The 53,508-nt window shown below is 42.1% G+C and overlaps 1 protein-coding gene across 1 annotated transcript; it reads right to left on the bottom strand.

The window, feature by feature from the left end:
- Nucleotides 1-20,169: 20,169 nt before the first annotated feature.
- On the bottom strand, nt 20,170-42,155 carry LOC139473577 (taurocyamine kinase-like). Its single transcript, XM_071256233.1, has 13 exons — nt 41,931-42,155; nt 38,773-39,032; nt 38,145-38,293; nt 37,437-37,602; nt 36,722-36,905; nt 35,844-35,983; nt 31,950; nt 27,362-27,523; nt 25,084-25,343; nt 22,926-23,074; nt 22,325-22,490; nt 21,982-22,165; nt 20,170-20,850 (listed from the first exon to the last, which is right to left on the bottom strand). The coding sequence occupies exons 1-13, from the start codon at nt 42,079-42,081 to the stop codon at nt 20,690-20,692; spliced, it is 2,133 nt and encodes a 710-aa protein (XP_071112334.1). The 5' UTR covers nt 42,082-42,155; the 3' UTR covers nt 20,170-20,689.
- Nucleotides 42,156-53,508: the final 11,353 nt, after the last annotated feature.

Raw genomic sequence — 53,508 nt, 5'->3', positions numbered from 1 at the left:
GATTTGAATGGACAGGTGGCCATTCGTTCATACTTGAGGTTCGTTGATAAGGTATTGTTGGATGGTTTCTAGTTATAGTGGTTAGAAACAGGATATATTATGTATTGCAATCCTGATTTGTTTGTTAGAAATATGATGTATCTTGCACATATTTATTGTTGTTGATGATATATTGTGATTATCTGTGTAACTGAGTGTGAAACCCAACCCTAACAACTGTCAGATAACCAATCTGTACTTGACTGGCAAGTAAATGTGAATGTATGTCTGTATGTCTGATGTGAGTGTTTGGGTGTATCTGGGTATGTGCAGGTGTATGTCTGTATGTCTGATGTAAATGTTTGGTGTATCTGGGTATGTGCAGGTGTATGTCTGTATGTTTGATGTGAGTGTTTGGTGTGTCTGGGTATGTGCAGGTGTATGTCTGTATGTTTGATGTGAGTGTTTGGTGTATCTGAGATGTGCAGGTGTATGTCTGTATGTTCGATGTGAGTGTTTGGTGTATCTGGGTATGTGCAGGTGTATGTCTGTATGTCTGATGTGAATGTTTGGTGTATCTGGGTATGTGCAGGTGTATGTCTGTATGTTCGATGTAAGTGTTTGGTGTATCTGGTATGTGCAGGTGTATGTCTGTATGTCTGATGTGAGTGTTTGGTGTATCTGGGTATGTGCAGGTGTATGTCTGTATGTCTGATGTAAATGTTTGGTGTATCTGGGTATGTGCAGGTGTATGTCTGTATGTTTGATGTGAGTGTTTGGTGTGTCTGGGTATGTGCAGGTGTATGTCTGTATGTTTGATGTGAGTGTTTGGTGTATCTGAGATGTGCAGGTGTATGTCTGTATGTTCGATGTGAGTGTTTGGTGTATCTGGGTATGTGCAGGTGTATGTCTGTATGTCTGATGTGAATGTTTGGTGTATCTGGGTATGTGCAGGTGTATGTCTGTATGTTCGATGTAAGTGTTTGGTGTATCTGGTATGTGCAGGTGTATGTCTGTATGTCTGATGTGAATGTTTGGTGTATCTGGGTATGTGCAGGTGTATGTCTGTATGTTCGATGTGAGTGTTTGGTGTATCTGGGTATTACTGAATAAGTTATGTATTATTATATATTATACAACATTGTAATCATTCTAAAGTTACATACCGCATGTGGTGTTACAGGACTATGTACATGAATTCAATACAAAGGGAGACAGTCGGAACATAGTTGCATTGGTGAACCTCTCCGTCAGGGTGAGATTTGCTTTATTGTCCGTTTAGTTCAGTTTATTTCTCAAAATCGTGTATATATATATATATGTGTGTGTGGCTGCTTGACTAGTCCGGACTGATGCGGATTTATAGTGCTAGCTCACTGAGATACCATGGCACAGTATACTGACCAGTCCTTGTTCTAGCTCCTTAATACCGAGCGCCAGACAGGGTAACAACAAGTACTATCTTTAAGTATGACGCGGCCGAGGATCGAACCCCGGACCTTCTACTCTCCTGGCCATTAGACCACGGAGGCGGTCTTCCACCAACAGTGGTACATGAGTATATACATGAATTCAATATAAAGGTGGCATGCCGGAGTAAGCTGACAGTCGAAACATAGTTGTTTTGATGGACGTTGGTTAAACTGAGTAGACCTCTTCGTAATGTACAGAGTTTGAGTAGAGTGGATTGTTGAAATTAAGAGTAAATCATGTTCTCACACAAACTCTTCAAAAAAAAAAAGAAACGCAAAGGTAGATTTGTAGTAAAATTATTGTACCTAATAAAGTCGATATATTTAGCTTACTATCATAGATATAAATATGAAACTTTGGAGCTCGATAGTCATATGTTGTCGTTGTACAAAGGCATTGGAAACTGTTCATTGTCATGTCACATGAGGCCACAAGGTTGCGCTGAACTCAGTATCTCGTGTAACCGCCCCGAGCAGCAATCACGGCCCTGCATCTCCTCGGCACTGACTGGATAAGTGTACGAATTCTGTCCTGCGGAATTCTGCTTGTAACGCTTTGGCCAGTTGTTGGAAAGTCTGCGGCGTGTTCTGACTTTGACGTACACGTCGATCGAGTTCATCCCAGAGGTTTTAAAATGGGTTGAGATCTGGAGACCTCGACGGCCAGGACAAGAGGTTGATGTTGGCATTATGAAGGTAAGCCTACCGTGACACGAGCTGTGAGCTGTATACAATTTGTTTTGGATTTTAAAAATTTAAAACCATTTTCTAACGACCACTGGAATATTGCTGAGTGCGGCCAGCCAACCAACCTTTAGTATTGGTGTCATTACTACCCCAAAGCGGGTTATGACCATTCAGATCTTCCATGATGACACATGGTTTAAGAAGCTAGTCATACAGCGCCTGAAGATCAAACTCTTGAAGAGAGTATAAAGAGCACAAAGTCAAAACAATATTCAATGAAAACACGTACTGCAACAGCCTGAAGAGGGGTATTGAGATGAACAGGACTGTGAATGATGCCCTGCCTCACCCTAACAGAAGATGCTCCAGTTGCTTTAACCCCTTGAGGGGAAACCTAATGGTAGGAGTCATACTGTCGTAAATCAGATTAATGTCTCTGTGGTTTTGAGGAAAGTATGTTTCAATGCCTTGGTTGGTTTTTTTTGGTTTTTTTTTGTGGACATGGTTACATTTGTCTTTTCAGGGTGTCTTACTGCAGCGGGAGCAAACAGGCGAGTTATGACAATAGTTCGCACCATGTGCAAACTATTGGCATTTAGAACAACGGAGTGGATTTGGTATATATACATCCACTCCGATGTTGAAACATCATTCTTTGATAGATGATGGGATCGATCTTTGTGAGAGCAGACGTGAAAAGGTCGGTGTTAGCTTTTATGAAGGTGTCACCATCTTTTCCATATATATATATGACTGAAATGTTCAGGTATTGTATTGGCATTGCTCTACGTATCACCATCTCCTAAGCCTACTGGCTGAGTGTGTTCACGTCAACGAGTTAGTTACAAATCTGTAACACAAGACATTAAGTAAACTAGACTTCTTCCTCTCGTATTCTAACCATATGGGGAATCGTTTGTCGAGTGTACAGATACCAAGAAACTAATTCAACTCTTTGGAGACGAATAAGCTGTGTTCTCAGAGAGATATATACTAGTATATATTTGACCTCTCATGTAGTCGAATTAGTGCTTGTAATATATGCGATCATACCGTATTATCAAAAGCGGTAATGTGAATATCGTGATACCACTCTATTGAGGTAAATATCGTAATTGTACCTTACAGTTGAACATATCACATGATAGTGAATATCGTGGTTGTACATCATTAAGGTATATATCGTGGTTATATCGTACTATAGAAAAAATCGTATATAGTGAATATCGTGATTATATCGCACAACAGTAACTATCGTGATAATATCGAATAAGACATATCGTGAGTGTTCGTCATTAAGGTATATATCGTGATTATATCGTACAATAGTATATATCGTGATTATATCGTACAATAATATATATATCGTGATTATATGACATAATAAATATCGCCATTAAGGTGACTATGACAAATATCATGATCATATCATAAATAGTGATTTTAATGATTACACCATAAAGCGAATATTTTGAGGTGAGTTGAGGTCTAACGTCACCTTCAAGATTATTGCAGTTCAACAACGTGCATCGCGTGCGTGTACTAGTCCGGACTTATGCCGACTTTATGGCCGACCAGTCCCTGTTTCATCCCCGAAATGCCGAGCACCAGGCAGGGAAAAACAAGTACCATCTTTAGACGTCTTTTAGTATGACGCGGCCGGGGATCGAATACCCTGATCCGACATGGGTACAAATGGTTTAAGCCCATTTCTGATGTCCCCCGCCGTGATATTGCTGGAATGTTGCTTAAAGCGACGTAAAACCATACTCACTCATTACTCACTTGTTCGACAAAGCTGATTCTGACAAAACTATGTCCATTCCGAAATCACTCCTCTCTTCGGACAGACGCCCTACGACTAGACCACGGAGGCGGTCAGTGTATATTGTGAATGCATCTTACTAAAGTAAATATCGTCAATATATCTTACAACAGTAAATATCTTGAGCATATCGTATAACAGTAAATATCGAAATTAAATGTCCTATAGTGCTACCATGCCTTAGCACAAATACTGTTTTTTTACCGCAGGAGACATCGTGACTCTCCAGACAGGAGAACAGTGCATGAACGGAGACACATTAACAATATCGTAATAAAAGTATATGTCATGACATTGTATATCTGAGAAGACATTGTGAGTGTGAGTGAGTTGGGTTTAACGCCGCTTTGAACAGTATTCCAGTTATATCACGGCGTGTCAGCTTAATGTGGGAGGAAAGCCCGAAGTGATGCAAGTGAAACCCACGAGCACGGGTATGGTGCTGACAAACCTAGAAATCGGGGCGAACCGGGATTCGAACCCACAATCATAGGTTTTTGGCGTGCCCAAGGGGCGCAACTCCTCACAGCGAATCGCGGCGCCTTAGACGACTGGGCCACCCGTGCCCCACGAGGACATTGTGAAGATACCCTATCCGAAGATATTGTGAGCTGATACGAACCTGGATGCTTACTGAACAAAGTGAAAACTGATCAGACAATTTCATATAAAAATATACCCAAAAGTATTCATGGTCCCAAAATTGTTTAAGTAGTATGTACACAAATACACATATATGTTCATACTTAGAAAAAAATACCAGTTTATTTACACGTGTTCATTCCCACCAGTAATGGTGAATCTAACACCACCTGTGAATAGTGATTTCGAGTTAATACATAACCGGCGTTAGCGAGGTGACCCGTGAAGATCCGGGGTAGAATAGGCGACTAACGGGATCGGGTGGTCAGATTAGCTGACATGGTTGATGCATGTTATCGTATCCCAATTGCGTGGATCGATGCTCATGATGTCAATCACTGGATTGTCTGGTCCAGACTCGATTACACATAGATGGAATATTGCTGAGAGCGGCGTTAAACAACAAATATACAAACAAACAATGCCATAACCCATCTCCTCATCTGCATGACCTCTGGTTTTTCGGCTGTTGTTTAACTTACGAGTCCACGTATCGCTTCCACGTAAGAAGTTGATATTCAGTATATGGCGCAACTCTCTTTGAATGGAGCTAAATGTCTTAAACGTATCTTTAAGAAGGCCAGGGCTTCCTTAACACAAAGGTTACGGTAGCATTACTAAAGCCCATACGCCACTTGTGCATTAGTGTATAGAATACACGCCGTTATTGCTGTCTCGGATATATACTATGGGCCCTCTGTTCAACTGTCGGCATAGGGGTAGGCTTGCTCCTTTCCTCCACAACAGTGAGTGAGTATGGTTTTACGCCGCTTTTAGCAATATTCCAGCAATATCACGGCGATATTGGCTTCACACATTGTACCCATGTCGGGAATCGAACCCGGGTCTTCGGCGTGACAAGCGAACGCTTTAACCATTAGGCTACCCGACCGCCCCTCTTTTCACAACAAACAAATATACCAGCACAATATGCTAACTACCGTTAGAGAGGACGACATATTAAACTAATAAATAGCTTGACGTGAGCTCGCAAATCCAATTTCAGATGCGTGACAGCGAGACACGGTGGAATCTTATGCAGAATGTGTTAAGGCGAAAGGCGTTTGTTGGAGGCTCGTGAGAAACACTGACACACAAGCATGAAAGGAGTCGATTTCGGTTACAGAAAAATCGTATAAAAATCGAATGAAGAATTGTTTTACGCCGCACTCAGCAATATTTCAGCTATACAGACCGCCGTCATATAGCTGGAATACTGCTGAGTGCGGCGTAAAACAACAATCCACCCAAACCAACCACCATTCTTCCTACGATTTTTCTGTAACCGAAATCGACTCCTGTCCTGAAAGGGCAAGAGACAAATACACTCTAAATATTTTGGGTATATTGTAAACATCGTTTGGCATGAAACATCATCAAAGTTATGCATCACGCTGTCGTCTGCTACATGCAACAGTTGTCGTCTGCGTTCAAACTCACCCGATCGTATGCAGTCAGCTAGGGTTCTCCAAGATTTTCTTTTCCTTGATTTTATCATACACGTCTTTCGACAGGTGTTTCTTAAGAAAAGAGTTGCAACTGCGGCAGGCACTAAACCGACGAAATGATTTAACAAATTCCGCGGCTATCCTTGGAGCGAATGTATCCCGTTAAGTTACCGCCACTGTAACAGCGATGTGTTTCAGCCGAAGCAAGCAGACGTACTGCTGAATCGATCCGTGCGGGGTTTTAAGAAGGGCTGAGAGACAGCTTAACTCCGGCACTTTTCGAGTTGAAACATGCTTCCGTATCTGTTTTCTATAACCCGTTTAGTTATGTGATGTTCATTCATAGAATAAGGGGGCACGGGTGGCCCAGTCTTCTAAGGCGCCGCGATTCGCTGTGCAGAGTTGCGTCCCTAGGGCACGCCAGAAACCTATGACTGTGGGTTCGAATCCCGGTTCGCCCCGATTATGTTTCTAGGTTTGTCAGCACCATACCCGTGCTCGTGGGTTTCACCCAAGTAGTGAACGTCTGAGACCTGCATCACTTCGGGCTTTCCTCCCAAGCTGACAGGCCGTGATATGACTGGAATACAGTTAAAAACTCACTCACTCACTCACTCATAGAATTAGACATTAACAGTTCTCGTTACGACCAATCGACCATCTAAGTCGTCGGTATTGTTCGTCGCCATTGGTCCCCTTTCGGGTCTCAAAGATGCCTGCCTCTCGAGTCGAGCAACCATCACTCGATTGTAAGGTCCAAACTCGATTATTTACTACTGACCGCCGTCGTATAGGTGCAATGTTGCTGTGTGCGGCGTTAAACAACAAAAGGACAAAACATACAAGATTGCTTCAAACGGTATAAGCGCCCCAAATGGTTTATTCTCGCTGCAGTGTTATATGTTTTATAACTACCATTCGTTCTATATTTCCTAATTATAATAATATCTAGCATGATGCGTTGTGTGGCTATGGTAGCATGATTGTTAATTTTCTCGCCGTAGATACCGGAATACGATCCTGTAACAGATGCCTATGATTATGATTAGGTACGAGCACCCACTTGTTATGAGCGAATCGTAAACTTCAGCCTATTAAATGTCAGAGCAACAGTATTTTGGGGTTTGGTTTGTTGTTAAACGCGCACTTTAGTCGCCTCTACGACAAGCACAGTCGCCTTTTATGGCAAGCATGGGTTGCTGAAGACCTATTCTACCCCGGATCTTCTAGGGTCCAGTGCCGCAGTAAAGAATAGGACATTCATGTGTATACTCCCTGTATGAGTGCATTAGACGGCGCCTAGCTGCTCCCAGAAGCTCCTCACATCGACAGCCGGTTTGCGAAGCTCCCCACTGTGTTTGTTGGCTACAACCATGCTTGGAGTTCAACACGCAACCGACTGATCGTTATGTGCACAAACAAATGAGTGAGTGAGTGAGTTGGGTTTAACGCCGCTTTTAACATTATTACAGTTATATCACGGCGTGTCAGCTTAATGTGGGAGGAAAGCCCGAAGTGATGCAGGTCTAAGACGTTTACCACTTCGGTGAAACCCACGAGCACGGGTATGGTGCTGACAAACCTAGAAACATAATTGGGGCGAACCGGGATTCGAACCCACAATCATAGGTTTCTGGCGGGCCAAAGGGACGCAACTCTGCACAGCGAATCGCGGCGCCTTAGACGACTGGGCCACCCGTGCCCCCCAAACAAATGATATCTGCCGTTACGCCGAATAGTCTTACCCCATCTTAATTATTTTGTTTGTTTGTCAATTTGAATTTTTAATTCATGTAATTGGTATAGTTAATGGAGAGGTCGGGTCATTCTGCCCCAGGGAGAGAAACCACAGAACCCACCCAAGAATACCTTGGACGTCCCAACTCCATGTCCACAATTCTCGAGTGTGCGAAAGTAGCAGGATGGCCAGAAATACCACCAAAATTCGCAAATTATTGATTGGTTGGTTTGTTGTTTTACGCCGCACTCAGCAATATTCAAGCTATATGACGGCGGTCTGTAAATAATCGAGTCTGGACCAGACAATCCAGTGAATGATATCATGAGCATCGATCCACGCAATTGGGATCGATAACCTGCATCAACCAAGTCAGCGAGCCTGACCACCCGATCCCGTTAGTCGCCTTTTACGGCAAACATGGGTTGCTGAAAACCCATTCTACCCCGGAACTTCACGGGAGCAAATTATTGAAGCAGCATTGGGAAAAAGCCATGCGAATGTGTGCATATCCCACAGAGTGAATGAAGTTGTATATGCGCTGTGAGCTAACTTCTATCACTCCCCAGGCACCTCTGCACGAACCCTCAGTTCCATCAGTGGCAGACCCCAAATTGAAATGAAGGTTCTCATTATTCTTCCTAAATTATTTGCATTTGTCACCGTTGTCTCACACCTGGGCTCACAAAATGATATTCCCGATGATGGCCGTTAAGATTTTGAGTTTTCTTTCAAATCCGACCCCAATTCTGTCAATGATCACTCTGATGATCCCTGGTAGATTTTTGTTTATGTCATTATATAATCAAAGCTGTATTTACCGATCGAGAAACGGAGGCCAATAAAACAACTTAACCAATTATTTGTACAGAATTAACATCATGACATTAACTGCTGCAGGTATGCTGCTCGAATACTGGAGGAACTCCATACAATATCAAAAGACAATGAACCACAAAAGGGTATTAAACAAAATCATCAAAAGAAAACCCGGTTCCAAATAGAAGTAAATATAACAAGGAAAGATATATCCTGGATAGAACTTTGCTTTTAATTTCGTTCCTCAGGGCAATCAATGTTAAAACGCCAATAATTGATTTGGAAAAAGGAAAAACAAATAAATGGCAACAAAAGAGAACATTCTGAATCAAATTCTTGATTCTCTGAAGGCAAGGTTAAAGGTTTTGACAGAAAGAAAAAAGAAAGTGGGACCCCAAAAAATATATCATAAAACAAAATAAACTTTTCAAAACTAATGAAAAGTGTTACAGGCAATTACAGGCGGTAATGGCAGTGTTGAGAAAAGACCCACCATGGATTCCAGTGAAACGTTTTGGAAACAATTATGGTCTATACCCGGCAACTGTAACCTCGAGGAACCATGGGTAGAGGATTACAATGATATTGTACACGAAAAAATAAGGTCCCCAATGTAATTGCCTAAAAAATGTAATTAAGAAGTCCAAATCTGATACGGCGCCAGGGCCTGATTGTATTCGAAACTGTACCCACGTGTCCAAACACCATTACTTCACTGTTTCGATTCAAATCTGATTCGACGCTAGGGCCTGGTGGTATTCGAAACTGATCCCATGTTTCCAAACACCATTACTACACTGTTTCAGTTCTCTGGTGGATACATCACAGGGGATGTTCCTCCTTGGTTGTGCAAAGGTCGAACAATATTTCTTCCAAAGAAAGGTGATTTGACTGATCCCCAAAATTTCCGCCCTATTACTTGTCTGAATACACAGTACAAAACATTTACAGGACGTCTTACAGATCTTTTGTCATGATACTACGCTTCCAAAGACTTTATTTACATAGAGCAGAAAGAAGCCAGACAGTGATGCTGGGGTTGTAAGGATCAATTGCTAGTTCAGAAAATGATCCTTGAAGAGGCTAAAACTTACCACCGTAACCTCTCAATGTGTGGGGATAGACTACAGAAAAACTTATGTTTCTGTACCTCACGAATGGATTTTGAAGTCACTGGAATGAATTGACCTCCCCGTGTGACTACTTGTTTTACTCAAGTCTTTACTGAAGTGCTGGTCAGCTCAACTTGAGAGTTATTCACAGGGGCAGGTGGTGACTTTGGAACCCATTTCTTTCAGAAGAGGAATATTTCAGGGCGGTTCTTTTCGTCCTTTGCTTTTCTGTTTCTCACTAAATCCTTTAAGCTTTTTGCTTAGTAAAGAGGAAGGTTATCATCCTGGACCTCCTCAACACAGATCCCCAACACCACCTTTACATGAATGACTTTGAACTAATTGCCAATGGAGGATCCACCCTAAAAAGCAGATTTTCCTTGTCGAGTCCTTTTCTAATGACATCGGCATGTCCTTTGGACTCGACAAATGCATCATTCTTCATCTGAAACGTGACAAGGTAGCAGAGGGAGGATCAGTTGGTTTACTTGGGGAAGGAGTTATTGAACATCTCGTGGAAGGTCAGGCCTATACTTATACTTAAGGATGCAGGTAAAGGACAAACTCCAGGATGCCCACGTCAAGGAAAGACTTCAGGCACAGTATGTAGACTTAAGAAAATCTGGAGTTCCGAGCTGAACGCTCGCAATAACGTTAAAGCCACATATACTTATGTTGTATCCGTCCTTTCATATTCTGTTGGTGTTGATTGGACGAATTTTTCCGGAAAGCAAAATGAATGTTTGTAATTAGATCATTGTTTTCCAGATACCAAGCTAACAAATTGTTAACTATTCGTTCCATGGCTTTCCAACCGCAACTGGTTAAAGATATAGGGCGGTAATATGAGGGATCTGTATGATCCCGGCCAGGTTTCGTATGGGGACTACGATGAAATTATGCCACAAAGGAGGAAACTTCCCTCACGTCCATATTTGGTGAAATATATCTAAAAGTGCTTCAGCAACTGATAGTGGATATTATCATCCCCTGCTCAAGAGCACTATATAACACATGTGATGAAAATACCTCATAGTAATCTTCACCGCTATTAGAATTATTTTTTTCTTTTCGTGTTGTTTCTGATTGGCGCTTATTCTCCGCGGAAATATTTTTTAACTTTCTTCCTACACTTTCTTGCTTGTTTGCATTCATTATTAAACGTGTGAAGCCCATTTCTGGTGTCCCCCGCCGTGATATTGCTGGAATATTGCTAAAAGCGACGTTAAACCATACTCAGTCAGTCATTATTAAACCATGTTTTAAGATTATTAAGATTTGCACATGACATAGGAATTGTATATTCAGCATTATTATTGAGTTGACTCGAAAACAACTGGATGGGATCTGGTACATTTCTGAAAGTATCAGGTTTCAATTTTTCACCTCAAAATATTTAATACAGAGACCAATTGGCTTTAATAAAATTCCACGGTGCTGAGGGTGGTTCACCATCTCATTTAAAGCTTTTAGGACAGAAGGGAAGTGATCACTTCCACAAAGGTAACAATGCACAGACCATTAAAATTCATTGTAAACATTTGAATCTGCGATGGACAGATCAAGGGCAGAATACGTTCCAGTTGCAGGATGTAAATAGGTGTTTGAATCATCATTAAATATGCGTAAATTATTATAAGAAAAATAATATCTTCAATGGCTTTCCCCTTATTGTTTGTATTTGTACTTCCCAATAGAGGGTGATGCCTATTTAAATCGCCCATGATGGGAACTGATCATATAGATTCTGAAGATCATACTGTCGCAGAGCAGATGAAGGTGGAGCCCAAAGTAAATGCAATGTGCAAGGTAAGACGGATAGCAACGGTTTGAAGGTTAGTATTCAGATGAACAGCACTACGAATGACTTCCTTCTTGGCTAAAAGAGAATAGCCTTCACTCACTTTGTCACATGGAAGAGAAAATGAATGAATTTTACCGCCCTAGGTTAAATATATCTTTAAGAAATTGTAGCGTTTTAGTATCATATAACCAGTCACTCGCTTTATCCATACGATGTCTCTAGATAAATGAGTGCGCACGTGTAACAGAGCCGGAAGTGTGTGTGTTGTGCGCTAGCAGACCACATGGCTGCCGATTGCACTTGACTGAGTGTATTGACATGTAATGAGAGAATACACCCTTTCCCCGGAAAACCGAGTGTTTGTTGTAGCTACCAAAGTCATCACAGATATGTCTCTTAGAGATATAATGCTGACAGTTTATAATCTTGTACTAATAAGTGTATCTCATTTAACTTCTTTCTAAAGCCTCTGCAATTCCATTTGATCAAATTCATCGATTGGAGACCTACCGTGTGAACGGTTACATCCCATTAGTGAGACACCCATTGTAAGACAGTGTAGTAGGTGGGATTAATTAAACAAACACAGCCAGTCCACCCACTTAACAATGGTCACAGACCATGATTAGCTGATTAATTGATAAGAGTAGGCCAGTAATTCTGTTTGAATATTCTCAGGAAATAAATGAGTTAGGAGCTTGTAGGAGCTTACCCAAAAAGTTGAGATGCATGTTTTGTTAAAACTTACTTATTACACATATAAATTCCCCCTAGTCTGTGAACATTTCATGCACAATCATGGCAGGTTTGCAGCAGGTTGAGTTCATTACCATTCAAAGACGTACCCCCTTGTGGAACAGTGGATCCGACGAGCTGCTGCCTCTTCAACAGGTTCAGGATGCATGGATTGACTCCATGAACCAGTCTCCCGATGTACCGAATGCTGACGAATTCAACGACTACATAGTCACAAACTTGGTGGATTATGAAGCCAGATGCCTTCTTTCGCTGTGGAACCATCACCAGACATTCGGTCCACGGACCAACAACAACCTGGAGGGTTTCCACAGTCGCCTCAATGCATCACTGAATCATCGTCATCCTAATCTCTACAGGTTCAGCTATCCCAGGGTGTCAAGACACCACTCCAGTTTTTGGATGCTGTTGGCAAACTTCTGAAGATGGATTAAGGTTGTGTCAGTGTGACAACCTCGATGGTAACTGTGATGTGAACTGTGATATTAACTTTACCTGAACTCTTAAGTGGCGAATATGTTAAAACAATGGATTTAAGGGATGGATGAATTAAAATGTTGAATGAAATAATGTAAAAGAGGGTATCAAGCATCTTGAGTCATTTCTTTTGTCTATAATAAGACAAGTCCAATTTCATGATGGGGTTAATTACCTGATTAACATGTGCAACCAGGTATGACATTGTTGTTTTAAGGTGTCTCACAACTGGGCTGTCTTACTAATGGGAGGAGACCATGTGAACGTAAGGGAGAGATATACTCCTTCCCTGTCCTGTGATGATGGAGGAACCTCCATGTCCAAAGGACCAAACGAGTTATATACAGAATGTCTGAAGGATAGTGTGTCCTAGTTTGTATTTGTCTTTGGAGTTGTTTCGTTTCTTTCTAAGACAAGTGAACAACAGCTGGTGTGACAGTAACTGGGTCACTCTCATTCACAGTCTGGTTATTGTTTGGATTTCAAATATGCTGATGTGTATGGGCGGCCATTCGGTCAAAAAATACAAAGTTGAAAAAAAGGACCAAAGTACACAATAAAGATAAACTATTACGAATAAAGAACTAAATCTTACTAATAAATGTCAAAATACAAAACAAATGGACGCCAGTTAAACAAATACAAATTTGAAACAAAGGTCGAACGTATTAATATCAATAGTCAAATGTTACGAAAAGACGTCATAAGAAAAGAAAAAATAATGTGTGCGAAAGAACGTCAGTGAGCACGAAAGGACGTTTACAATAAAGAACGTCAGTGAGCACGAAAGGACGTTGACAATAAAGAACGCCAGATGGCGCTGCAATTTGTAAGACATTCCGAGTTTAATCACTCCTCGTGCACTCACCGTCTGACGTCACACACATACATACATACACACACACACACATACACATACACATACACACACACACACACACACACATGGATATATATACGTTATATCAATTTTTATTAACCCTAGAATCGTTTAAACTGTTTCAGAAAATAAGCAATCACGAACGCCGAAGCGAACTTTCCGCCATATTGGATAGTGTTTACAAAGTCACGTTTCACGTAGGCCGGTTATGAGACACCTGTAACATCACATATATTTCACATACAGCTGTGACACATACATCCCTGACTTATGCGTACATGTCGACATCAACTTACAAGCGAAATAAATCTGGTTTGAAAACGAACGCTGGTGTCATAGAGGAAAATCGATTTTCTTTATTTATGGCAAGTTATTTTTCCTAACGAATGTGTAACGTTATACATATGCATACAAATCTATTTGATATTTATCTTTAAAGAAAAGCTGTTAAATAAATAGAGGTTATCACGCGAGTGGCGAGCTAAATACATAGTGTTTATTCCTAATACAGGATATTTACCATCCCCAAACACACAAGCGTGATAACCTCTTTATCATATAATGTCATTCTTTAATTCTGTGCTTTAAAATCGCTTTCCCTCTCTCACAAACATTACCGAAATATTGCGAGTTTTCCTGAAATGCGCGCATTAATATTTATTACGTCACAGGGTAAGTGATGTGACAGTGACAGTAGCCAATATAGTTCCAACTGAAATCTGTTTCTTATACAGTGGCGAAGCAACATATACGCAAAACAACAGTTGTTTTTAATTGTCTTTCGCGGCAATCCATCAGTCTGTCCAGTAGAGAAACTGACCTTTGTCAAAGGGAAGCTACTCTAACCCTAGTCTATGAGACGTCACGGCCACGGTCAGACGTTGTTGACAGTCGGTCTGTCCTGTCATAACGTTAAGAAGTGTAGTCAGATGTACACACAGCAACAAAACGAAACAAAGGTAACGATTCAAACATATTTAGGCCAAATCCAACTGTTTTTATTTGTGGAGAAGGTTTCAAGCCGCAGAGGTCTACAAGCACAGATATGGCTACTGATCCCGCTTGGCTAGGCCTCGTGCCCTCGCAAAATTGTTTCGAAATTTATATCTCCAAAGTTGCCAAAACTTATAAAATGCCTTAGCTACGTCACAGTTAGACACTGATTTTCAGTATATTAGACTGTTCTTTTGATAATGATAGCAATTATCCCTGTAGTTTATCCAGATTCCCGATGGTTAATTCGACTCGATCGCCGAATGACGAGGGCGTCGCCACGTTTGTTTATAAACAGTGAAAGTAGTCCTACTTGACCTTTGATATTTGCATCTTATCCGCATATGATCGTTTTTTGCATCTCTATCCGCATATGATCGTTTTTATCCGTTGGCTTTATCCTGCCGAGAAACCTATCCATTATATGATAAAACAAATTCTCGCACACTGATCAGATGTTATGACAATATATGCGTCTGAAACAAGTCTCGGCATCATAGCACCGTGCATGAACAGTTAATTGGATCATTGTAGATTAATCCTTGTTTATCGTTAATGAATGTTTATTGAAGGTTGTATACAAAATACATGTACTAATAAGGCAGATGTCAGATATACTGACTTTGTAGGCGCGTCACGTTATGTGAACAATCACCTGATTCATGTCACGCCACAGTGTGTATTCCTACGCCTGAATGTTTATCAATTTCGTCAGTTTTATCTGTTTTGATATACATCTATACAACTGTTTTGATTAAACTATTGTAGATGAAACATATTTTTCATCACTTGCTTAATAAAGGTGTTAGGATCTACACCGAAACGTCGCACTAATTGTAATAAAGTAGTTGTTCATCCATAGAACTTGTCTTACTCCATATTTTCGTTGTCGAATTTAATTATAAGCATTGGTGTGTATTTGCTTCGGTTTATTGAATCGAAAACCCGATGTGCAAACTTTTGTAAGAATCCGCTTTTCGAGTCATACCTAAATGAACCGAAAAAAATACAATCCTAAAATATAATAACAATATTCACACATAAAGGCCTAATTAACACACATCTGGTTGCATGCAGGCTACTATTATTACATACCCAGAAGTAATTCCAGTTGACTCTGTGAAATATCCACACGTGGTCGTCCGACAAGTCCTGTCCGTATGCTGTCAGCTTCATATATGTAGTCGTGGATGATGAGGAATTATAATGTAGCAATCTGTGTGCCTCTGTCACACAATGAACACATGCATCAGGTAGCGGGACTGAACAATACACATGTAGTATATCCCGACATAAACAATCTAGTTCGTAAACAACATGTCCAGCTGGCACACCATTTACGGTGTTCAACAAAGGATTTAGTTCTTCGGTGATGTGTATTAAACGCCGGCTAAGATTTGACAAAATAGTCTCCACATTCATGACTGTACGGCCTGACGCGATACTATGTAAATCTACCAGTATATGACGTCACGTGGTGCGCGGGTGCACGAGGAGTGACATACTGCATGGATGCATTGTGCACCTCGGAAACTAATGCATGTATGAAATCACCCCAAATAATTCTGAAACGTCGCCGATAACCCTAGAATTGTTTAAAATGTTTTAGAAAACATGAACGCCGAAGCAAACTTTCCGCCTTATTGTGTTGAATAGTGTTTACAAAATCACGTTTCACGTAGGCCGGTTATGAGACGCCTGTAACATCACATATATTTCACACAAAGCTGCGATACATATATCCCTGACTTACGCATACATTTCGGCATCAACTTACAAGTTGCCTTTGTCACAAATATAAATGTGGATGTAAACAAGCGAAATAAATATGGTTTGAAAACGAACGCTGGCGTCCTTTAGAACGAATGTGTAAGTTATGTATATGCATACAAATCCATTTGGTATACAGTAAACTACGGTTATAACGAACCCAAAGGGACTACTAATTTTAGTTCGTTATAACCGTAGTTCGTTAGTTACATATACAGCATGACTACAGCGAGTAGTCGGGACCAAAAACTAAGTTCGTTATATCCGTCAGTTCGTTATAAGCGTGTTCGTTATAACCGTAGTTTACTGTATATATTTGTTGTTCAGATAATAGGCAGCATTTTGTTCGCACACAGTTTCCGAAAAGCTGTTAAATAAAACAAACTCTCGCCCAACGTTCACTTTTCAGATGAAAATGTGCGTCTGAAACAAATCTCGGCATCATAGCACCCTCGTGTTGCACCACGCATGAACAGTTATTGGATCACTGTAGATGAATCCTAGTTTAGCGTTAAGTGAGTGTTTTTTGAAGGTTGTATACAAAATACATGTACTAATGTTAGGCAGATGTTGGATTACACAGTATACTGTATTTATGAAAAGGCCCTTTAGCGGTGACAAAGCTAAACGCAACATGTTTATACACAATGTGTACATTATACATTATAAAAACATATATATATATATATATATACTACTCAAAAGAAGTTAAAGAACACCCAATTCTTTCATATTACTATAGTTCATCTCACATGCCATGACAGATTAACTATAGTAATATGAAAGAATCGGGTGTTCTTTAACTTCTTTTGAGTAGTATATATATATGTGACGTCAGACGGTAAGTGCAAGAGGAATGACGTTATATGTGACTTTTGCCCTTTTTTCAACTTTGAATTTTTTGACCGAATGGCCGAATGCACTTATATAGCAATGTGCACGCACATGTGTGTGTGTGTGTGGCTGCTTGTACTGGTCCGGACCGATACCGATTATACAGTGCTAGCCTACTGAGAGTACCATACCGCAGTTTAACACGAGTACATAAAAGGTTTGTTCCATAAAAAAATAGTTTCAAATTCTGAAAGCAGGAATGTAATTTTCGTTTTGCAATGTTCTAGCCCATTCTCTAAAATCATAATGCAAGTTTTCCGTGCTGAAACGAACCAAACGATGACTGGCGATATTTTCGAGCGCTTCAATCACTTTCGCAGCGCTTGCTCATACCCTTAAGACAAAGAACTTTACTAAACTGAATTGATTGACTCTCGTTGAAATATCCGATATTCACAAGTCGTTCACGATACTTTGATCACGAGAATCCGATTTCACTTTTAGAAGATACATCACTCAAATGTTACAGTCGACTTGCAGCCAAAATGGAATACTTCAATAAAGAGGGTTCCATCTAGATTAAAACGGGAGTTTTGAGTGAGAGTGAATATGGTTTTACGCAGCTTTTAGCAATATTCCAGCAATATCACGGCCGGGGACACAAGAAATGGGCTTCACACTTTGAAACCATATCGGGAATCAAACTCGGGGTCTATCATGACGAGCGAACGCTTAAACCACTAGGCTATCCGCCCGCCCCGGGGAGTTTTGAGTGAGTGAGTTAGGTTTAACGCCGCTTTTAACAGTATTCCAGTTATATCACCTAGAAACCTAATTGGGGCGAACCAGGATTCGAACCCACAATCAGAGGTTTCTGGCGTGCCCAAGGGACGCAACTCTGGACAGCGAATCGCGGCGACTCAGACGACTGGGCCACCCGTGCCAGCAGAGCTTGAGTGATTATATTTTGCCTGCATAGCGTCAGAAAGCATCAGTTCAAGTGTTCTATGTAGGTGTACAATGCCTTGCATTTTGCAACTTATCGAACCTTAATTTTTTTTTAACTTGAAGCCATGGTTTGGGACAACAGTAGCATTTATCGTCGATGAGAACGTCACTTCAGTTATATCACGGCGTGTCGGCTTGATGTTGGAAGACGTCCCGGAGTGACACAGGTATTGGCCTTTTTTCCCACTTTGGTAAAACCACGAGCACGGCGCTGACCAACCCATAAGATGAGGGCGATTCAGATTCTAACCAACGACCATGGGTTTCTGGCACGCCTGCACAGCGAATTCAAGCAACTTAGACTAGGCCCAGTGTGACGTCATCCCCTTGCAAGTGGAGTTTATGGGAACCAGTGTGGGTAGTTTGTGCCCGATTTAATGTGTTTGTTGCTTTGTTGTTTAACACCGCATTCAGCAATAGTCCAGCTATATGATGGCGGTCTGTAAATAATCGAGTCTGGTTCCCGACAATCCAGTGATTGACATCATGAGCATCGATCCACCCGATATCGTTAGTCGCCTCTTATATGCATAGTCCCCTTTAACGGCAAGCATGGGTCACTGAAGACCTTTTCTACCCCGGATGTTTACGGGTCGATTTAATGTGTAGATTATTTATTCTATATTCTGCTAGGACTATTAGTATACTTATTAAACAGGTTAAGGACAACCACATTCTTTCATACATATATTATATATACTGTTTGTATTATCTATAAATAAACCTAACGTATAAAACCACATGTACCCTAAGATATACTGGTACCACGAATTTATCTTAGACACGTTAAATCTGCCATTGTAAAAGAATTGAAACAAATTGTAAATTGAAAGAATCTTGTACTGTATCACGGGACTTTCATTGACTCGGAAAAAGCGTGCTGCTATTTGCTTCGAAGCAGGGGTTTGAAGACTTCTTAACCTCCAGCTTAGAAATTTCCCTGCTGTCCCAGGGGTTGTCACCCGAGGGGTTAATGGTGTGATGTACACAGTGTGCGAGCCTATTCCGAAAAGTCAGGCTCACCGAAGGATCGGTTGACAACGAATTTCTCCGACATTCATACATACCCGGAATCTATGTCCGAAGTTCCATTGAGTAAAACCCTTTCATTCAGCCATTTTGACAACTAGCAGACGACACTCCCGAGTTACTTCCCTTTACCCAATGCATTCGATTTGAACATCCGTTCATTTTAGCTCAACAGTTCTTATGCGAGATGTGCAAGTTACCCAAGATGTGTTACGATTGATTTCTCAGGGCAACATGGAAAATAATTGCCCCATCCCTAACCAATCAGAACTAGTATTTCAATGTAAGGTGAGACAATATTTTGTCGAGATCCCGTTAACCAATAAGATCGACATTCTGACATGGAGGTATGATAAATATGTTACATATAGGGAACAAAACGTGGGGATCATAAGTATTTTAAATATCTACATTTAAAGATTTGTTCCGTATTTATTATCCATTGTTGCATAACTGGTATGCTACACCGCTCGTGTGGTCGATGGTAAGTAGCAATGCATTTATTGGGTTACCACCCTCAGTTTACACTGATATGATAAGTGGGTTACCGAGTCACACTGAGCGATTACGTTTGATTTTAACATGGCTTTGCACAGTGAGTGAGTTGGGTTTAACGCCGCTTTTAACAGTATTCCAGTTATATCACGGCCTGTCAGCTTAATGTGGGAGGAAAGCCCGAAGTGATGCAGGTCTCGGACTTTTACCATTTTGATAAAACCCACGAGCACGGGTATGGATAAAGGTGTTTGACATAACCACCTTGTGATACCATTAATCCGAGTATAGTGCCAATGTGATTAGTTATTGAAGGTATGTAAACTCAACTTCGAGAAAATATGAATTCCAATTCCTGATATGACTGAAGATATTGACGTTACAAAAATACGAGACAGGTCGACATCCATAACAATGTTTTATTTGTAATGATTTAAATACTTGCACACAATCCTCATTGATATCACGCTGCAATGGAAAAGAAACACTCAAGGATGTTGGTCCCATGGAAGCTTATGTGACAGGATTGGCGCAGCCCGTTGATGAAGAAAACAAAACATTTAGCACTTGGTAGAGGTACCAACATTTACAGGTAGGACGGTCTGTGTATTAAGTTTTACAGCTCTGAGAAATCATCTGCGGTCAATTCTAATCCATTAACAAAAACTGACGCCGCTTCTCCAACTGTACGATGACAGGCATGGCCATCAATGATGACGTCAACTAAGCATTGTGCTCTTCTACATCCTGTGTAACGCTGTATAAATGCCCGGTATTGGTATCCGTATTTGGGAAGATGTTTCCGAATATTCAGAATCTTTGACTTTCTGAAGACTATTTCGAGATAAAGCTACAAGCGTCACACACACTCAATATATGTACAAGTTCGGTATCGTGTTGGAATGTCAGAGTTGCGTAGATCTACTTCTTAGCTGCTGCCTCAAGTTCTTTCTCTTTCTTCAGGCACGCCTCTACTCCCGCCCTCATCTCCTCGACGGCCTGGAACTCCGTCAGACCAAGACGACGCTTGTTGGAGAGGTCGTAGACACCCCCGACACTCTCAGTGTGCTCGCCGTGGATACCTGAAATAATGACATGTCAGTATAGTAGCTTATACAAAATTGTTTTAAACGTAAATTTCACAGAGGTTTTCAGACAATCCACTTATGCAACATGAGATCAATCACTAAGCCTTGAAATCCGGAAGCGTTTGAAGCTTGTTCCGGAATGAAGGAAGTCTTCTGAAAGCACCCGGTTTTTGTTACATGAACCTGAATGTTTGTTTATTTGTCAGCAATATTTGAGCTATACGACGGCGTTCTAAACAGACGAGTCTGGACCAGACATCCAGTGACTGACATGAGTATCGATCACCACAACTGAGATTCGATGACATGCACCAACCAAGTCAGCGAGGCTGACCACCCGATCAGGTTAGTTGCCTCTTACGACAAGCATAGCCGCCTTTTACGGCAAGCATGGGTTGCTGAAGACCTATTCTAACCCGGATCTTCACGGATGAATCTGTCTATGGATACATCACCATTCCTTACCTTATGATAATCTCCAGTTCTCTTTCCCCTCGAAAACTAATCACCTAAATCGCCTATCACCCCTTTATCAAAGCTGTCTAATATCCGAAAACGTCCCGGTTTTGTTTTTGAGACGACCCCTGATTTATTTATGACACTAGACTTGTTGGTTTTGAAAGCCCTAGAGTTTGGGCAGTTTGGTAAGACTCCCTATCTAAACTAATAAATGTTTTCCCTCTATTTCTCTATGTCTGGTTCCATGGCAATGGCTTTGCACGAGTAATGCATCGTGGGCGTAGTGTTGGAAGAAAAAATGCAGCGTCATTTTGTTATTTTCTACGATGCACATCAAGAATTTACTCAAATTGACTTTTTTGTTGATTAGATGTTTTATGAAGACTACATATAATAATAACGGAAAGGCATGCGCATATTTCAATAGTCCGTTTCTGACTTCCCTCATAGGACTTAAATCTGCATTTGTTTTCGTTCGCATCTTTGTCCTGTAAAATTGTAGAACTCCATGTGACTGAAATATTACAAACCATAGGTAGGTAGATCGGGAGTTGCTCGATATTTAAACAGCAACAGAATGAATCAGTCTATCTTGTTTTTACAGGCAAAAAGCATTTTTTCTGGCATTTCAGACAGTATTTTTACTAGTCTATAAAAATACTTTACCTCTTGGCTGGATGTTGAGTTTCTCGCAGAATTCCTTGAAGTCAGGCTGTGCGGCCAGATTGGGGATCTTCATGTGCACCGAGGCACGGAGAGCTGTGCCCAAGTTGCTGGGGCAGAACGTCAAATACCCGAGACCCTTCCTCTTGGCGAATGAGAGACCGCTTCCCTGCATTGTCGTGATGGCCTAGGATATTGAAAGAAATGAAGTAGATGAAAATGTGTTGCAACTGGAAGTGACCTGCATGGAAAGACTGAAGCTTATCGAACCATAAATATGGTTTCTTGTTGACTGAAAACAAACTAAATCAATTTGCTTTTGTCTATATTTATTGAAATGACGTACATTCACCAGCCTTCTGTAGACAGCTCCCAAGTCGCCGCCCTTCTGCATGGAGATGAGACGGAGATGGTCCTCCTCGTTCACCCAGACAAGGAAGGTCTTGTCGTTGTTGTGGAAGATGCCTCTGCCAGAAGGCCAGTCGTCGTAGCCACTGGCATCTCTCAAAAATCTGGTCAAGAAATATTTTTTTGTTCAGTTTGGAGTACATGGTATTTGAAAAATGATTGTGATCCGTGTAAAATTCATTAGGCAAAGTAGACAGGGATATGGAGAAATCACCAAAATCACCAATATTCCCACTCCGGACATGACAGTAATAGGCCAAGTGACCAGGTCACAGAGCCCAACAACCTAATCCTATTTGATCGCTTCCAATGCTTAGCAGTTGGGTATCCGAGACATTCTATTAGAACTGTAGCTCATTGTCACTCCGAGTGGATCTTCCGCGACCACTTACAATCCACGGCCTTCTAGAGTACACAACTGAGACCACCCGCTATTTACCTCGGTCAAATGTCCGCTCCGCGTGGTTTGGAATAGTTCAACTCTCAAGGGGCTCAATGCAGGTGACCTTGAACCCCGTTAGACTTCACTGCAAACGTACCTGTCATCATCCTTGAAGAGGAAATGGTCTTCAACCAGCTGTTTCTGGTCCTCCGGTTTCATACCGTCCAGAGGGTAGTACTTGCCAGCCAGCTCGCCAGTGAACTTCTCGAAGGCGGCCTTGGTGTCCTCTTCCATCTTTAGACGTTGCTGGAATTCACAAGACAAAACTTATGGCCATGAACAAACAGTTATTAATCAGAAACGTATTTTCAAGATTACAAGTTCAGGTACAGGCATTTCTACTCGAAGCTAGTTCGATCAAAATGATCTAAACGTATAAATATGGCTTCATTTGGACAAGACAGGTATTCATATCCCAGCCCTTTTTAACTATTTGCACCACAAAAAGTATGTTATTTACCTCATACCGGAAGTGAGTGTGGCTTAACGCCGCTTTTAGCAATATTCCAGCAATATCAAGGCGGGAGACACCAGATATGGGCTTCACACATTGTACCCATGTCAGGAATCGAACCGGGTTTTCCGCGTGACGAGCGGACGCTTTAACCACTAGGTTCCCCGACCGCTCCTCATACCGATAGAGATACATCCTAAAGCTTGTAAGTACAACTGATATGATTGATGATCAAACCAAATTATTCTCCGATGTTTTAAATGTTTTCAACAAGTTCAATACTTTAAATTGCAGATACAAAACAATATTCCCGAATTGATGTATGGTGGCAGTGATTGTGATTGTAATAAACACTGCATACGAATGTTAGGGTATAACGTCACCATCAACCAAGTCCATAAGCCAGAAAATCGGATGCACAGAACTGCCTCTCAGAACAAGCATAGGTTCATGGGATCCATTCTAATCCGAAATTCCAACAGGGTTGAGTAATGATAAAAGTGGAACTATCATACTGTCAAATGTTTTGACATTGTCTTGTGACATATCCAATTGGATAATTATTGATGAATGATATCTTGACTGGAGAAGTAAGACAGCAACTGGTTTAACTCCATGATAACGGGGGTGAAAACAATCACTACAAGATGAGTATTTCCTTAAAGGTCTCCCTCTTCTAAAGACAAATATTCTGGTTTTAATTAAATTCACTTGCATTCCTGTAGAATCACAGTGTTTCCTACACATTTATTTCTTTTGAAATTCTAAAGCAGTATCGGCCATTGAAAATATGCCTATGAAAAGTCAACGAAGTTTCTGTAAAATATACCCTTAGTTTTGGAGAGGTATGCCTGTGAAACTGTAGCATGAAAATGATCAATTGATGAACATCGGGATAAAGAAATCTGCTTTAGAGTCGTGTGTAATTATTAATGTAACACCAGCACTTGTCTTTTATCCAGAATATGTCAGATATACCACTAACTATTTGGGGGTCCCAAGTTTCCCGATTTGTGAACAGCACATTACACTTCCTCCCCATTCTGTTCAAGTAACAAGTATCCTGCTAGCGAGTCTAGCGAGTGAGGATTTAATAAGGTGCTCTGTTGAGTTTAAAATTCCATTATCAATTCCACTTGGCCCAGGTGAATTGTTACTTTTCAGATTCAATGGACTATCAAAATGTCTTCATTAATGAAGGGCAAATTCATTTCATCAACATTTTCTGCAAGAGCCTGTTCTATAATTATGTCATTGATGGATGTACTATAATAAGTTACATTGTCAATGTGTGTATTCTTAAAGTGATGTGTCCACTGATCTATTACAAAACTCTCAGAATAGCAAAAGACACCATTCAGCACTTGCATGATGTGTATACCAATTTTCACAAAGAACGGAGAGGCGGTTGACTTACTGTCCGGAAACGACACAATCCACTCATACTAACCACATTCCAAAGTATTACCTTGGAAACGTGACAAACACCACATTTGAACGGTTTCAGAGTTAAAAGACCCTTCTATCAACTTCGTTTGGGTTGAGTAAAAAAGAGCTCTAAGTGCTATACATTTTACCCTGTCTTATCAACGTATTTCCAAAATGGCAAGATCACGAGGCTTTATTTCTCAAAGCAATAGAACAGAAAAACTAGTTCAAACTTATTAGCAACCATTTGCCAATGACTGTTCCAATAAAATCAGGATATTCTTGAACTCGCAGGAATGTAATTAAAACCGGCGAGGATCAACGTTCCATAGCCTTGCTAAACCATGGAATTGTCTCTCTGACAAGGACTTACCTCCTTGGTCAGGACGGGTGGGAAGCCGTAGCTGTCGTGGCTCCTGCCGACACGGACGCGGGTGGACAGGATGTAGTCGCCAGATGGGTCAAGGTCAGCAAACTGGAGTTTGTCGAGCTCGCCCATGTCTGGCTCTGGGTGGTCAAGCTTCTCGACCTTGTGGTAGTCCTTGATGACTGCATCGAGGACATCGGCAAAGACGGTGTAGCCCTCGGGGTCGCAGGCGTAGATGCCGACACCGCTTTCAAGGTTCTTGCATCCTAAGGAAAACGAAGGTATGTGTTGATACTCTCACAACTTAGCATCCCAATGTAATACTATAATATGTTGCGACGAGTTGCATTCTCCCTTTCAACGTCTGCTACTAGTACAAGCATTAAGTCAACATTTGCAGTACCTTAGATTGTCATCGAATGGTTTGGACAGTAAATACTTTGAATTAACTCGAATCTGTTATTGGCCCTATGATTTGGACAGCTGGTAGGTTAGTTCCAACTCTTGCAAATACTCACATACTACCTCCTACAAATTTAGAAGTTACAATGATCTTGCCTCGTGGTGTGGCGTGTTTAGCAGCCTTGCGTTCTGTCAAGCAATGGATGTTATTTGACCACAGTAATAAACGCCTAGATAAATTGTTCCCATTAAAAAAAACCCAATTGTGCTATAAGACTTTGTACATGTAACAACCAACGGTACGTTAACAAAACTTAACGGCTGTTTTCAGCTGGGAGTCCGATAATTTCAATAATTATTTCAGCTGTATATTAATTTGCATATTGGTTATTTTAGTTTGTTTTACGCCGCACTTGGCAATATTCCATTCTGGGTCAGACAATCCTGTGATTTGCACCATCAAGAACGATCACACGATGGCATGCATCAAACAAATCAGTGAGTCTGACCACCCGATCCCGTTAGTCGCCTCGTAGGGTGGTCGGGCCTTCAGCCACATCGAGTCGGGCAACGGAAGGAAAGTCACGTGAATCAGAGCGTGGTTCGACGCTTACAATGTGTGAGTTCCTGTCCACCTCTGCTCCCCTACTGTTCATTCTTCACATGTACAGTACCGTGAAGATTCGGGATAGAATAGGTCTTCAGCAACCCATGATTGCCGTAATAGGTGACAATGCTTGCCGTAAAAGGCGACTAACGGGATCGGGCGGTTAGACTCGCAGACTTGGTCGATGCATGTCATCGAACCCAAGTGCGTGGATCGATGCTCATGATATTAGTCACGTGATTGTCTGGTCCAGATTCGATTATTTACAGACCGCCGTCATATAGCTGGAACACAGCTGAATGCGGCGTTAAACCAATCAACTAAAGGAAACGGACAAGTGTCGATGAACAACTAAGGGGGGCAACTCTAGCCACCATTACCTTCATCTGAATTTTTACTGGCGTTTCAATTAGAATAGCGGAAGCTAGATGTGCCGATTTAATTAGCAATGTTTGCTAATGCCTTCCATGTTATATGCTAGGTTGATTTGGGCTTTTAATCTTCCAAACAGTTTCCGCATAAACATAAAACCAACAATTTACCTTAGAACAATAAAACTCATGTGTTACCGATTGTTATCACATTTCTCAAGTCAATGGCCATCATGGCGGCTCGGATCGACTCGAGGATTGGGCGTGGTAGCCTTACATTTCGCAAACCGGGTTTGATATCTGCAATCTGTCACTTCTCACGAGGTGAATATTCAGATAAACCAGTCCAACATACCAAATTATAAAAAAAAATCGTTGAATATCGCTCTACTGACCGATGGTTGCTCCACTAGCCAAGCCATCATTTTTCGATAAAATGACCGTGTTTAAATGGCAGTGTCCTCGAATCTGTTAAAATCCGCCATTACCACTTTGTAGAAGATCGAAGTGTTTGATGGTTTTCTTTTCGAATTCATACAATCAGCCCAGATTTCTCGATCATTATATTTGATAAATATTAACCAGTGTTTCAGTTTACTCAAGACGCTAATCCACAGGCGGGTTAAGAAATGACCTCCATCCGAGGTCAGTAGTTAAACAGGGTGGAAATAGTAGAATGGGAATTTCAGAAACGTGTACAACTACACTAAAATATATGGGATTTTATGTTCTAGCTCTTACCGTTCTATGGAATATTTCAATCAGATACCTATAGATTGATCCAGGTAAATTTGCGAAAAATAATCAAAACCACATTTGACAATCATTTTTAACGTTATTGGATCATAGCATATCAATTGTTCACTTTTACGCAAATTGCACAGTTTGAACAAAAATCCCTCACCTGATCGAATACAATCTGCAAGAGTCCCTCCAAATTTCGTCTTTTTATCCTTGAGGGCGTCAAACCTTGCTTGGGTTAAATTCTTTTTCAGAAGGGACTTGCATGTATCCGAAGAAGCTCCAGAAAGTCGGGTCCATAACTCCTGCAAGTCAGCGTTCCCGGCTGGGGTATTTCCAGATGCTCCCTTGCTCATCTCGACTTTTGACTTGTAATCTGAATACATTTGGACGCCGGCTCTTATATACAGTGCACAAGGTTGCCGACACGCGGAAAGCGCTGTTTGGGTCAACTAGAGCTCTCGTCCTATCGCAGACGGCTAACACACCCGCTGCCTAGCAACAGCACAAGCGACGATTTGAAATGTCGTCTGCTTTCGTGGCGAATACGGTAAAAACGTAGTCTGCAGTTTGGAGCAAGACAGGACGTTTTTGTGTGTGGTTATCTTGGGTCCGGCAGCGGGTCTAACCGTTTCAGCCGACTGGTACTCGCACACGCTTAAGGGACGTCTAGTCTCTATACCACAGAGCCCGTTGTGCGTTCCTAGCCGTCAATGTTATCCTCTAATCCCCTAGCTACCGAGTTCGACCGGCGTATTGCGATTAGACGAGGGAACGTATGAGGTTTCGCGTCAGGCTATCTGTTATTCAGCGGGTAAAAGGTTGGAAACACAACACCACCGACACGCTTAAACATTCATAAACACTGACGGGTTTAGACCCTTGTGAATAAGACAGTAATAAATTTGAACGTAAATACATATATAATACATAGAGGTGCACCAGGTATTCAATATTTCATACATCAATTTCACATTTATTAGTTGATACACAAATAGAAGTTTACTACGGTCAAATAAAGAAACGGAAGCAAAATGTAGCACAATTACGAATGAAATAAAAAGTAAATCATTAAAATTGTTTAAGAGTCCTAATTATACATAAAATTATTCCTGATTATCTCACCACGTGTGTCTCTCCTCCGCTTGAAGAAGTTACAATGCGTGCCGCAGTTCACGTTCAGCTCGTATTGACCCGGATGTCACGCGGGAATGCGAGCAGCCAAACGCTGTTTGAGGGATGCCCTTCGTCCTGTTAGCATACGATGAATGGAAACGCAGTGAAAGGATCATGAATCTCGTGCGCCACGTGATGTGTCAAAGTGAACTGCACGCGCTCAACGCGACTCTTGACGCGATTTTGTACACTTGGTTTTCTTCTCTGGATTTTTCTTTTCAGTAAATGGCAAATATCAAACGGATGATTTTGTTTGTTTGTTTATTGTTCAACGCCGCAGCCAGGAATTTTAAGGCTTTATTGCGGGGGTCTGTAAATAATCAATACACCAGTAGTTGATATAAAGAACAGAGTCCCACGCCGTTGGGGGTTCGACATTGCGCCATGAACCAGATCACCCGATTCGTCTGTCGCCTTTAACGACAAGCATTGCTTTAAGGGGATAAACGATACCCCCGAATTCCCACATAGCTTTCAACTCATGTAACTTTATCGATTGTCATAACTTAGGTAAGTTACACCTCGGCTGATAATAGGATATCTCAGGGTGCGTATTTCAACGTGATTCTGGGGCTGTGGGGTAGCCTAGTAGTTAAAGCGTTCGCTCGTCACGCCTAAACCCAGGTTCGATCCCCCACTTGGGTTCCAGGTGTAAAGCCCATTTCTGGTGTAAAGCCCATTTGCTAAATGCGGCGGAAACCCATACTCACTCACTCAACGTGATTCTACCCGGTCGCATCTCGGGTGATACGTCATCTGTACTAACATCCTGGTTCAAAAGTACACCATCAGCTAAGCCGATACATTTTCACGGAAATGCAGACAGAGATATTTCCGTATCAAAATAATATGACCACGGGACAGGTTTGTTCAGTGCAATGTCCCTTGTGACAGGATAACAAAGTTTGTTTTGAAAAAATAATGGGAAAATGTTGTTTGAAATGAAAGTAACAGCAAACAATAATATAACATATTTATTCACTCGCATGCATGCACTAAAAAATTGTAAAACAAAAAATTGAGTTTGTATGCATGTTGTATCTCTCTCACGAACCGGGGCGGTCGGGTAGCCTAGTGGTTAAAGCGTTCGCTCGTCACGCCGAAGACCCAGGTTCGATTCCCGACATGGGTACAATGTGTGAAGCTCATTTCTGGTGTCCCCCGCCGTGATATTGCTGGAATATTGCTAAAAGTGGCGTGAAACCATACTCACTCACTCTCACGAACCATCATGTGCACGTGGTTGAGATGGGTCAAAATGGTCTCAATCACATGCGGTTGTGTAAATGTTCATGCTATTAATGGCTGGAGAGGTTGAGCAACCTCTGGGCAGAAACGTTCACGTCCTTGAGTGATCATATCGTGTTACTGCAGCGTCGTAACAGATACACACCCGTGAAGATACGGGTTAGAATAGGTCTTCCGCATATGGAGTCTTAACAAACTGCCGAAACTCCAGAGCTTTCATACGAACGAGTCAACAGTGTGATACTAAATCAAGGGAAGTAGAGATCGTCTCAAAAGCAAAACCGGAACGTAAACGGATATTAGAAAGCTTTGATAAAGGGGTGATTAGGCGATTAAATGAAAAGGAAAACTGGTGATTATCAAAAGGTAATGAATGGTGATATGTTCATAGTCTGATTCACCTCTGAAACTGGGTTAGAATATGTCTTAAGTAGCCCATGCTTGTCGTAAGAGGCGACTAACGGGATCGGGTGGTCAACCGTGCTGACGTGGTTGATGCATGTCATTGTATCCCAATTGCGTGGATCGATGCTCATGATGTCATCACTGGATTGTCTGGTCCATACTCGATTATTTACAGACCGCCGTATAGCTGGAATATTGCTGAGTGTTGCGTTGAACAACAAACAAACACACACGATACACTCTACCACTCACAGGGCAGGTGCGTGTTAGGTTACTGTCACGCCGCCACGATGTCTATAACGGTAGATCTGATATACTAGTAATTATATTCGAAATGAATAATTATGTATGTAAAACATGTACGTATATTTGAAGTGTATGAATGTGAGGGATGCAAGCATGTGAAAGGTGTATATATTTGTGTGAGGGGAGTATGGATGTGAGGGGAGTATGTTTGTGAGAGGCGTATCTTTGCATGTGAGGGGAGTATATTTGTGAGAGGAGTATGAGTGGGAGAGGAGTATGGGTGGGAGGGGCGTATCTTTGCATGTGAGGGGAGTATATTTGTGAGAGGAGTATGGGTGGGAGTGGAGTATCTTTGCATGTGAGGGGAGTATGTTTGTGAGAGGAGTATGGGTGGGAGAGGAGTATGGGTTTGGAGAGGAGTATCTTTGCATGTGAGGGGAGTATGTTTGTGAGACTAGTATGTTTGTGAGAGGAGTATGGGTGGAAGAGGAGTATGGGTGGGAGAGGAGTATCTTTGCATGTGAGGGGAGTATGTTTGTGAATGGAGTATCTTTGCATGTGAGGGGAGTATGTTTGTGAGAGGAGTATGGGTGGGAGTGGAGTATCTTTGCATGTGAGGGGAGTATGTTTGTGAATGGAGTATCTTTGCATGTGAGGGGAGTATGTTTGTGAATGGAGTATCTTTGCATGTGAGGGGAGTATGTTTGTGAATGGAGTATGGGTGGGAGAGGCGTATCTTTGCATGTCAGGGGAGTATGTTTGTGAATGGAGTATCTTTGCATGTGAGGGGAGTATGTTTGTGAGAGGAGTATGGGTGGGAGTGGAGTATCTTTGCATGTGAGGGGAGTATGTTTGTGAATGGAGTATCTTTGCATGTGAGGGGAGTATGTTTGTGAGAGGAGTATGGGTGGGAGTGGAGTATCTTTGCATGTGAGGGGAGTATGTTTGTGAATGGAGTATCTTTGCATGTCAGGGGAGCATGTTTGTGAATGGAGTATCTTTGCATGTGAGGGGAGTATGTTTGTGAGAGGAGTATGGGTGGGAGTGGAGTATCTTTGCATGTGAGGGGAGTATGTTTGTGAATGGAGTATCTTTGCATGTGAGGGGAGTATGTTTGTGAGAGGAGTATGGGTGGGAGTGGAGTATCTTTGCATGTGAGGGGAGTATGTTTGTGAGAGGAGTATGGGTGGGAGTGGAGTATCTTTGCATGTGAGGGGAGTATGTTTGTGAATGGAGTATCTTTGCATGTCAGGGGAGCATGTTTGTGAATGGAGTATCTTTGCATGTCAGGGGAGTATGTTTGTGAATGGAGTATCTTTGCATGTCGGGGGAGTATGTTTGTGAATGGAGTATCTCTGCATGCGAGGGGAGTATGTTTGTGATTGGAGTATCTTTGCATGTGAGGGGAGCATGTTTGTGAATGGAGTATGGATGGGAGAGGCGTATCTTTGCATGTGAGGGGAGTATGGGTGGTGAAAGGGGTGAAAAGCAGCAAGAGCCCCATTCCACAAAGCGATCTAATAGTGCCAAGGTGATCATAACTCTCATACCTTAACATAGGCTTACGACAGTCCACAAATCGATCTAGTAGTACCAAGGTGATCGCAACCCTCATACCTTAACATAGGTTTACGACAGTCCACAAAGCGACTTTATAGTGACAAGGTGATGGTAACTCTCATACCGTAACACAGGCTTACGTCAGTCAACAAAGCGATCTAATAGTGCCAAGGTGGCTATGACAGCCCTTTACAGTTAGTATGATGTTTAGTCTAATATTATTCCGTAATTTGCAAAACCAACAGTTTGACTAAGCTCCTTTGAATGCCGTTTACCGATTCAAATCACGAACAAAATGCTACAACATGTTTTATTAAACCAAGGTTCATAAACTGACCGAACCTTGGATTCGAAGCCACAATCAGTAGATCCTGACATGTGTAAGGGACACAACCCTGTACAGTGGCATTGGTGATAAAACAAACAAACATAAGCATTACAGGCATAGTGGAGTTTCAGCAGGTCATACACTTTAGTTAAGCAGGTTCCTATCGGGTTGAGGGGTGGGGTAGCCTAGCTAGTAGTTAAAGGGGAACTAATCTAACGCAATTCCCCGGGACTGGTTGATGCCTTTGTTATTGTTTTTTCCCAGTGAGTACCCGGATGTAAAGCAGAATTCTAGACTAGTTCGCGACCTCTGCTGCGCCATTCGTAAGAGCATTAGTCACTTTTATGGGTAGTAATAAGGGCGTATGGTCATATTGATCAACAAAATGAAATACAGTTTTCGAGATGATAGGGAAATGTAGGTATATTTGTGGGTAGCATCAGTAATGGTGACGCAGTTTTGATAAGTCACTTGCTTGGTTATTTTGCGATTTTCGTTTACACTATTTTGACTTGCAACACAAATCTGTTGTCATGTTTGTCGGCCCTTTTGATCGTCTTAATCAATCTGGACAGATTTTTTAGTCAAAATGACTGAAATATTTACACATTTTATAAATTGCCTGAGAGAATCGTTGGCTCGTCACGCTAGAGACCTGGATTCAGTCCATCACATGCGGTAAGCCAATTTGTTGTGTCACTCGCCGTAATGTGACTGGGAAGTATCATTAAAAGCGACTGTACTGAGTCACGAATGCATCCTTCCTTACTTACAAATAAACTACTGGCAGACGCAGTTTCATCCGGGCGCCATCTCGTGACCTAAAGGGCTAGCCTACTACCGGGTCAAGGATGAAGCTATTGACTGACCTACTGAGAAGCTTAGGTATGATGTCAGTGTATGTAACCTATATAGACACAGAACAATCATTCTATCTGCCGTTCCGTAATTGGATACTGAAAAATGTGAAAAGCTGCTTTCTCCTTATTTCATTCGTGGACGAGATAGGTGAGGTGAAATTGGGTTTAACGTCGCGTCCAAGATTATTGCACTAATATAGCGACGTGCATGTACGTGTGTGTGTTTGTGTGGCTGCTTGTACTAGTCCGGACTGATGCCGATTTAAAGTGCTAGCTCACTGAGATACCATGCCGCAGTTTAACATGAATACCCCACTCAGACACAGTATACTGACTCCCAGCCGACTAGTCCTTGTTTTAGCCCCTTAATGTCGAGCGCCAGACAGGGTAACAACAAGTACCATCTCTTAACGTATTTTGGTTGGACGAGATAGAAATATGTTATTTCTCCAAGTTGTGTGTTTCTCGGTTTCCTTTTTTCTAAAAAATGTAACATATAACATTTATTTGATCAAGAAAATGTCATTCTTTAAATCCAGTTGCCACCCCTAGTCAAACTCGCGTACGATGTCCTCTAAACTGACTCCACTTAACACAGCTCATAAAGATAAGTCTGGGTGAGATATGGGGCGATTAGCGACTGTGTGGAGTGTAACCCAACTTTTTTATAGGTTTAGTTATAAATGTTTGCAGGTAGTTGTTTTTTACGGCAGAGGAAAGATCAAACGCAGGGAGATCCCCTATGGGCCCGATCATGTAAATATTTTCGTTTTTCGTTCCGGTGGAAAGATTTAATTTTATACATAATTTAATATGTAATAAAGATAGTATTTAAACTATTTTCTGTCACTTGGTAAACGTATTTTCTTTTGTCGAAAATCATAAAAAAAATAGTTTCGATCGCTAACGTTTATGTTTTGTTACTTATTGTAAACGACCCGTGAAGATCCGGGGTACAATAGGTCTTCAGCAACACATGCTTGCCGTGAAAGGCGACTAACGGGATCGGGTGGTCAGGCTCGCCGACTTGGTCGATGCATGTCATCGTATACCTATTGTGGATCGATGCTTATGATGTCAATTACTGGATTGCCTGGGCCAGACTCGATTATTTTTCAGACCGCCGTCATATAGCTGGAATATTGCTGAGTGCGGCGTGAAACAACTAACAAACAAAGTAATTGTAAACACAATATGTTTGTTAGTGACCGGGTTTCCTTGAGATCCTTGAACCGGGAAGCGAGGGGGAATTGGCGCAATCAACTTTGATGTAAATCCACAAGAACTTGTAACATTAACATTAAACAGTACATCGAGTGTTTGGACGCTGTAAGGAGCTTACGCACACACCGAGTCATGTTTATGCCTTCTGGGCATATTTTCCACGTGAGGAATTTTTTATTTTTAGATTTTACGATATATCAAAACTTAGCTTGAAGGTCCTAATGAAAAATTATAAATACGGAGAGCAAAAGGTGTTATTTTCAAATATTTTACTTTTTGAGAATTAAAGTTGTGTTGAATATCTTCCGCACTGCTTGTGTGTCCTTCCGATCCAGGATGATGGATGATAATTATATAATAGCTTTGTCCCATTTATGACACTGAGGTTGTTTAGAGGAGTTGAGGACAGGAAACAGTGTAATTTGGTCACAATATCTTATGCAGTATGTCCAGGAAAGTACATAGCTATTTTAAAGCAACTGTACACATCGTTTTTGTCTTGTAGCGTCACTTTCGTTGAAAGTGGGCGCCGCGTCGATCCCGTACTGACTATATCAACCCGTGAAGATTCCAGGGTAGAATAGGTCTTCAGCAACCCATGCTTGCCGTAAAGGGCGACTATGCTTGTCGTGAAAGGCGACTAACGGGATCGGGTGGTCAGGCTCGCTAACTTGGATGATGCATGTCATCGATCCTAACTGCGTGGATCGATGCTCATGATGTCAATCACTGGATTGTCTGGTCCAGACTCGATTATTTACAGACCGCCGTCATATAGCTGGAATATTGCTGAATGCGGCGTAAAACAACAAACCAACTGAATATACCTGTAGAGAGGACGCTGTTTCTGGGCCCATATCGACATAGACTGATGGCAGGTGCGGTGCTCATTTTGTGTCCACATCTTCGTGTTGCAGAGGGGATTTTGGCTAATACCAACCGTATTATTGCTGTATATGTGGCGTTAAAAAATATCAACATTGTAGAAAAACATTGTATACATTCCCTGGTCCGGACAGCCGTTAATCCGATGATTACAGATACGCAAGGTTCTAAGGTAAACATAAACACCACACTATAGGCTTCTCTTCGTGTTTTTATTCTGGGGTCATAAAATAGGGTTTAGATACAATAATCCTCGTTGATATCACAGGACACTATGGAATAGCCCCATAAGCTCCTACTCCAGGCAGAGACACCAAGATGGAGCCTTGTCCACCCGTCCGTCCGTCCGTCCATCGACACCGGAAGCTGACTGGACGGTCTGACATACACACTGAACTAGGTAGCACTAACACTGGTCATCGTTGGTTTCTTGACCTTTCACAGTGGCCGGCTAGTGTCCACCCGTGTTGGGAAGGCCAAAGACTTGCATAGCCAGTTACAATGAACTAATCACGTGGAGAGAAAATGAGTGGTTGGGAGAAGGTAGGTATCCCTAACTGTAGATTCAGATGTTTTGGCTTCCATGGTGATTTCCGAGCTGTGGGCACAAATAACTTAAAACACACGTGGAATTATTTACAAGTTCGCTGCACAATACTGCCTTGAGTGGACGACTGGGTGAGAGTTTTTGTGGTTTACTTCTTTGCGGCGGCAAGTTCTTTTTCCTTGGCAAGACATGCCTCGACGCCAACGCGCATCTCCTCGACAGCCTGGTACTCGGTAAGGCCGAGCCGACGTTTGTTAGACAGATCGTACACGCCACCGACACTCTCGGTGTGCTCGCCATGGATACCTGGAGAAGAGAAATGGTGTTATGGCTGATATCTATTTTTGTGTCTTATTATCGAAAAAATATTAATAATAATATATATTCTCGGGGGTTAGTCTTCAAAATATTTATTTTTTCGTCCAAAACATGTCTATTTCGTTGTTCCAATCATTTTAAGAGAATGTGCCTTCATTTTATTATTGACACCACTGTGGCCTATGGTGGTTGTTGTCTAATGTTTGTTTGTTGTTTAACGCCGCACTCAGCAATATTCCAGCTATATATATGACGGTGGTCTGTAAATAATCAAGTATGGACCAGACAATACAGTGATGACATCATAAGCATCATCTACGCAATTGGGATACGATGACATACATCAACCAAGTCAGCGAGCCTGACCACCCGATCCCGTAAGTCGCCTCTCACGACAACCATAGTCGCTTTTTACAGCGAGCATGTGTTGCTGAAGACCTATTTTACCCCGCATATTCACGGGTCGTCTTATATATAAATGTACTTGGTCCATAACATAAAAGGTAAATACATTTCTAAATCTTCTCATTTGGGAGGCTCGGGAGAAGGAAAGGTTATGAAAACGGGGTAATCAGTTCGAGAGATAAATTCTGCCAACAAAATAAAAGTCTTTCAATCTTCGAATACAATTAACCTTTACCGAGTGATCGAACTATTTTTATCCTTTATTAAAAATTGAATAAGAAATAATCCATTAATTGTGACGAGAGTTAAAGGAGGATTTACCTCTAGCTTGGATGTTAAGGTTATCACAGAATGACTTGAAATCAGGCGAGGCAGCCAGATTGGGGATCTTCATGTGCACGGAGGCACGGAGAGCTGTGCCCAAGTTGCTGGGGCAGAATGTCAGGTAGCCGAGACCGTCACGCTTTGCGAATGAGAGACCACTTGCTGTCATGGTGTTGATAGCCTGCAAAGAAAACCAGGAAAATTGTTAAACAGGACCAGAGCTTAAAACGTATCTTGCTCATGCAAAACCGGTTCGTTTTCCTTAAATAGTTACATGTTATAGCTAAATTATTCTGGCATAACGGGGACACGGGTGGCTGTGCAGAGTTGCGTCCCTTGGGCACGCCAGAAACCTATGATTTTGGGTTCGAATCCCGGTTCGCCCCGATTATGTTTCTAGGTTGTCAGCACCATACCCGTGCTCGTGGGTTTCACCGAAGTGGTAAATGTCTGAGACCTGCGTACTTCGGGCTTTCCCCCACTCATTAAGCTGACACGCCGTGATATAACTGGAATACTGTTAAAAGCGGCGCTAAACCCAACCCACGCACTCTGGCATAACGCAACGTAGCTACCGTTTCATTTTGTTTATCCCCGTTTTTACAATAAAAGGGTTCTTGGAGTTTATTGTATTTCTTTCATTAGTTTTACAAAAACATGTTTATCCACAGATCCCGCGTAATCTTTAAAGAAGAGTTGAATTTTGACCTACCACGACGAGTCGCTTGTAGACTGCGGCCAAGTCGCCACCCTTCTGCATGGAGATGAGACGGAGATGGTCCTCCTCGTTCACCCACACAAGGAAGTTCTTGGCGGTGTTGAAGAAGATGCCCCTGCCGGAGCACCAGTCGTTGTAGCCGCCGGCGTCTCTCAAGAATCTAGAATAATTAATATCCAATAACATTAATAGGTAAGAGATGCGCAAAGTACGTCAAACGGGTGTTCTTCATATATCAACAGTCAAAGCTCCCATAAAAAGGCAAATCCTTTCTCCACCTTAACAGTCCATCTATCTTATACAAAGAGCCGATGTTCAAAATTTTAACATGTATCTGTTCTTTAAATTCGGTTTCCATGGCGCGAGTACGTTTAGCTTTATGTCACTTTAAATATTCTTTGCCACGAATGACAATTGTAGCAAGAATCGAAACTGAGTCGTTTGGGTAACGAGCTGACACTTATGTTCCCCTCGACCACCCCTTACATTGTTAGGAACGGGTGCATAGCTACACACCAATAGGCTCAGTGCTTCTCAGAGCTAAACACAGGAGGGGTATCCATTCCAAGGATCAGGAATGGAGTACACACCCAAACCACACATCCGCCGCACATCGAGGGGCATCTCCCTCTTTCCACCAGGGCTTCTGTAAGGGAGAGGAGTAATTACAGAGGACCCATTCCTGTAAACAGGTGTACCCACCTGTCGTCATCCTTGAAGAGAAAGTGGTCCTCGGTCATCTGTTTCTGGTCCTCCTTGGACATGCCCTCCAGAGGGAAGTACTTGCCAGCCAGCTCGCCAGTGAACTTCTCGAAGGCGGCCTTGGTGTCCTCCTCCATCTTCAGACGCTCCTGGGGTGCAAAGTTTATCATTCAGTACCCACAGTTAGACACGGACAATCCTTCAATACCAACAGTTAGAGACAGACAATCCTTTAGTATCCACAGTTACACACAGACAATCCTTCAATACTCTACACTTCGACATAGGCAATCCTTCAATACCCACATATAGACACAGACAATCATTCAGTACCCACAGATAGACACGGACAATCCTTTAATACCCACATACAATTCTTCAATACCTACATATGGACACAGACAATCCTTCAGTACCAACAGTTAGACACAGATACTGTAGCATTAGTGTGAGTGTCTGAGTTTTGTTTAACACAGTTTTCGCCAGTATTCAAGTTGTATTACGTTCCGTGGCTTTGTTTTACATCTAGCATCCAACGATTAATGAGTGTTGGTAATATCTCATGACAATTCTCAGGCACCCCATCCTCCTAAAATATCAAAAAATAACGTTGCCCCTAACTACCAACCTGCTTCGTGAGGACGGGTGGGAAGCCGTAGCTGTCATGGCTCCTGCCGACACGGACGCGGGTGGAAACGATGTATTCGCCAGATGGGTCAAGGTCGCCGAAGTTCAACTTGTCAAGGTCACCCATTTCTGGCTCTGGGTGCTTAAGCTCGGGAACCTTATGATATTCCTTAATCACAGCATCGAGGACGTCGGCGAAGACGGTGTAGGCTTCGGGGTCGCAGGCGTAGATGCCGACACCGCTGTCGAGGTTCATACAGCCTGAAAAATTAATCATCAGGTTTTGAAAGAATCACAAACACATGAATTACAGAATAAAATGAAATTAATACATGTTGATGTTATATTTACGAGAGGATGTGTAATCGCGCCTTCAGAATGTGTTACCTTGCTGATAGTGTGACGCAACGCGGCGCTGGCATAATCAAACTAAGTGTCTCTCAATCTTGAATTGGTTTATTGCCATTTCAACTTAAGTATTAACCTCGTAATCGTGTTTCTGGAAAATAAGGCCACTATCATAATAGAATTCGAAGTCATGATTTATACTTTTATTCATAAGTAGCTTTTCATATTGTATTGCTCAAATAATGCCTTTTTAATGCGTCGTGCTATCGTCGTTGTATGTTCATTCATGTTATCCTGTATGTGTGTCTGTATTTATGGGGGCGGTCGGGTAGCCTAGTGGTTAAAGCGTTCGCTCGTCACGTCGAAGACCCGGGTTCGATTCCCGACATGGGTACAATGTGTGAAGCCCATATCTGGTGTCCCCGCTGTGATATTGCTGGAATATTGCTAAAAGCGGCGTAAAACCATACTCACTCACTCACTGTATTTATGATACATGTATCTATGAGCTTCTCTTAAATATAAACCAAATTCCCAAATCGGGTAATGAAGTATTATCTTGTCTTATCTTATATGCAAAAGGATGTTCTGACTCGATTATGTAGATATAGTCGTGAAATAGCTGAACATTTACTGTGACGCGAGGCAACAATCTACCCATAGTCTTGCTAATGAGGGGCGGTCGGGTAGCCTAGTGGTTAAAGCGTTCGCTCGTCACAACGAAGCCCCGGGTTCGGTTCCCGACATGGGTACAATGTGTGAAGCCCATTTCTGGTGTCCCCCGCCGTGATATTGCTGGAATATTGCTAAAAGTGGCGTAAAACCATACTCACTCACTTGCTAATGAATCATTCATGTACCTATGCTTTTCCTAAAGCTAACACGAGGATCGGACTGTTGTTATTCTGTGTATGTCATCTTACCACGATAATATGGATCGTTGTTCATGCTATCAACCCTTGTTACTGGCCCCGCTTAAAGAGCATGGATATTGACAAATGCGTCGTAAAACAACATTCGCTCAATCACTCACAAGCAGAGACTAGACTGATCATCTGTATATTTAAATCCGATCATTTGCAACTTTTATATTCCTTCTGAATTAAATTGTTGAATACTACTATTGTCGCTGGTTCAGACCCGTGAAGATCCGGGGTAGAATAGGTCTTCAGCAACCCATGCTTGCCGTAAAAGGCGACTATGCTTGTCGTAAGAGGCGACTAACGGGATCGGGTAATCAGGATCGCTGATTCGGTTGATGCATATCATTGTATCCCAATTGCGAAGATCGATGCTCATGATATCAATCACTGGATTATCTGGCCCAGACTCGATTATTTACAGACCACCATCATATAGCTGGAATTGGAGTGCGGCGTTAAAAAACAAACAAACTAATCAATATGATTTTCTCGAAGTAGACGGTGACCCTCACTTAAGCTAATAAGCCCTCAAGGTCATGGTAATGAGAGACGTGCACTGAGGTGTTTTCCAGGTGAGCTTCAGTCATATTATTTTAAGAGTATACATAAAACATTACGGAGACATGAGCTCGATTGGACTTATAAGATAATTTACGTCTCTCAATTGTACCTAGCTATTTATTCGTAGGGATTAACGTACTTCAGCGAGAATCACTCACAAGTCTAGTTAAAACATAGGTCATGCTGTGCATTAGTCGGTCTACTAGACACTACAGAATAAATTCAAAGGAATTCGACTCAAGTATATAATGATTTGGCAAGTCTAGATTGCCTGAGCCCTAAAATAATTAAGCAATGTTTTAGGCTCCATTTGGATTTTATTTTCTATTTTGTAGATATATTCAAAAAAAGAGATTTCTTAACAATAATCTTAGTCTATCTGTGCATCAAAGCGAAACTGTCATGCATATTCTTAATTACATATGCACTAGTGTTATCTTGCATATCTGTACAAGTTACTTTGCCCATCACATGTCGAGTGACCTTCGGTCCATAACGAGGTTGGTTGTCATGCTACTAATTATAAACTTGTAGACAAGGAATCCTATGTCAGCATTAATGATAAATGGCAATGCATGATGAGCACGGTACATGGATTCCGTAGAACGTACATGGATATCCGTAGTAATAGATATGGTGATCACTGTCGCGTCTACCAGCTGAACACGAGTGAAAGCAAACTCGCCGGCAGCACAGCGTGGGTTGCTGTCTATATACGGGCATCGCTATGGATGCCGCCGAAAATAACACCGTGCTAACACCGGTGTGACAGCCGATGCCTCGTGCTACACGTGCAGAATGCTTGGCTACAAATGTTGCAGAGAATATGGGTTCACAGAAGAATATTGATATTTCATATGGAAGAAATGTTAGATATCTCCCACTGGTTGCAAAGGGTTGGTTAAACTCAAAGGGAATGGATTATTTAGAGATTATATATACTAGTACTGTCATATCACCTTGTAATTGTATGAAGCTGCATTAATAAAAGAGGGGGCGATACTACTGGACGAAAGACATATCAAAGACATGACGTATGATTCCCAATTTACTAAACGCTACACAGATTTAAGGAGATTTCACCTTTTGGATGACCCCTGCAACTTTATCAAGTTTACTGACTACCAGTCTAGCCAATTCCACACTGGTACCACGCAACCTAACTATCCATTCGAAAATAAAATCAATATTTAACATTATAACAGAATATTAAGTCTTTCACAAGTTTATAATTATACATTCAAATATATTCACACCAAGACTTGTATTTCATTGCATGGGTTGGAATGCTAAGGATTCATTTCTATTTCGATTGAATTCAACCAACCTGATCGGATGCAGTCAGCGAGGGTACCTCCAAATTTCGTCTTTTTATCCTTGAGTGCTTCATAGCGTTCCTTGGTAAGATTGTTTTTCAGAAGGGATTTGCAGTCAGCAGCCCCATCGAGCTTTGCCCAGAGTTCTTCAACAGAAGCCATGGCGAGAGTTTGAGAGAGGTCGGTACGAAGCTAGTAAGTCCACAAGATCTCTGCCTAAACCCTCAGTCCCCTCTTCCTTATATACAGGTTGCCTGGTTACCGTACTACGTACGACGGAGGCTTCTGATTGGCTGAAGGAAACAAGCGGTGTACCAAGTAATCGGCACTTATCGACTGTCGGTGGACTAATGCTGGTTATCCAACAACGGTGCCTTTGCTGCACGTGGATTATGTAATTAATCACATGTTCAGGTTGGACAACGTGTCAAACATGATTCGGTTATTTATTAAAATTTTGTTATCTAAATAAATGGGTAAAGAAATATATCATTCAGATAACTCTTAGCTGAAACCGGAAGTTCGCCCTGCTCCGGAAGTGCTAGTATGCAAGGGTTTGATTACGATGTCGAGATAGCTGACATGTTAAATAGTACACCTTTCAAGATTGTTGACTTTGGAGAGATGTAATTTAGAATTCATTTGTTAAACTGATATAGAATCGAGTACACGTGTGTATATGTTAACATATTGTAGCTCCGTTTAGAATACGCCTTTTATGTTCTAGTCTGTCTTACAGTCCCTGAACCTTATTATTTTCCGAAGACCCTGCCCTTACTGTAATGCTGAAGATCTAAATGAAGCAAGTCTAGATTTCCACAGATTCAGGTTCTGAATCGCCAATCTCACATTGGCTCCTTTTCAATTTAAATGGAGAAGTTTATTTCTATCAAAATTACATATGACTAAGTTTCAATCTATTCATGCCCATATAGTGTGCTAATTAACGAAACGATGATTATCAGGATGTATGCATGATTTATGATTAGGGCCAATTTATTCCACAGAAATACCAGATGATAAATATGTAAAACATCTGTTGTTATGATATTGTTATTACGAGAGTTTGTATCACTGAGTAGTGACTGTATTTCTTTAAAGCTCTTGCTAGAACAGAAGAATGGTTAAAGCATGTTCTCATTTCCTTCGCCAAATGTCTCGCTATGTGTGTAATACATTTTTATTTGTATGTTCAGTTGGATACAAATTAGTTATTATGAATTTAGTTCTATCAGTGTGAAAATTGGAAATCGATATTTTACTCGAGTTAAATAACAGGATTATACATTCGAAATTACTAGTTATTATAAATATTATATCACGTAACTTGTTATCTCGTCTCATGAATAATATGATATAACTTTGTCAGCCAAATATCTACTTTGTGTATTTTGGCTGATTGGCTATTCACAAATGTGTTTGTTTGTTTGTTGTTTAACGCCGCACGCCGCAATATTCCAGCTATAAGACGGCGGTCTATAAATAATCGAATCTGTACCAGACAATCAAGTGATGACATCATGAGCATCGATCTACGCAATTTGGGATACGATGACATGTATCAACCAAGTCAGCGAGTCTGACCACACGATCCCGATAGCCGCCTTTTACGAGAAACATGTGTTGCTGTGTTCTAATTATAACCCTGATGTTGACGCAGCTATTTCACAATTCTAGTCGTCACACTGAATTGTTGTTCTAATATAATATAGTTGCAGATCATAACAAACTGCTACCCAAACACAGGTACGTCAAACATGTCACGTCCTTAGATTATGATGCTTTTGTTTAAAACAAATATTTTTTGTCAATATTATCTTGAGAAAGATATATACTTTTAGTATACGTTAGACAACAAATTATATTTTCCACCTGAATCTTCCGGGACATATTTATAATAAGCGACCAAACCCTTTCCATAATCATATGATGTTTGTTTGTTTGTTGTTTAACGCCGCACCCAGCAATATTCCAGCTGCATATCGGCGGTCTGTAAATAATCAAAGACATTCCAGATATTACCATAATGAGAATCGATTTACACAATTGGGATACAATGTCATGCATCAACCAAACCAGCGATCCTGACCACCCGATCCCGTTAGTCGCCTGTTACGACAAGTATAGTCACCATTTACGGCAAGCATGGGCTGAAGACCTATTCTACCCCGGATCTTCACAGGTACATAATCATATGAAATCTCTGCTCAAAAGCAGACTGTTGTACGCTTCTGACTCTATCATGAAGCCAAGATTTCGGTATATGGCATCCCTCTATCGTCAACGCTTCAGCTTCAACAAGACTTAAATATGTTAAGGTTTTCGCATGATTATTAAAGGCCCATGTGAACATTTAACACATTTAATATAACTGCAAGCGGTGATATGAAATGATTGATTATGTCCGCCTCTGTACCGCAGCTGGGAGTTGTACGTGACAGTCTGCCCGATCGTCACACTACACCACAACAGCTTATCAATGTGGCGTGTGTCCTAGCAAGGTGCGGCATGAGTCATTCAAGACAACACGTAACCCGGTTTTGGAACAAAGTATGGTGATGTCACTCTGCCCTTGTATGATGCAACACAGAGAGAGAGAGAGAGAGAGAGAGAGAGACAGACTGTCCAATGACAGGGCCGAGACATATGTCTGTCTGTGGTAGGACGTGTGTGGAGGGGTTGGGGTTGGGGTTGGAGTTGCATAGGCGGGGGTTTGTATATAGTGTTCTGGGTTTGCGGGTGTGTATATTATATTATATATATTATTATATATAATTATAGTGTTCTGTGTAACCCATTTATCAGATTCATAATTTTATTTTTCATGACAATGTGACCAGTTTAATTTTATGGGGATTTGTACAATATGTTATGTAGTTTTATTTTACCCAAATTCCAGATTGATAATTTGATTATCGTGTAAATAAGGCCCGTTTAAATAAAATGCAAGTTAAAGCAGAAAATTGAGACAGAAATATGATCATTGTGTACTGTTGTCATTGAAACGAGAATCGATAATATCACCATGTAAGTAAACATGTATACGTGCGATACGGCACTGTTCCCGTTTCATCAGTACTGAACGGCTGCATCACACAGGGTCCAATCGTCACCCCACCCTAACCCCTCCCAACCTACCCAACCCCCCACATTCTTAAACAGCGGGACATGTTACACGACCATCTGGACGTGATATCTGATCCATTATCACAAACACGATACACGATGAAGAAAAGAATACAACACATTAGTATTATGTCCTTCTTCGTAACTTTTCTATTTATGTCATATTGAGCAACGTATCACTGTGACATGAGAGCTCCAGTTATAAGGTGGGTACCCAGCTAAGTGAAAATTGCATAAGTGCAGGTGATCCTAGCTCAGAGAGGGGTCACATTTCACCAAGATCAGTCACAGGGCACGGCGGGTGTCAGACTAATGTATTAACAATGCAGTCAGTGGAACAGTACTAAAAGCTAACCGGCGGAACGTGTAGGTCTACAGGTGTTGAAGGAGTGAAAGGTCTGGTTGTGTGTGTGTGTGTGTGTGTGTGTACGTGTGTGTGTGTCCGTGTCTGTGTGTATACGTGTGTGTGTGTCCGTGTCTGGGTGTGTACGTGTGTGTGTGTGTGTATTTGTGTCCGTGTCTGTGTCTGTGTGTGTGTATGTCTGTATGTGTGTGCGTGTGCGTTCGTGCGCACGTGCGTGTGTGTTTGTGTTACATAACCATGATAATTGTGTATCATTATTATTATGAGTATTATTAAAGATTGGATGTCAGGATGGAAACGTTTTGAAACACCCCTGAGTTGATTGAAACAACTACAGCTGACAATCTAATAACCAGTGTTTGAAAAGTGTGAGTGTGTATATGTGTGTGTGTAAGTGTATGTATGTGTGTGTGCTTTTGTGTGTTTGTGTGTGTATGTGAGTTAGAGTGTCTGGCTGTGGATGTGGGTTTGTGTGTGTGTGTGTGTCTGTGTGTGTTTTTGCCTGTGAGTGTGTCTGCCTGTGTGTATCTGTGTCTGTGTGTATCTGTGTCTGTGTGTGTTCTATGTGTCTGTGTGTGTCTGTCTGTGTGAGTGTCTGTCTGTGTCTGTGAGTGAATGTGTGTGTCTGTCTGTATCTGTGAGTGAATGTGTGTGTCTGTCTGTATCGGTGCGTGTGTCTGTAAGTGTCAGCGAGGGTATGTGTGTTGTCCCCAGGGGTGGGTCGGTGACAACCCAAATACTGCTGTGCAGGCATTGAGGAAGCGCTCACCTGAAAATGAAACCACTTGATTATATTAACCATATGAAGGCTATGTCAAGTAATAAGACATTAAGCGGACAGTATTATGTTGAATGATGTAATTATGTTTAAATATCCGTTAGGGACATTATTTTATAGTGAAACAAACTTAGTTTTAGTGTTGTCTTACTTTAGTGCTCTCCTTCAATGTCCACTTCAGGAAGGTCTACGACAACGGTTAGGTTGTGTGTAATTAGCATTGTGCGTCATATACGACCTATTCTGCTGAATTTCATGTCGTTGCTTGAAGTAATCTTTTAAAACTCAAGGATGTAATCTTCTGGGTTTTTTTTAAAATTGGAGATTTGTTTTAAAATCTGGCACAGAATATTAACATTCACTCCACCGGTGACTCAACCTTTGCTATGCGGATTACCCATTATGCAGCTCTGACTCATGGGCTCCGTGGTGACCGGGGTTAGAATAGGTTCTTCTACTTTATTGCCGGTCGTAAGAGACGACTAGGGGGGATCTGCTGATCAGGCCCTGTGACTTGGCTGTCTGTATGCCAATGTGCCCCCATGTCGTGGGACGTAGTTAGTATTTTAAATCTCTTTATATCTGGTCCAACCTCGATGTTTCATATGTCGCCTTGAGGTAGCCTAATTATTGTTGACTGCGGCATTAAACAACATTCACTCTCATAAGATTTCAGGTAATTCCATGACAAAATAACATTGAATATATTTACAAAATACTTTTGGCAAATATCGTCATGGGTTTGTTCTGTTTGTATCAATTACAGATACATTTGGTTTCCTGGAGTGAGTCGGTGTTATCAGAGCATCAAAGTGGTATGGTCTACTTGCATTCTACGTTACTTGTTTTTGAAAATGTTATTGATTCAGAAACAATTTCAACGTCAAGCGTACTGCGCCGGTAATGTCAGCCTTAGTGCACGGACAAGATTAAGCGTTATGCACTGACTAGACCAAGCGTACAGCACAAACTAGACCAAGCGTACAGCACAGACTAGACCAAGCGTACATCACAGACTTGACCAAGCGTACATCACAGACTTGACCAAGCGTACATCACAGACTAGACCAAGCGTACAACACAGACTAGATCCAGCGTACAGCACAGATATGACCAAGCGTACAGCACAGAATTGACCAAGCGTACAGCACAGACTAGATCCAGCGTACAGCACAGACTAGACTAAGCGTACATCACAGACTAGACCAAGCGTACTGCACAGACTAGACCAAGCGTACAGCACAGACTAGACCAAGCGTACAGCACAGACTTGACCAAGCGTACAGCACAGACTAGATCCAGCGTACAGCACAGACTAGACTAAGCGTACATCACAGACTAGACCAAGCGTACTGCACAGACTAGACCAAGCGTACAGCACAGACTAGACCAAGCGTACAGCACAGACTAGACCAAGCGTACATCACAGATTAGACCAAGCGTACAGCACAGGCTAGACCAAGCGTACATCACAGACTAGACCAAGCGTACAGCACAGACTAGATCCAGCGTACAGCACAGACTTGACCAAGCGTACAGCACAGAATTGACCAAGCGTACAGCACAGACTAGATCCAGCGTACAGCACAGACTAGACTAAGCGTACATCACAGACTAGACCAAGCGTACTGCACAGACTAGACCAAGCGTACAGCACAGACTAGACCAAGCGTACAGCACAGACTAGACCAAGCGTACATCACAGATTAGACCAAGCGTACAGCACAGGCTAGACCAAGCGTACATCACAGACTAGACCAAGCGTACAGCACAGACTAGATCCAGCGTACAGCACAGACTTGACCAAGCGTACAGCACAGACTTGACCAAGCGTACATCACAGATTAGACCAAGCGTACATCACAGACTAGATCCAGCGTACAGCACAGACTAGATCCAGCGTACAGCACAGACTAGACCAAGCATACAGCACAGACTAGATCCAGCGTACAGCACAGACTAGATCCAGCGTACATCACAGACTAGACCAAGCATACAGGACAGACTAGACCAAGCGTACAGCACAGACTAGACCAAGCATACAGCACAGACTAGACCAAGCGTACATCACAGACAAGATCCAGCGTACATCACAGACTAGACCAAGCGTACAGCACAGACTAGATCCAGCGTACAGCACAGACTAGACCAAGCATACAGCACAGACTAGACCAAGCGTACATCACAGACTAGATCCAGCGTACAGCACAGACTAGACCAAGCGTACAGCACAGACTAGACCAAGCGTACAGCACAAACTAGACCAAGCGTACAGCACAGGCTAGACCAAGCGTACATCACAGACTAGATCCAGCGTACAGCACAGACTTGACCAAGCGTACAGCACAGACTAGATCCAGCGTACAGCACAGACTAGACCAAGCGTACATCACAGACTAGACCAAGCGTACAGCACAGACTTGACCAAGCATACAGCACTGACTAGACCAAGCATACAGCACAGACTAGACCAAGCGTACAGCACAGACTAGATCCAGCGTACAGCACAGACTAGACCAAGCGTACAGCACAGACTTGACCAAGCGTACAGCACAGACTTGACCAAGCGTACAGCACAGACTTGACCAAGCGTACAGCACAGACTTGACCAAGCGTACAGCACAGACTAGACCAAGCGTACATCACAGACTTGACCAAGCGTACATCACAGATTAGACCAAGCGTACAGCACAGACTAGACCAAGCGTACATCACAGACTAGACCAAGCGTACATCACAGACTAGATCCAGCGTACAGCACAGACTAGACCAAGCGTACATCACAGACTAGATCCAGCGTACAGCACAGACTAGACCAAGCGTACAGCACAGACTAGACCAAGCGTACATCACAGACTAGATCCAGCGTACAGCACAGACTAGACCAAGCGTACAGCACAGACTAGACCAAGCGTACAGCACAGATTAGACCAAGCGTACAGCACAGGCTAGACCAAGCGTACAGCACAGACTAGATCCAGCGTACAGCACAGACTAGACCAAGCGTACATCACAGACTAGACCAAGCGTACAGCACAGACTAGACCAAGCGTACATCACAGACTAGATCCAGCGTACAGCACAGACTAGACCAAGCATACATCACAGACTAGATCCAGCGTACAGCACAGACTAGACCAAGCGTACAACACAGACTAGACCAAGCGTACAGCACAGGCTAGACCAAGCGTACAGCACAGACTAGATCCAGCGTACAGCACAGACTAGACCAAGCGTACAGCACAGACTTGACCAAGCGTACAGCACAGACTAGACCAAGCGTACATCACAGACTAGACCAAGCGTACAGCACAGATTAGACCAAGCGTACAACACAGACTAGACCAAGCGTACAGCACAGACTAGATCCAGCGTACATCACAGACTAGATCCAGCGTACAGCACAGACTAGATCCAGCGTACAGCACAAACTAGACCAAGCGTACATCACAGACTAGATCCAGCATACAGCACAGACTAGACCAAGCTTACAGCACAGACTAGACCAAGCGTACATCACAGACTAGACCAAGCGTACATCACAGACTAGATCCAGCGTACAGCACAAACTAGACCAAGCGTACAACAAAGACTAGATCCAGCATACAGCACAGACTTGACCAAGCGTACAGCACAGACTAGACCAAGCGTACATCACAGACTAGACCAAGCGTACAGCACAGACTAGATCCAGCATACAGCACAGACTAGACCAAGCGTACATCACAGACTAGATCCAGCGTACATCACAGACTAGACCAAGCGTACATCACAGACTAGATCCAGCGTACAGCACAGACTAGATCCAGCGTACAGCACAGACTAGATCCAGCGTACATCACAGACTAGATCCAGCGTACAGCACAGACTAGATCCAGCGTACAACACAGACTAGACCAAGCGTACAGCACAGACTAGATCCAGCGTACAGCACAGACTTGACCAAGCGTACAGCACAGACTAGACCAAGCGTACATCACAGACTAGACCAAGCGTACATCACAGACTAGATCCAGCGTACAGCACAGACTTGACCAAGCGTACAGCACAGACTAGACCAAGCGTACAGCACAGACTAGACCAAGCGTACATCACAGACTAGATCCAGCGTACAGCACAGACTAGATCCAGCGTACAGCACAGACTTGACCAAGCGTACATCACTGACTAGATCCAGCGTACAGCACAGAGAACACGAAACGAACAGACAACGAGCGTACAGCAAGACGAACGTTACGCGTACTGCATTGCCAACATCAAGCGTACTGTACGCTCAATCTAAGATTGTATACAATTTGAAATTATGTCAGCTGCAAATTCGTTTTGATTCATCGGACTTGTGTCATTACATACTTGTAAGATTTACAAAGACGTACATTAATTACAATTTCGATATATTTGTAACATCTTCCCCCGTCTATCCCTGATGGGACCGCTATAGCATATCAATGGAAGTAACACTGTATTACTGGGTTTCTGGGTCCTTACAAACCCCACAACCCTGTATTCATCCGAATCGAAATATCAACATTGGGATAATTTCTATCACCGAAGACCTTCTATTACCATCAGAAAGGGTGTGAACACTGGGTTTGTATATAATAGCTGTGATTGTCGTCGAACCAACTAAGAATACTCAAAGGAATTTGGCTTTTAATAAGACTAGGCTATCGAACGGTACAGCTGACAAAAGATCCGTCAAGCTGTGACCGAGTTATGGCCAGCAGGACTACAGAGGGTATTAACTTACTGCATTGGGCAACGGCCATGGGTATAATTGTATATATACATCGGCATACATTGCGTCTGAAGGATACGGAATGGTATATTGACATACATATATGGCACTGTGTTCGTCGTTCGTAGACAGTTTTTCACAGCGGTCAGACATGAGTGATCACCGGCATCGATCACGATTCGAGTTCCTTCGCACGATCAATTTAGAGCAGACGATCAGAAAGAACGGAGATAACTTGTTTCACAAACAACTTGGGGCGGTTTTAAAATACGATAATTCTTCAAAGATGCCACGATTCGAAATTCTTCCACACGTATAGGCCGAGTAGTGCACTTTTAACATAATATTCTTCGCGAAACACAATCTTTATACAATGCACTAGCAATTGATGGAATTAAGCGTGATTGTGGTTAGTTTAAAACAAATATTTTCAAGGTAACGGACCCCCCCCCCCCCCTACACCCCCCCCCCCCCCCCCCCCCCCCCCCACACACACACACACACTCCTCTTGGCAGTCAAATAGGAAATAATATTTACAGGTAAGGAGAACGAAGACAGATAACATCTTTAACATAATTGGCTAAGTTCTCAAGACAGTTTACACCAGAACATCAGAAGAGTTTAACATTCTAACTAGTATATCTTCACGATTATTACCAGACTGAGTAATAAGGTCTAAATACGGGAATTATTTTGAGCGAATATCTTTATAAATAGGGCCCATAAAAAGGGCAAACAAGAATTCCCGCCCAACATTAGACTTTCCGTTTATAGCTGGAAAGGCCACAGTTGACAAAACAAATCGTCAGCAAGATGAAACCTCATTTCGTGCACATAAAACAGGAATCGTTACATCAATCCGGGGGGGGGGGGGGGGGGGGGGGGGGGGGGAGCTGTGTTATACGGGAAAGGGGGGAATCTGAAAACTCGGCATCGATCGAGAGTCTGGCACGGAACGGTTCCATTTTGCACTCAGCGTTGATGAATGGCTACAACGTTAGGCCTGCGTTTTTAGGTTACTTAACCATACAATTCGCTTGAAGTCATGCTCTTTAAAGTCACTCCACAGAATTCATCTCAGGTGGGTGTGAAATGTTTAATCACGTTTTAAAATAATAATGAGCCCATTGTAGGAGTCAGTTACATCTCTTCAACATTGTCGAAACTGGGAACGCTCGTTGAGACTGTGTTAGTTGCAGATAGCAGCATTTTATTGTCATGGTGTTGTGCAACTTATCCAATATATGTAGTGAGTGAGTGAATGTTGTTTTACACCGTAGTCATCGATCGATATAACGGCGGCTTGTAAATATCCTTGCTAAGCCAGGGGTTGATAGCTTGAACAACGATCCACAACCCCGACGATATTTGGCGACTTTGGCAAGACTGGCAACCATGTCTGTGTAGAAAGCAAACAATATTTTTTTACCTCGAATACAAAACAATTCGAGATAAAAGCGTTTTGTTTAAAAGTATGAATTAACCACAAATACGCTAATGTACAGATGTTCCTTGTGTGTCCGCTGTCTCACAGAATGGAAACGTTCTTTAATAGACCATTACTCAACAGGGGCTGCTTTGGACATGACTCCAAACTAACCTGGCACATTTCTTCAGTACGACCAGTGGGGAGAGCTGTCTCGAATGCCATCGCTTCACTATCGATGTAAACTGCAAGCATTCTATTCCACACAGGATTATTATGTATACGCCCATGTACATTTTAACATCTTAAAACACTTCCCAGTCTTGTCGAGACATGCTACTTTGAGATTATTGTTTTGCCTATTATGGTCTTCATTGATGGTACTTGGTTAAATCGTGTTGAATCTAGGATTAAGTAAATCCGAAGCATGGCCGTTGACGGCTAAGTTGTGGGGGTTTGCGGGACCCATGGGGTAGTCTGCGGAAGGGGTGTGTGGAAGGAGGTTGTGTGTGTGTGTGTGTGTGTGTGTGTGTTTTGGGGGTGGGGGTGGAGGTTGTTGAGTGAAAAGTAATTGGCCACCTTCTTAGTCAGGCATTTACTGGAATGAATATCTGTTTCTTTTTTTCGTTTGTTGATTAAACCAATCACTAGTTCCTCGAGTATTTACAGGTATGCGTCATATAATGGGATATAGCTGAGTGCGGCGTTAAACAACAAACAAACAAAAGATATTACAAATTACGTAAATATGACACACACTAAATTTAAGTAAAAAAACATGTTCCAGAAAAGGTGTAAATGCACAGAATCACAAAGCCTCCGATGACTGTGTCGCTTCATAACAACACAAACACGTCTATTCTACACCGTGCTCATAGCAATGTTCACCCCAGGAGTGATATACCCGAACACCGCCCCATTGTTTTCACGACGTCAGGGGTTTGCGTGCGGTAATGAATTCAGGCTTTGTTGAAACGCACTACACGACACGTCTTGTGGTTGATCCTCGATATATACTGAACAAAAAAAGTAAGGCATCAGTAAAAAATTTGGGGGATATTTTTTTGTAATGAAGACACAATTTCATAAATATTACCCTAAACCTTTTTGTTCAGTATATATATAGAAATGCATCCGTCGTTTGCATGTGTGTTTT

The sequence above is a fragment of the Haliotis cracherodii genome, unplaced genomic scaffold (genome assembly GCF_022045235.1).
Source record: "Haliotis cracherodii isolate W230 unplaced genomic scaffold, xgHalCrac1.p SCAF_3, whole genome shotgun sequence".
Classification (NCBI taxonomy): Eukaryota; Metazoa; Mollusca; class Gastropoda; order Lepetellida; family Haliotidae; genus Haliotis; species Haliotis cracherodii.
The sequence above is the reverse complement of the archived record's forward strand: the minus strand, read 5'-3'. Positions and strand labels throughout refer to the sequence as shown.

What these genes read in the sequence shown, in the direction of transcription:
- LOC139473577 (XM_071256233.1), bottom strand. Translation starts at nt 42,081, where the DNA reads ATGGCTTCTGTTGAAGAACTCTGGGCAAAGCTCGATGGGGCTGCTGAC. An exon ending in TGCAGATTGTATTCGATCAG is followed by an intron (nt 25,344 to 27,361) that starts GTGAGGGATTTT and finishes CGTTTTCCTTAG; the next exon opens with GATGCAAGAACCTTGAAAGC. An exon ending in ACTCAACATCCAGCCAAGAG is followed by an intron (nt 20,851 to 21,981) that starts GTAAAGTATTTT and finishes TCATTATTTCAG; the next exon opens with GTATCCACGGCGAGCACACT.